Source organism: Malania oleifera, chromosome 3 (assembly GCF_029873635.1).
Source record: "Malania oleifera isolate guangnan ecotype guangnan chromosome 3, ASM2987363v1, whole genome shotgun sequence".
NCBI classification, from domain to species: domain Eukaryota; kingdom Viridiplantae; phylum Streptophyta; class Magnoliopsida; order Santalales; family Ximeniaceae; genus Malania; species Malania oleifera.
Genome location: NC_080419.1, coordinates 49,974,945 through 50,043,314, shown reverse-complemented (window position 1 = coordinate 50,043,314; position 68,370 = coordinate 49,974,945). Strand labels below are relative to the sequence as shown.

Genomic DNA, 68,370 nt, shown 5'->3' with positions numbered 1-68,370 from the left:
AACTGTTAAATTAAACTTTTGACTTTAAAAACTGTAATTATAATTTTTAATTATATACATATATATAATTTTCCTTATACGTTTCCTTTAAATCACCATTTAGGCACAATAATGACCATATTTATATAAACTTATACTTTACCTTCAAATCATCAATAACTCTGTACTCGTAACTAAATATGTATATACATATACTATAAAAATCACCCTTAGGCCTGTTAATCGTAAGTCATGTTTACCACCATGACTGAGTTGTGCGGTCCGAAGACTGGACTTAACTGGCTGGCCGGCCAAACTAAATCAACGTACATCATCATATATGAGATTTTCCTTATTAAACCCTGGTTTGACCCAGGTGTGCACTCGGGAAAAATCCACTACCATATAAAACCACTCTATAAACAGTGTAGGTGCACTCTAATCTGTTTAAACTTTAAACTGCGGTACCGAGCATTCGTAAATTTTCTATATCATCTGAGCCATAAGGGGCTTTAAAAACATTTTTATTATATAATTTCTATAATTAAAATAATTTCACGAAAATCTCATTTTTACTTATATTTTCGTGAAATACGCAACATAAAAAAAAATCAACTCATGTAATCTTTACTCATATTTTAGTGAAATATGCAACGTAGAATTGAACGTTGACTGAAAGAGCCAGAAGCATGCGTATACAATCAAGCTTACCACTGTAGTTCTGAGCAGAAGCAATCAACATAGTAGCATACTTGATTAACAGGGGTCCATTAGTACCATTGGATCACTGTCTATCAAAAGAGGTATGGAGCGGAAAAGAGGTGAGACTTTCACATTTGAAAGTTTTTGGTTGTATTGCATATGTACATATCAGTGATCATGTTAGAAACAAGCATGATCCTAAGTCCCGAAAATGTACCTTCGTCGATTACAGTGAAGATGAATATGGGTATCGCATTTGAGATGATGAAAACAATAACTTGATCAGAAGTAGGGACGTGATCTTCAACAAAAAAGGTGATGTACAAAGACAAGCACACAACAGAATCCAACGAAACAGTTCAGAGAGAATCAACCTATATAGATATGAATAATGCCTCAAAAGGTGTCGGGACACAACAGTAGAATGCTGAGAAGCCTCAAGCGGAGGAACCATTGGAGTAGATTATCACACCACCGCCTTTTACTCCAGCTCCAGAGCTTAGAAGATCTTTTCAATCCCATGTACCAAATAGAAGGTATATGGATTATTTACTTCTTACAGATGGAGGAGAGCCCAAATTCTACGACGAAGCATGTCAAGTGGCAGATACAAGCAAGTGGGAGCTTGCGATGAAGGATGAGATGAAATCCCTCACCTCCAACAAAACATGGGAACTAGTTGAGTTGCCCAAAGGTAAGAAGGCTCATCATAACCATGCATAGTTATATACAATACCAGAGTGCTAAAATGTTTCCCAAAATATACATATATGTCCGTTTTCCAGAATACCCTCAACTGGCTAGGGCTATACAAAAATACTCCCAAAAATACTCACACTACTGTCAGGGCAATACCGAGACCCCTCTATCTGCGAGTCTGATCTGCTTGCCTACCTGGATCACCTGAAAAATATTAAAGTAATTGGGATGAGTCAACGCTCAGTAAGAGGAAATATGTTATTGCTAGTGTGTAGCAAATGAGTTACAATATTATGAAAATCTATTACTATATAGTCATGTATCACTAAATCTGTAAAGTACAATACCAGTAATATAATCATCATCTTTTACCTGTTACTTAACATTTCTGTACTTTAGGTTTCTACTCAAAATACTTCATATATATATATATATATAATTTGTGTTTCTGTAAACTTGTATAGACATAGTAATAACTGTAAACTTCCTTGTAGATAACTGTGTGTCATGATTTAACTCCTCATGATAGGGTCGTGCGGCCCATAGGCAGGATTTACCCTGGTTGACCAACCAGGAATAAATCACTATACTCCGTAGTCTAATCAGCCCTCCTCAACCCATATCTGATGGGGAGCCTGTCCACTCGTGGGCTCTATGCGATCGACCTTTATATCACGTATTATTTGAATAGGTGGTTGTACTATATATATTGTATGTAGCTACGGTATTGTGCTCTGTAATTGTATGGTCCAACAGGGTCTGATACTATATAATACATCTCTATGTGCAACTATTTGTTTTATCATGATACTGTAATAACTGTATAAACCATGACGCTCTAGAAAACTATATCTATATCAACTGTGTTTCTGTAATTAACTGTAAATCTATATGTCATAGTACTGTAAAACTGTATAATCATGGTATTTCTATAATTGTTGTAAAATACATTCACTGTCTGTATATTCTGTAAAACACATTTCTGAAAAATATTGTAAATCATGTTTCTATACTATATCTATTTTCCCAAGCCACACAGTAATTTTAAAACATATTAATCATACTTGATAAACTGTATAAATCTCTGCTGTGAATAATATTATGGTAGAATATATATGATTTTATACTGAAATCATACTCGAATAACCTAGCATAACATATTTCCCTTACCTGATTTCTGCTAAAACCCTCCTACTGTAACGGGTCCTACACCCGCAGGGTTCTCCACTTTACACCCTGAAAACCATAAATCTCATAACAAAACATTACTATTTCTACGTCTATTACATTTCTTACAACTGCTGGAAACTTAAATTCCGAATAAAAGACCTGGCCCTGGATTTGGGATGAATTCCGACTTCGTTCCACCAACGATTCGCTCTGGCAGACTTAAAGAGAACTACGCCAGGAACGTCGTGGTGGCCTCAGATCGTCGATCCGGCAACTGATGGGGCCAAAATCGAAGAGAGAAGAGGGAGTGGTTGTAGGAGAGAGAGAGAGAGAGAGAGAAGAGAGCGGCACTGAAATTCTGCGTAAAACTGAGTTTAAACACTATTTATACTACGGGATTCGTCGACGAGCCACGTCATCTCGTCGACGAGTCCTTAAGTAATTTCATCGATGAAATTCAGACTAGCCCAAATTCTTCTCTCGCTATCTTCTCGTCAACGAGTCATAGCTTCGTCGACGAGGTCCCCTTATGCACTCGTCATCGAACTCCCCATGTTCGTTGACAAGGCCATGTGGAAAATCTTTCGGGTTATTCCATCCAAAATGCAATGTCGTCGACGAAATCGGCTACCTCCTTCTGTTACTGCTTCCATTTTCCTCCCTCTTTATTATTTAAATACCATTAGTACTCGGGTCGTTACAACATGAGTGTGTGAGGTAGAATGAAGAGTGTTGTGTGTGTGTGTGTGTGTGAGAGAGAGAGAGAGAGAGAGAGAAAGAGAGAGAGAGAGAGAGAGAGTTGAGTTGAGAGTAGTAGCCTCCTCCTCCTTATTGTAATGATTCTCCCAGTTTATAGTGAGATTGGTGTGCTCCGTAGACGTAGGTCAGATTGGACCAAACTACGTTAAATCTTGGTGTCTATATTTTGCTTGTATGTGATTATTGCTCCTTGATCCACCCCAACAATAAATAGGTGCATGACTTATCTTGTAAGCAATCTCCAATTCAAAATACATAATTTAATGCTGAGTGTTAGAGCAGACCCTTGTGCCTTGTATCTCTTTATCCTTTTATCTCTTACTTTGTCTCCTCTTATCTTTGATCTCCCTTATATCTCCTTTCCCCCACTTCTAATCTATTTCCTTTCGCCTCCCTATTCTTCTCCCCCTCCTACAATTTTTACAAATTCTATGATTCTATCTCTATACTTGCACCTCTAAAATTAGTTAGTGTAACGAGTTCATTCAACCCCATCTCAATCTCATCATCATAATCACTTAAAAGGTGCTTGATTTATTTTATTTTATTTTATTTTATCAAACATCACCTAAATAAAATAACATGATCAACCTAGCAACCGTTCCCCCCCCCCACTTATTTCCTTCTTTTGCAGAATGCTAATTTTCATATAAAACATTTGTAAATATATTATAAATGAAGTTAACAAGTTAATTAAAAAGTAAGAAATTGCACGTGATCAAATAAAAAATAGAGTTAACAATATAAAAATTTAATATTTAAACAATTGGTAAATTAATAACTAAATAACAAATTAATAAATAACAATTACCAAAAATCAACATTAGTATTAACACAAAACCAACGATATTGAATGAAGAATGAGAACCAATTGAAGCATGAAGTTGTTGAGCATTATATGTCATAGTACTAAGAATTACCATTGTAACGACCCAAATTTTCTAACCATTTTTTTTTCCAGCTATAAATCATAACTCTGATACCCTGTATATAAAAATATATGTCATCATCACGGCCTAAAGTGGATGCCATGGTAACCTGTGCATACCATGTATATTACCTATGCAGCAGAAAACATAAATATCCAAACCATATCCCAAAATACACAATACCAGAGTACTACTGATCCACCTATAAATATATACACACATGTACATCATTTCCCAAAAATCCCAAAATACTAAGGGCTCTACTACTCAGCCCGAGACTCACCCCAAAACTATGTCGACTCAGTCGCCTCCTTAATCTTTGGGCCGGTCGTGCACGTCTCTCTAGGTTACCTGGAATGTTCATAATGCTGGGGTGAGACACCTCTTAGTAAGGAGAAACATGTTATTACCGGTGTGTGGCATATGAGTCTGAATACAAAACATAATCCTTAATTAAACTATAAATGAGAAATCATGCAAGAGTATTTGTATAATAACCCACACCTATATCATTTAAAATACAAAATTTACGAGTTATCTATTCAATAGTCAATAGGTAATCACTATTTTCTGTGTATACTAAATATGTACATCATTTTGAAAACTTCCCTGGATGACTGTATGTCATAATTTAACCCCTCATTACAGGGTTGTGCGGCCTGTAGGCGGGACTAAACACTTGTTCTGTAAAATACTGTATAATCATGGTTATACAAAATGTTGTATAGTCATGATTCTGTAAACTACTGTATAATCATATTTATGTAAAATACTGTATAATCATATTACTGTAAAACCATGTAAACTATAATTCTGTAAGCCTCTATATAGCCGTAGCTCTATAAATAAAACTGTATAAGTTGTATTTCATAACTCTATAAAAACTATGTAATCATAAGTAGGGGTGAGCAAATGGTCAGTTTGGTGAAATTCGGTTAATTAACTGAATTAAACAAAAAATTCGGTTAACCATTTCCATTAACCGAACCAATCGAATAAGAGATATTAACCGAACCTCGCCTGATCGAATTAACTGTTCGGGTAATTCAGTTTACCAAAATTATTTAAAATTGATTATTAAAAACAAAATATAATTATAAATTTTTTTACCCATTCCGCAATTCCTAAATAAAGATAGATACTATTGACTCTATGAGTCCAATCCGATTTTGATAATGACAAATCACTTGGTATTTGATCAGTGCATTGAGATTTTGAACAAGAACAATATTTAGCATGCACGGAAGACTAGCAAATCATGGAAGCCATGAAGATTAAAGAATATACATCTTGGCACAATCCATGGAACTAAAAGAGTAGAATAATGAAGATGCAAACGGCAAGTTCAAGACTATCATGGAAATGGGTATTTAGAATTGAATGTATTTACATATTTCATATGATTTAATTCGAAGGTCAAAACATATCCTAGACTGACCTTAGGACTCATGCATCACATGAACATCTTTAGGGGATATTTATGGACTTAGAGACTATTTTTGAAACCTCGGAAAATATTTTATAAAAGAGCAAAGAAAGAGAGCAAAACAGATTTTTGAAACTAAAAAGAAAAAGTCATAAAATGCACTGTTCAGAAGATCGAACTTCCTATTCAGTCGTCTGAAGTGTCAAATTCAGAAGACCGAAGTTTAAGCTTAGATGTCTGAAAATTTTCTTTAGAAGACCGGAGATTAAGTTCAGTCATTTGAAGAATTATTGGAGAAACACAGAAACAGGCAAAAGCACGCCAGAAGATTGAACACTGACTTTAGTCGTTTGAACCTGCAACTTCAGAAGTCTGAACCCCAACTTCAGTCGTTTGACCCTGTGTCCAGGTTAATTTTTTGAAACTCTAAGGAACTTCAATCGTCTAAGCTCTAACCCTCAGTCGTATGAACTTATGGGAAGATTAAAAATTTGATTTTTTAATGAGAGAACACGCGAGTTATTTCTTCATCAAGTTGATCCAACGGTTAGAAATCATCAAAAGGGCAAAGTTACCAATATAATCAACAACTAAACCCTTGTGCCCTCAACAAGTGAAAAGAGAAACAACCTTTGGCATACAATTGAGTATATTGTACGTTTAGCACAACTTAGGAGAACTTTGAACACATTGCTGAAGTTTGGGGATTTCAAAGTTTATACGTCAAATTTGAGTTAAGGCTATCTTGATCTTCAAAAGGCATTCTAGCAACCGTTGTGCTTTCGACTTGTTATTGAGGTTTGGTAAATCGAATTGCTTGTTGATATTTATCCACGAAGAGTTTTGCATCTAAATCGATTTGGTTGTTAATATTTATTCTCAAAGAGCTTTTCATCTCAAAATCCATTATTAAATATTAGTTGAGGGATTGATCTTGAGTGTGCTTATACTAGTTTGTTTTGACATGATCACTACTTGAGAAAAGTTTTTACCATTGGTTAAACGTTTTTGATTCAAGTGTGTATTCAGTTAAAGACTCAATATTTTTGATATTATAAACCACTTGATTAAATATCCATAGAGCTTATAAACTATATTTATTTTTTTAGGGATATTTTTTGAAAAAAATATTATATTAGGTTTTTGATCTTTGGAACTTATATCATATATATATATATATATGTGTGTGTGTGTGTGTGTGTGTGTGTGTGTGTGTAATGACCCGAAGAATAATAGTATTTAAATAATAAAGAGGGAGAGAAATGGAAATAGTAATAGAAGGAGGCAGTCAACGACATTTCATTTTGAATATATTAACCCAGGGGATTTTCTCATGGCCTCATCGACGAACACAGGGGATTTGTCAATGAGGGCACAAGAGGGTCTCGTCGACAAGGGCAAGTTTCGTCGCTGAGAAGGTACCGAAAGATGATTTTTGGAAGTCCGAAATTCGTCAACAAGGGTGTAGGTTCATCGAGGAACTTTTTACAGGACTCGTCGACGAGGTGACGTGGCTCGTCGACGAATCCTGCAGTATAAATAGTGCTTGAACTTAGTTTTACGCAAAAATTTCAGTGTAAATTCTCTCTTCTCTCTCCTCTACGGCCCTTCCCCCTTCTCTTTTTGATTTCGGCTTCGTCAGTCGCCAGATCGACGATCTAAGGCCACCACGATGCTCCTGACAGAGTTCTCTTCAAGTCTGCTGGGGCAGATCGTCGGTGGGATCGAATTGAATTTCTTCCCAGAACCAAGGTAAGACTTTTTAGTGAATTTTTGGCCTTCTGACAGTTGTAGGAAATTATGTAGGCAAAGAAATATTGATATTCTATTATGGTAAATGTTGTTTTCAGGGTGTTAAGTGGAGAGCCCTGTGGGTGTAGGACCCGCTATAGTAGGGGGGTTTTTAAAGCAAAAAACAGGTAAGAGAAATATGCTATGCTAGGCAATCTTAGTATGTTTTTAGTTTGAATTATACGTTACTACCAAATTATTATTCACAATAGAAATTTAAACAGTTTATCAAGTTTGTTTAATATGTTTTAAAATTACTGTGTGGCTTGAGAATATAGATATAAAACAGAAACATGTTCCACAGTATTTTTTAGGGTTATGTTTTCAGAATATACAGACAGTGAATATAATTTACAGCAATTATAGAAATACCATGATTATACAGTTTTACAGTACCATGACATACAGATTTATAGTTAATTATACAAACACAGTTGATATAGATACGATTTTCTACAGCGTCATGGTTTATACAGTTATTACAGAATCATGGTAAAACAAATAGTTGCATATAAAGATGTATTATATAGTATTAGACTCTGCTGGACCATTCAGTTTACAGAGCACGGTACCGTAGCTACATACAGTATATAGATTGCAACCACTTATTTAGATAATACATGGTTTAAAAGTAGATCGTATAGAGCCCACGAGTGGACATACTCCCCATCAAATATGGGTTAAGGAGGGTTGATCAGACCTATGGAGTACAGTGATTTATCCTTGTCGGCCAGTCAGGGTAGATCCCACCTACAGGCCGCACAACCCTGTCATGAGGGATAAATCATGACACACAGTTATCCACAGGGAAATTTACAGTTATTACTATGTTTATATAGATTTACAAAGACAGAAAATATATATATATATATATATATTTATATATTAGAAGTATTCTGAGTAGAAACCTAAAGTTAAGAAATGTTAAGTGATAGGAGAAAGGTGATGGTTTATATTACTGGTATTGAATTTTACAGATTCAGAGATACATGATTATATAGTAATAGATTTTCATAGTATTTAACTCATTTGTTATACACTAGCAATAGCATATTTCGTCTTATTGAACGTTGGCTCATCCCATTACTTTAACATTTTTCAGGTGATCCAGGTAGGCGAGGAGACCAGACTCGCAGATAGAGGGCCCTCGATATTGCCCTAATAGTAGAGTGAGTATTTTTGGAGTATTTTTGTATAGCCCTAGCCAGTTGAGGGTATTTTTGAAAAATGGTCATATATGTATATTTTGGGAAACATTTTAGCACTCTGGTATTGTATATAATTATATATGGTTGTGTTCATCTCATTTTCACTTCTCGCTGCTTAGGTTGATGGTTGAGTTTAATTCAATTTGGTATCAAAGCATTAGAGTTGTTATAGTACAATATATAAAAAAAATCCAAGTTAAATAGTAGGTCGTTACATATAAATATAAATATATATATATATATATATATTTGCATATTATGGAGATCATATTGTGTTTGGATATTTGGAAGAAAACTTATTGATCTAGATCTTTATCATATTCAAGACAAATCTTTTAATAAGATCACATTTGATATTCGTGCATCTAGTAAGTTGAACTAGCATCCAAATTTCTCCAAGGCATTTACTTATATCATTATTTTGGGAGATTTGATAAAAGGGAAATTGTGTGAAGCATATCATTCATATAAAAATTGTATCGTTACATACATATTGAGCTTCAAGTTTCATCATATGGATATGTGTTAGGATTTTCAATTGTACTCACTAACTTTGTTAGAAGCAATATTGAGTTGTTTTGCAGATTTAAAATTTTATATTGTAATCATGGTTCGGGTTGTGAACCGGGTAAGGAGTAAGTTGTTCCTCTTGTAAGTAGCTGAAGTAAGGGAAGCTCTATCCCGGTTAAAGGAGCAGGGATTTAGTGGAATCCTTGAGTGGGTTGCTCAAGGTAAGGACGTAGGCCGGGTTGGCTAAATCTCGTAAAAACTATGTTTTCCTTCTCTCTTCCTTTACTCCTTTTATTTTTCGCAATACATTTCATTATCTATCTTGCATGTGTGTATGTTGAATAACCCCACACACACTTAATTGAGTAAAAAGAATTCATTGATATAATAACTTAAATCAACCTTAAACCCCTGCAATTAATTTGTTAAATATAGAAATAGGGATTAAGTGGTAAATAATCTGAAAGATTTTAAAATACCCAATTCGCCCCCTCTTAGGATTACACCTGAATTAATAGATACATAGTAGCTATTCAGAATGGCATTACCCAAAGAGTGATCACTGAAGGATTTTAACAAAAACATAACAAGCAGACATATTAAAATGACTCAGGCTAATAAAATGGACATTCATTCAGTCATTTTAACAAGCAAATCAAAAGAAGCTACGTCAAACTAATAATAGACATTGGTTAACACATTTTAGCAAACACATCACAGCAGATGCATCAAATAGATACCAGTTAATCTAATAGCCGTTCATTGAGACATTTTAACAAACATGATAAGGGGTTGTTCAAGGGTAGTTTATTGGATCATTAGAGACTCATTTCTAATGGTCACTTTGTTCATGTGTTCGCAATACACAATACTCGCCCTTAAAAAAAAAAGCTTTTAGCTTTTGCTCCAAGATCTTGATTATTGGAGAAGGAAAAAAGAGAGAGGCTATTTCTAAATATTTTTAGATGTTCGTCAAAAACATGGTTTATACTTTATAGTCTAAAGCCTCGTTGCATAGGACAAATGCCTATAGAAGTACCTGAGTGAAGAGTCATCACCACGCAAAAAGTCGAAGAGGGATTCGGGACAGGTGAAGCCGTGAAGAGGGAGAATTGAGAGGGATTCGGGAATGGGGACCTCAGGCAAGCCAAAGGGAATGGAAGCGAGAACTAAAGAGGAGAACTGTTGAACTGAGAGGTGGAGATGAGGAAGCTGAGAACTCGAGAAGGACCAAAGGAGAAGTCGAGACTTGAGAGTGGAGAGGACAGCGGTTGTGGAGTGCGGACCACTAAACAATAAATCATAGTTAATTTATGCTTGAAATTTAAGTAATTATTAAATCGGTTAATCAATTAACCGAATTTATATTTCCAGTTCATTGAGCCAAAAATCGATTCACCAAAATTTGGTGAACCCCAACCAAACCGACTGAACCGATTTTTTTACCCGAATCGAACCGACCAATTTCGGTTGGTTAAATCGGTTAATTCGGGTTTCCTCGAATTATGCTCACCCCTAATCGTAAGTCTGTAAATCTGTATAATTCTATAAATATTCCAATATTTCTCATGCCACACAATTTAATAAAACTTAAAAAATATCATCTGTAATATTATATAATTTCCATGCTCTAATTTATCCAAAACCATACTCTGTAATCCATATTCAAATACTATACTTTACTGATAGTATTTCTAATCTAACTGGCATAACATATTTCCCTTACTGGACTTTCTGAGAACTGTTTATTATTTCCCTATTTCATGCTTGCAGTGTTCATAATTTCAACGCCCTGAAATTACACACACACACACACATATATATATTTTCCCCTTGTCAATCAACTCAATATCTAGAATAATTATCATACTCACATTTATAAACTATAAACTATTTATCATTTTACTTAGGTTCTTGAGATAACATCCGCTGGGATCCTTAACCCATGCCTGCGGTTTTTGAAAACCCAAATCCTGAAATTACAACACCCTAGTTTAATTATCATAAACACGAGTATATCAACATCTAATACAAAATCTGGGTTCAGAAAAGCTTGATAACTATGAAAACCATAAAATATCCTACTTACCCTGATTTTGAGATAGTGCCTGAACTCTTCAAACCAAAATTTGCTCCGGCTAAGTTGTAGAGAATCTCTTTAGGATCATCGTGATACCTTTTGATTGTCGAACAGGAGAGAAATGGGGCCGAAATCTTAGAAAGAAGGTGAGAGGATCGAATTTTGTGAGAGAGAAATAGTAAGAAGACAATTTTCTCACTGAAAATGCAATTTTCGACTATATACAGGCAGTTGTCCACGTGGCTTCATCGACGAGCCACGTGTACTTGTCGACGAACCAAAGAAGGGAGTTCGTCAACGAAGGTGATAAGCTCGTCAATGAACCAAAGGGTCTGAAATCACCTTTCTCGATATCTCTTCATTGTCGAAACACTACAATTCGTCCATGAACCTATATGGGAGTTTGTCAACGAAACCAGGACGTTCGTCGACGAACCCTGCTTTGTTCCTCTTCGAATTTTCCCTTATCTCTATTATTTAATTATTATAATTTTCGGGTCTCTACAACCATATATTTGCATGTTATTAATTTTGTGTTTAGGAGGCTTTGAATTTGAACCAAATATGCTATAAAAGTATTTTCATTTTGTGCAAATTTAAATATGAAACTTAAGATGCCATTTGGTATCACTATTAAAACTTATAAACACAAAAATCAGAAACAAGAATTAAATATTAGAAACTAGCAACTTGTTTGGTTAATATTTATAAAACTAAAAAAAATTAAAAACTTAATTAAAAAATGCTCCCACCAAATAGTATTATAAAAATATTATTAAAATGATAAAATTGTAAAATAATACACATTAAAAATACTATGATAAAAATAAAAATAATTATAGTTATTTTACTTACTGTTACACTTTCAAAATTTACTTAACAATACAAATTTTATTGAATGTGAAATTAAAAAATAGTAAAAATATTTTGTCAAAATAAAAATATAAAAATAAAAATATATACAATAGTACTAAACAAATCCTAAAGTTCATGTCCTTAACATAGTAATAGAGTAGTTAAATAAAATAAAATAAATAGCTAATTAAATGATAGAACACCGTCGTTTTTACCGTCTGTCCTGGCATGTGCTTTTTGATGCTCATTGCGTTTACGTACCAAATGCCAAACGGAGCGCCTCTCCTTCCCCTTCTTCCACTTCTTTCTTCCTCCTACTAGCAAGCAGTCTTAAATATTCTCTCACGAACTAAACACCTCTTTCTTGCGATCCAAACACTCCTCCCAGAAGTATGATCCGATGAACCTCAATCTCTAATCTTTCTTTAAGGACGATGACGAGGTGGACCCATGGCCTCGTTTTAAAATCTGGTGTCTCATTTTCGTTCTTGATCGCCCATGGAACCCAAAGGAACCTTTCTTCCGCGGCCAAAGCCTACGGATCCGCAAGATGTCAAGGTTATTCAATGGGAAGATTTCGAGCAGGAGCTCGCGCGATTGTGCAGTCTCTCTTCCGCGCTCAAAGAAGCTGAGAAAAAGAAAATTGGCCTTCAAGAAAACTTGGAGTCTCTTGTACAGGTAGGGTTTTATAGATTTGTAATTGGATAGTTTTTGGTTCATCTCAGTTCTGTTGCCTGCTGGTTTGCCTAGTAAATGATTTTGAATTTCTTGTTTTAGTCTGTTTGAGGGGGAGTATCATAAGTAATTGTAGTGTTCCTTTAGTTTTTAATGTTTGGATTAAAAAAAAATAAATCATGTTCCAGGTTTTAATTAAAAGTTTAATATTCAAAGCTTGCTTTTTTTTCATACATTTTATTATCAGCCAATGGGAGGAAGTTGGGGCTTAGGGCTATACTTGAAAGCTTTTTTGAATGGAATTACTGCATCGTTTTATGCTTTGATCCAATCTGGATGATCAGTTCTTAACCACTGAATTGAGAGGAAGAAGAATGTGACACTCCTTCAATTACTTGTCGATGTTTATGTCCTTCCAGTTTTGTACAACTTCAAGTGAAAGTAAATATGTTAACTACCACCTGAATTAACTGTATTAACTGAATTATACAATATAAATTAACTAACGTTTCAACTGTTCTTAGATTGAGTCATCTCGCTATTTGAACCCTCTCCAAGGAACGCTTGAATTTCTTATGCAGGCGTGAACTATAGATCCATAAATTGATGGTTTTGGTTAATTTTAGGAATTTTATGTTCTGTTTGACATGTGAGAACTGCAATTAAATTTTGAGTCTGACGTTTATACCTTCTGCTTTACAAAGTATGGGAGACTCAACTCTGTAGTGTCAAAGGGTGTATTAGATTCGGAATGGGGCTTCCAAGAAAGAGTATTCATTCCACCTTATAGCTTTGGTACTGAAGAAAAGTAGGTCTCAAGATATTAGATTATAGACCTATTAGTTTGGTATCGATTTTTTATAAAATAATTGCTAAAGTGCTACTAATAAGTTGAGTGTGGTGCTTGATAAGACTATTTTTAGGGCTCAAAGTGTGTTTATGGGGGGAAGACAGAATGTGGACCCCATTTTGATTGCGAATGTAGTTGTTGAGGACATTTGGAGAAGAAAGAAGAACAGGCTCATTTTTAAGTTGGATTTTGGAAAACCCTATGATAGAGTGAGTTGGAACTTCTTGGATAAAATTTTTATGAGGTAAGGGTTTGGAGAGAGATGACATAGATGGATGGAAGGCTGCATATATGATGTGAATTATTTGGTGTTAGTGAATCGTGAGCGTAAATCTTGGTTTGGTGCTACAAAGGGGATTAGACAAGGAGACTGTCTCTCCCCATTTTTGTTTGTTTAAATGATTGATGTTTTGAGTAGGATGGTTGATAGCCGTGGATAGAGTGAGGAGGGAGTAGGTGATGGTTTCGCACCTTCAGTTTGTTGATGGTACTATCTTCTTCGTAGAGGATCATAGGCCCTTTTTTTTTTTTTGGGATATTTTGGGTCTTCTCCATATTTGTGAAAGGGTTTCAAGGCTTAAGATTGATATGGGGAAGAGCAATATTGCAGTAATTAATGTGCCTATTTGAATGTGTCAGGGAGTTATCCTTGGAGGTGGGGTGGGTTATGTGGAATGGGCGTTGTCCTATTTAGGGGTTCCATTGGGGGAGAACCCTAGATTTGATACTTTTTGGGATCTGGTTTTGGAGAGGGTGTCTTAAGTGTTTAGGTGGGGGAAAGGGTGCTCTTTTTTCTCTCAGAGGCAGAATTACTCTCATTCTAGCTTGTGTTTCTAGTATCCCTTTGTATTTTCTTTCTATTTTTAAAAATCTTGTGGGGGTTACTAGCATAGCAAGATTGAGAGAATTGTGAAAGATTTCCAGTGGTCAGGGGTAGGGGTTTTAGGGACCCTTTGCTGAGGTGGGAAGTGGTTAGTAGGTCTAAATGGGAGGGCAATTTGGTTCTTGGCCAAATGGCTTTTGGCTCTTGCTAGAGGATTCTTCCTTGTGTAAGCCCATAGGGTTGTAATATCCGTTTTTGGAAAAATCTTTGGTTGGGGAGTGTTATTTTGTCCACTTCTTTTTTCTTGCCTCATTTGTTTGAGCTCATGGTAGAATGGTTCTATTTCTTCTTTTATTGTAGCCCTAATTGGTCCTTTACTTTCTTGGGATTTTCACTTTCGTAGAGCCTTGAATGATAAGGAGACGGAAGAGTTATCCTCTTTGTTAGTCTTGTTGAACAACTGTCAGGTCTCTTTGGAAGTAGATAGTTGATTCTGGTCTTTGATTCCTCGGGGTTTTATTCTTGCAGATCTTTTTTTGAGTTTTTGACCAGTACTGATTCTTCCTTTCCTCTCTACAAAACTATTTGGAAGGCCAAAGGCTCCGATCCTTTTGCAAAAAAAAAATAAAAAAAATACAAGCTTTTCTCTAGTTGGTTGTGTTCAATAGGATCAATACCAATAAATTGTTGTAGTTTAGGAGGCCTTTTAAGGCTTTCTCCAGATGTTTTTATGCTTTTCTTTATCTACTCAGAATCTACTCCATGTTTTTTCATGCATTGTGATTTTGATTGGAGGGTATGGAACAAGTTATTCAATTATTTTGGAGAATGTTAGGTTTGTCAAGAAGTGGAGGATTTTTTGGTAATTTCTTTTGTCAGTTTTGGTTGGAAAAAGGAAGGGATAGCGTCATGGAAATGTGCTTCCTTTGCAGTATTTTGGGGATTGTGGATGGAACGTAATGCACGCATTTTCTTAGGGAGAAGATGCCATTTTTGTTGGGTTGGGAGAAGATTCATTATTTGGCTTCTATTTGGGAAAAAAATTAATTATTTAAAAAAATAAAGTTCATTTTACACTCCACTAATGTATGTGGCACATAAGAGATACAAATAATACAATAAAATAAACAAGTTCTATTATTTAATTTGTTAAAGTTATAAAAATATAATAAATTTAGACTAACAAGTTATATTCTATAATTATAACCTAGGCTTTAAAACTATAATATATAATTGTGAGATTTATCATTAAATAAATAAAGTACCATTAAATAAATAAAGTACCAACAACTTGAACAAGAAAAAAAAACCTAGAAGAGAAAAATAAGGTTGAAGTTGAAAAGTATAAAAAAGAAAAATCAAATTACTAATATAACCAAAATGGTGTTCATATCAAATTACTAATTAATCATCTCTTGTGAATATTAAAAAAATAATTTTTGCATAATTAATTATTTGTTTTTTGATAATAAAAGAAGATGCATTAAGGAAGAGAATGTACAATCATAGCAAGGACACTAAGTTCTCAAAAAATAAATTAAAAAACAAAATAAAAAAATTCAAAAAGAAAAATAAAAAATACAAGCAAAACAAAAAAATAGTAATAAAAAATAAAAAATAGAAGAAATCAGTTATATCAGCCTGGAAATCCCCTCTTTAATCCCTACAAATCGTAGTTCACCAAACACTTCAAATTAGCTAATTCCCTTTGACCCTTCTTCTCCTTGGGTTTGCCACTATCAAGCCTAACTTCATTACCTCCTTTGATAAGACAACATAAGGCCAAAGTCATCCAATGAACTGAGTTTCGATGTCCTTCCCAGGAATTTCGTCTTGAATTGGAGTAGGGAGAATTCCATCCTTAACCTTTTTTCCATCTTTGGTAACCTCATCTTCAAACAAATTAATACCCTCTAAACCTTCTAAAGGAGGAGGTGGCACATAAGATAAATCCCTGAGATGATCAATAGAAGAATCAGAGGAATATCCACACTGTTCCCGAATATAGTCTAAAAGTAGACCTTTTTTGCATTCAAAATCCCTACTCCCTACACTGTCCTCATTCGAAACATCTTCCCATCTCTTGCTTTTCTTACTCAATTTGGCCCTCTCATCTATTGGCTCTTCCAATATACCTAAAACACCTTCGGAATAGATCTTTATAATTTTATGTGTTTTCTCACCAGATAATTCCCTCTTATCTTCATTAAGTTTCCTCCCTCCAGAACCCATTTGTGTTTCCTTATGGTGATTATTTTTGCATCATTTTCACGCTCATTATAATCTCCCCCACCCCCTCTCATGATGATGACCTAAAAAAAGAACATTACTATGTTCAAGAATTCGGTGAACAGCCAAGATGCCCTTGAACTCTGTCATTTCCAGACAATGTGCAATCCATAGTTTTTCCATTAATAAGACTAAAAGATGAACTCCATTGTTTCTAGTGTCGATGAGAGCGGAGGCGACAGCGTGTGGGGGCAGTCCCCAGTCCCTTCTGCCTTTCTGCCATTGATTCCAGTGAACAGCTGAGACTCCCCTGAACTCCATTGTTTCTCTGAATCTGCAACCCATTGTTTCTGGAGGGGAGTTTCTAGGTTTTGGAGGTCTCCATTGGTTGGAGACATTGACTCAGTATTGATGGTCCAAGATCACCTGCAGCCAAGGAGTGGACGTGGGGGTATGGTTTCTGCTCAAAGAAATTGATTGGTGTTCTCCAATGATTGGAGTGAGCAGGAAAAGCGTGTGCATGTTGTGTCCAGCTGAAACCTCTTTAGTGTGTGTGTTGTTGGGGGGGGGGGGGGGGTTGGTAGTTATATTGATAGTGGTGATTGTTTGATGTATTTTGGCAATGAAAATATTAGGGCATATGTAGATCTATTTTGGCGTTGAAACACACACACACACACATACACACACTACATGTGTATATATTATCATATGAAAATGAAAAAGTTGGCTATTATTGGAGATCCAAATGAGTGTAAGGACTATAGATGGAGAAACTAGAGAATTTCCAATTACCATAGGTGTACATCAAGGATGTACTTTGAGTCCTTATCTTTTTGCTCTAGTGATGGACCAATTGACTAAGAGCATTCAAAAGGAGGTTTCATGGTGTATGTTGTTTGCAGATGATATTGTATTAATTGACGAAACTAGGGACGGAGTAGAGGTTGAGTTAGAATTATGGAGAGAAACTTTGGAATCTAGAGGCTTTAGGATAAATAGAAATAAAATAGAATATATGAAATGTAATTTTAGTAGTGATAGGAGGAATATTGGAGACAAAATTAAACTTGATGATGAAGAAATAAATAGAACTTGTAGATTTTGATACCTTGGATCTATTATGCAAGCTGAAAGAGAAATTGAAGATGATGTAATGCATAGAGTTAAAGCAGGTTGGGTAAAATGGAGAAGTGCTTCAAGTGTGCTATGTGATCGTATAATACCCTTAAAATTGAAAGGGAAGTTTTATAGGACAGCTATAAGACCAGTTATGCTATATGGATTGGAATGTTGGGCGATGAAGAAACATAATATCCAAAAAGTAAAAGTTGCCGAGATGAAAATGCTTAAATGAATGAGTGGTATAACATTAAAAGATAAATTAAGGAATGAACATATTCGTGGTAAGTTAGTTATAGCTCCTATAGAAGATAAGATAAGGGAGTGATGACTTAGATGGTATGGACACTTGCAACGTAGGCAATATGGTGCACCTGTGAGGAAGAGTGACTTAGTTACTGTGGGGGGCAGTAGAAGGGGTAGGGGTAAACCGAAAATAACTTGGGAGGAGATAGTAAGGATTTAATATCCTTGAATCTATCAAAAGAAATGGTCCATGATCGCATAAATTGGCGGAAAAGGATTCATATAACTGACTGCACTTAATGGGACTAAGGTTTGGTTTTGTTGTTGTTGTTGTTGTTATTTATTTACCATGTACTTTCAACAACTGAACAGGAATCTACAAATTTTTCCATTCATTTTCTATTGTAATGTAAAGAATGATGGTCTTTTGAATTCCTTACCCATTAATTGATTAGCCCGCGGTTTAGCGGGCTGCCGCATGGTGGGCAGGTACAAGCAGAGTCGTTGACTCGGTCTAACAAGCTTGATGAGATGCACCAGAAAGTGGAGGCTAGAAAATTGGTGATGGGAAACATGTCAATGCATTCAAAAGTTGCTGCAGAGGATGCTAAGAAGCAAGAGGAGAGCCTTAGTGATGAAGTTCGATCACTATTGATTGCTGGAACAGCTCTTTCTGTGGCTAGTAAGCAATTGCAGGTGATCTTAATTATTAGTGTTAGTTTAGATGATTCTGTTTAATGAGGAAAACATGTATTGGGCCCATTCAACTTTTATCTCAGTTGTTACCATCGTTATTATTGCTATTAATACTTACATGGAAAATGCTACCCCTCCCAGTTTGTTTACAACATTTAGTATTCTGTTCTTATGTACTGGTTTCATGAGTCAGAGACTGCCTCCTTACGTGGGACTTACACTCAGAGCAGTGTCATACTAATGTTAACTCTTGGGCTCCCAATTTACTTTTATGCCCCCAACTGGAAATTCCCTCATTCAAACTTTATTAGACTTTTGCCCCTCAGTACCCCCCTGCTCCTAAAGGCAACAGGCCCTACCTATATAAATGCGTTGATTGATTGATAAAGGAACCTATTCAAGAGTTATAAATTGGTTAGTATTAATGATTCTTTGTGTAAGCATATATTTGTTTGATTTATTTAAAAGTTGATTTTTCAGTATGTTTAGAAAATTCTGTTCTAACAATTTCGCCTTAGGGCCCCGTTTGAAACTTAGAAAATATGAGGGAAGGAAAGTAAGATATGAAGGAATCCACTTTTTTCATGTTTGGTTACAAAGGAAAGTGAGAAGGAAAATAAAAAATATAACAAATGGACGAATAAAAGTTTGACTTTACACATTATTTACATTTGATTTTTTTTAAAATTATTAATCATAGTAGAACAAATTTTCATTTTTAATACTAGTTGATCTAGAGAGGAAATACAACGGAAATGCACTTCTATTTTATTTTCCTTTCCTTTTCTCGAACAAAATCCTTGATCCAAACTGAGCCTAAATGAAACAGCTCTCAAATTGAGGTAATCGCAATTGCTTTGTCTTCCCAATCATGTAAATTTGCAAAAAGAAATATTCTTAGACATTCTTGGAAAAAAATTTCTAATTGAATAAACTAGTAGAAAAAAGCATTAAAGCAGTAATTTTCTTGCCAAAGCAACGGAAATATCTACACACAATGAAGTTAAATTATTATTTTTTTCGATAAAAAATATCAACTTCTTATTAAATCAAAAACTTATATTTGGAAAAATAAATATTCTTGAAGAAACTAAGAAAAATTAAAATTTCTAACCAAATAAACTATTAGACAAAATCAATGATTTTTTCTTGCTAAAGGACAAATAAACTGTTCTAGTAGGGCTAGGCAAATGAAACGACGTCAAATTTCTATGTTCTTTTCTCTTTTCTGTTCTGTTCTGTTTCTTTTGTTTGCTCTGTGTGCAAATTCATACAAGTCGAATTCACAAAAAAATGTAAGTGATGCAATTGTTTTATTATGTTTTTATTTTTTTTTAAAGAAGGGAAGCAAATTTCTTCAAACACTTCTCATTGAATCTTGCATAGGAAGTTGAAGCTTGTCATGGAGCAAAATTTGGCACATGGATGTCATTAACTTAATTGATATTTGTCATTTCTCGATTGTATGAAATAATTTAAGCTGATTTGTCCAGATATGTATATTACGTGTTTAGCTTCTAATGAAACAAGTGAGTACTTGTTTCTTCATTGTCAGGTGGCCAGGTTTGGTGTAATATTTTTGCCTTCACCTTTGAGCTGTGGGTGTCTCCTCATTTTGCGGATGTCCTTTTGATAGTGAAGTTTAAGGGGCTTTGGCGAAAGTAATTATGTGAAAGTCATGTGGCTGTGTATTTAGTTTTGCTATTATTTGGATTTTGTGGATGGAAAGGAACACCAGAATTTTTAAAGATCAAATTACTCCTTAATACTTGTTTTGGAGTAGAGTGGTTTTGTGCTTCTCCTTGTGCATTGGCTTCAGAGATGTTTTGGGGTGTTCTGTTTTGTAATTGCTTCTTTCTATATGCTGGACATCTTGTTTTCCAGCAACTATACTCTCTCTCTCTCTCTTTGTGAAATTGTTTTCTATTAAAAAAAATCTTAGATGTTCAATTTTACTGTCTAATTTTTTATATTTGGTCAATATGGTATGGTTGGTTATTTATTTATTTATATTTTATATATACATTTATTTTTAATATATGCGTTCATGCTATATTGTGTCATACTATTTTGAATTTGTGTGTTGTGTCATGTCCACACCATGCTTCATAGGGGAATATGATGGAGAAGATAAGGAAGAAGATTAAGGAATTGATCCAAATGGGGAAGAACCCAATGTGTCTTCTTAGCATCTTTTTGATATATGTGTCTTCTTAGCATCATTATCACGAGTGAAGAGAAACATAGAGGTTGAGAGACATTAGTAATGCGGCATTAGTATTACTAAGGTCTTATTTGCAACATGTTTCAACTGGAAGAGTCATTCCCTTGTGCTAAGTTTTATATATATATATATATATATATGTATATATATATTGAAACGATGGTGTTCGAAGCCCTTTGGACACTCGACTATTCCACTGGGATAATGAGTCCATCCCTAGACTCTTCTCCACTTAAATACCAAGGTATTATATCAAATGGAAAACCGTAGCCCCCAAGACTTGATCCCTGGCCATTTAACCAAGAGAGCCTTGAATTTAGCGCTTGAGCCACCCTTGGGGGGCTGTGCTAAGTTATATTTTAGTTGTCTCTAGCTTTCAAAAAATTGGAGGACAGCTAGTTTTTGAAGCTGTTGATTTTAGATCAAACATCACTTTTGAACTAAGGTTTTGGAAGTTAGCTTACTGGTAATTTTGCTAGTTGGAATGGTTGTGGTGTTTTCTCACGGAGATGAACTCCCTTTGCTACAAGCTTATAAAAAGCAAATTTAGATTACAAAAGGATGAGTGTGGTGCAAATATGGATTTTAGAAGTTCCTGAAGAGGGTCCTTGGAGGTTCATTTCACAGGTTTACCCTTTCTTTCTTCCTTTTATGAGAAAGTTTCATTCAGGTAGAGGCAATCTTATTTGGTTGGGGAAGATGTTTGGGCAGGGGAGGTTGCATTATTTTGTTCCTTTCCTTGATTGTATCACCTTTCTTCTCACCATAATGATGAGATTTCCTCTCTTTTTTTTGGGAGGGATTCTTTTTCTTCGGATTTTCATTTTAGGAGGGATTGAATGTGGAGGTTACTTCTTTGTTCATTGTGCTGGAGAGTAGTTTTATCTCTGAAAGGAATGGTGCTAAAATTTAGATTTTGGAATGGCAAATCTTTCTTTTATCATCTAGTCAAGGTTGATGTGTCTTTTCCTCTTTTTCATTGTTGGTTGGGAAGGGTAAGGTTGTGGAGAGGCTGTGAAGGTGTGCTCTTTGTGCTGTTTTACTGGGATTTTGATTGTAAAGGAATTCTAGATTGTTTTTTTTTTTTAGTTTTTTGTTTTTGTTTTCATTGTGCTGGGAACAGGAATGTCAAAGGATCTTCTTTGGGATGCAATGCTGTATTTGGCTTCTCTCTGGGCTTATAGTGCAGGCTGTTTTAGATTAAGAATGTACAACCTGGAGAATAAGACATCTTGGCAAAGTCTGGAAAAATCCAGACAAAAAAAACATTGGAAAAACCACACAAACTAACAATCCAACGCATAATGCCAATCACGCTGAATATCAGAAAGCTCACCCCCTTAAAATTCCCGTCCCAAACATCAAAAAAGAGAAGCCAAATAATGTATCTTTTCCCAAACCAGCAAATGCAATGTCTTCTTCCCTGAAAAAGTACGCGCATTCACTCCATCCGCACCCCCAAAATACTGCAAAGAAAGTGCATTTCCAGATTTCCTGCTAAACCAACAAAAGAAACTGCCAAAACGTTCTCCACTGCCTCTGAATTCACACAACATTTGCCTGAAAAACCAAATAACTTATTCCATACCCTCCAAGCATAATTACAATGTATAAAAAGTGCGATGCAGATTCTAAACAATTAAATCAAAGAATACAGACGTTTGGAGAGGGAGCCTTCTAAAGTCTCCTGACCTGCAGCAAGTTATTGGTATTACTTCTATCAATCACAATCAACCAAATAAAACCCTTGATTTTAGTGGGGATTTTGGTCTTCCAAATGGATCTATTGAGAGGAAAAGATGAATTAGATCTAGTCATAAAATTAGTAAGATTTGCAAGAATAAACCCCCAAAGGATCCAAATACCAAGACGAACTATCCTCCAAAGAAAATCAATGGTTACTCAACAAAACTAGCAAAGAGGATAGCTCTACCAACTCCCTATTGTTCAACAACCTATGAAAATGAAGATCCGAAGAAGGTAAAGGACAACTTGGATCAACAACAAAAGATAAAATGGAACCATCCTGACTTGAGCTCAAGTGAAAGAGGCGAGGAAAAGAGGTGGACAAAACTGCATTCCCAACCAAGGATCTTTCCAAAAGTGGATATTGCAACCCTTCCCACCAAGAATTTAATATGGGGAATGGAAAGGGGATGACTTTGAGAGAGAGCTTTCTATAAACTCTTTGAAGCACATCTAAATCTTGAATTAGTATCCCACCCATTCTTGTCTAATCCATACTTACTTTTAACAACTTTATGCCATAGGGAAGAATTCTCTAGTGGAAACCACCAAAGCCATTTAGCCAGAAGAGCTGTGTTTTTAGACATCAAGTTTCTAAGACCCAAAGCACCCTCCTGTTTAGACCTACCCACCACTTCCCAACTTACCAAATGATCCCTAAAGCACCCGACCCTTGACCACAAAAAAGTCTTTCATTATCTTCTCAATCTTATTAGCAATCCTCACTGGGATCTTAAATATAGAAAGAAAATATAAAGGGATACTCGAAAGACAAGCTTGGATAAGCTTAATTCTACCACTGAGACAAAAAAAAGCACCTTTCCACCTATCTAGTCCCTTAGAAACCTTTTCCATAACAACTTTCACTTTTTGGATATGTTGTTTCTTAATTGTCCAACATTGTGATCCATATAGCACAGCTGGTCTTATTGCTGTCCTATAAAAATTTCCTTTTAATTTTGAGGGTATTCCACGATCACAAAGCACACTTGAAGCACTTCTCCATTTTACCCAACCTACTTACCTGCTTTAATTCTATGCGTTACATATTCTTCAATTTCTCCTTTAGCTTGCATAATAGATCCCAAGGTATCAAAATCTGCAAATGCTATTTATTTCTGCGTCATCAAGTTTAACTTTGTCTCCAATATTCCTCCTCCTATTATAAAAATTACGTTTCATATTTTCTATCTTATTTCTACTTATCCTAAAGCCTCTAGATTCTAAAGATTCTCTCCATAATTCTAACTTAGCCTCTACTCCACTCCTAGTTTCATTAATTAATACAGTATCGTTTGCAAACAACATATGACGTGGAACCTCATTTTGGATACTCCTAGTTAGTTGATCCATCACTAAAGCAAAAAGATAAGGGCTCAAAGTAGATCCTTGATGTACATCTATTGTGATTGGAAATTCTCTAGTCTCTCCACCTATAGTCCTTATACTAGTCATTACACCATCGTACATATCCTTAATGACATCAGTATACCTACTATATACACCCTTTTTTTCTAATACCCAACATACAATTTCTCTAGGTATCCTATCATATGCTTTCTCTAAATCAATAAATAGCATATGCAAATCCCTTTTCTTTTCCTGAAACTTTTCGATTAATCTTCTTAAAAGATAGATAGCTTCTATAGTAAATGTCCCAAGCATAAAACCAAATTGATTTTCTAAGACCTTCATTTCTAGCCTTAATCTTTGTTCAATTACCCTTTCTCACAGTTTCATTGTATGACTCATAAGTTTAATTCCACGATAGTTTTTATAATTTTGAATATCTCCTTTATTTTTATGTATAGGTATTGAAGTGCTTTTCCTCCGTTCATCTAGCATTTTCTTAGTTTTTATAATTGTGTTAAATAAATTAGTTAACCATATAATTCCATTATCACCTAAGCATTTCCAAACTTCAATTGGGATGTTATTCGGTCTTATAGCTTTTTCCATTTTTCATTTTTTTAGTACAAACTTAACTTCGTTAACTCTAATCTTGGGAATAAATCTCATATTTTTAGTCTTTTCCTCATTTGTCAATTTTAAGTTTAAGCCTTCTATTTGTTTTTTTATTAAATAGCTTACTAAAATAACTTAGCCATATTTATTTTATGTCTTCTTCCTTAACCAAGACAATATCATTCTCACCTTTTATACATTTTACATTACTTACATCCTTACTTTTTCATTCTCTAGCTCTAGCTAGTTTAAATATATCTCTTTCCCTTTCTTTTGTATCTAATCTGTCATATAAATTATTAAATAATCTATGTTTAGCTTCACTAGCGGTCTTTTTTGCGTCTTTTCTTGTCTCTTTATACTTTTCAAAGTTATCCATGTTTCTACATTTTTGTCATGTTTTACACCAATTTTTTTTTTTTTGTCTTTACAACTTTTTGAACATTTTGATCCCACCACCGACTTTCTTTGCTAGTCGAGAATCTTCCTCTTTACTCCCCTAAAATCTCTTTTGCTGTGTTTTTTTTTTTCTTTTAAATAAAGCTAGCTGTCCTACTCCAAAGTGTTTTTGTGTCTACACCATCCGCTATAGTCCAATTACCATCTTTGATGATTTTATCATTAAATTTTATTATATTTTCTTCCTTAGGTTTCACCATCCAGTTCTCTTACACTGATTTATTTTATCCTTTCTCTTCCATTTTTTAATACATATATCTAACACTAAGACTCTATGTTGTGTGGTTAAGCTTTCTCCTAGGATAACTTTACAATCCTTGCATGATAAACGATTTACCCTCCCAGTTAACAAAAAATCTATTTGACTTTTATTTTGTGTACTTTTGAAGGATTTTAAGTGTTCTTCTCTCTTCTTAAAACAATATTCATTGTAATAAAATCATGTGACATAGCAAAGTCTAAGATCATCTCCCCAGGCTCATTTTTGTCTCCATATCCATTTCCTCCATGTATCTTCTCATAACCTTTATTATCCCTTCCAATGTGTCCATTCAGATCTCCTCCTATGAATTTTTTTTTTTCAGTCCCCGACTCCCTGATATGCCTTGTATAATACTATCTATATCTTCCTAAAATTGTCTCTTAAGATTTTTTAATAAGCCTATTTGAGTAGCATGAGCACTAATGATATTTATTATCTCTTGTCCTTAGACCATCTTGATTTTTATAATTCTATTTCCTACTCTATTTACATCTACAACGCTATTTTTTAAGTTTTTGTCTATAAATAATTCCTATCCCATTCTTATGTTTTTCTTTTCTAGTATACCAAAGTTTAAATCTTGATTTATCAATTTTTTCTAGCTTTCTCCCCCACCCTCTGAGTTTCTTGAATGCAAATTGTATTTATTTTTCGTCTAATCATTGTGTCCACAATTTCCATGCTTTTACTTGTAAGTGTCTTTATATTCCAAGTTGCTAATCTAATCCAAGCCTCCTGAACTAACTTCTTTACTCGGTCATGTCTAGAATGATGCAGAAACCCTCGCATATTTGACAACATGCCCGGGCGCCGACATGTCGCGTCGCTGAGGGGTGACGACCTAGCCCACCCTCACCCACTTTTCGCTACACCTGGGTGCTATAAGTGCAACGCGTCTCTTGTAGGGGATGTACAAGTGAATATTCAGTAAGGATTCATATCATAGTGATCTGACAAGTTTTACGTTGGTTGCTAGCTACCTAATGCAACCCTCTTTCTTTACCTGGGCTTGGGACCGGTTGTGTGTGAAAGGATTAGGACATTAAGTGCATCACAAGTAGAGCTAAGCCTTTTCCACAATAGAATCCCAAAAACCAATGTTTTAAAAGGCGAAGGTGTAAGGCGAGGCGTTTTACCCTCCGTGAGGCGAGGCGTAAGCCTTAAGGTGTTGAGGCGTAAGTATTTTGGGACTGTATTTTTTTAAACTATTAATGAATAAAATAAATTTATATATAGTGAAAAAATAAGAAAAAGTTTAGAATAATGGAGAAAAAAAAACATAATTTTTAAATATCATATAGGCCAAAACATTACAAATGATTCCCATTAATTTTTAAATTTAAAAATTAAAAGCTTAGGTGCCTTTTAAAACATTGGTTTTTACTAGTAAAAGAGGGCCCAAAATTTTTACATTAAGCCCAAAATCTTGAAATAGGGAAAAATAGCTTGCAGCAGCTCTGTTTGATAGCTTCAGTGTTCAATTCTTCGATCAGCAGCAAGTCAGCAACCAATGATTGGAGCACTCTCATCTCCCTCTAGCTCTCCTCTACTCTAGTCGAGAGAGGAGGAGAAGCTTTGTCGAGAGAGGAGGAAGAAGCTTTGTCGAGAGCTGAATCGTTGTTGGAGGAATCGTCGAGAGAGAAGAAGCTTCATTGAAAGAGGAAGGAAAGGGGTTTTAGGCCTCAGATTCAGAGTTCTGGGTACCTTTATTTATTTATGTTTTAAATTGGGTAGGTCGAAATGCGTATGCCTTCCAATTTGAGGCGTAAAAGGCGAGTGTTTTCCCTTGAGGTGTACGCCTTTTGTGCTTTTCACCTTTCCACTTACGCCTTAGGGCGTTTTAAGCCCAAAACGCCTCAAGGAGTGCCTTACGAACGCCTTTTAAAACACTGCCAAAAACTAATAGATCTTGGGTTAACCCCAAAGGAACAGAATATTGACCAACTCAAAACACTACAAACCACCTCTACAGACAACTCTCTTACACTCTCATCTGGCATATTGATAGCTGCGATACTGCTCTTCCCCATATTAATCTTAAGCCCATAAACCAAGATTTTGACACCATTCACTAAAACTGAGTAGCTCACATTATGCAAGCAGCCTCTAATCCAATGCTCTTATCTCTCCCCTTGCTTGTTTCTCAAAAAAATTCTTATCCAAGAAATTCCAATTCATTATATCTTAAGCTTTCTCAAAATACAACAACAACAACAACAACAAAACCAAGTCTTTTAAGTCCCACTAGGTGGGGTCTGCTATATGAATCCTTTTTCGCCAATTTATACGATCATGAACCATTTCTTTTGATAGATTCAGGGATATTAAATCCTTACTATCTCTTCCTAAGTTATTTTAGGTCTACCTCCACCCCTTCTACTCCCCCACCCCACAGAGTAACTAACTCACTCTTCCTCACTGGTGCACTATGTGGCCTACGTTGCAAGTGTCTATACCATCCGTGTCGTCCTCAACATCGTCATTGGCAACCAAAATGGCATCCACAATTTGCCTTGCCCTAAAAAATGCACTTTGAGCCTTAGAGATAGTCCTATCAAGCACCGCACTCAGCCTGTTAGCTAAAATTTTAGTGATGATTTTATAAACACTAGAAACTAAGCTAATAGGTCTCTAATCCGACTTCTTGATGGATTTATTCTTCTTTGGCCCCAAAGTTTTGATAGTGAATTGCTGCTCTTGCTTAAAATCCCAATCCCAGAAAATTCATTAAAAACCTTATGCAATTCATCCTTGACCACCTCCCAACAATCTTGAAAGAAATCCATATTAAACCCATCAGGCCCTGGAGCTTTATCCCTCTCCATCCCAAAAGCCATAACCTTCATTTTGTCTTCCCCAAAAGGTCTCTTCAACCATGCTACCTCATCACTAGACGAAGGTCTTTATATAAATCTTCAACTGTTGATCTACTATTATCCACCTCGGAATTCAAATTAGAATAAAACTCAATGATCTCAAAAGCAATTTGACTCTGACTGGAGATAGTATCCCCCCTGCCCATGTCCAATTCCCTAATCAAAATCTTCCTCATTTTCCCATTAGCTATCCTATGAAAAAACCTAGAATTATAACCACCATCTCTAATCCATTTAAACTTCATCTTCTGCTTCTAGCTTTTCATTTCCTTGAAAATCACCTCCTCCAATTCTTTCTTCAAAATACCCTTTTCATCTTTTCCTCCCCTAAAGAAGACCATCTTCTTCCTTCCTATCTAATTTAGCCAACTCTCCCAAAATAATAGTCTTTCTAAACCTTAAATCTCTAAGCACCTCCCTATTCCATTTTTTCAACTTCTCTTTTAACCGCTTCAATTATAATGAATCTAAAACCTTCCCACCCCCTTTCCACATCCTAATTTCAAGAATTCCTCACCAAGGGCTGGAAGGAATTATGATCGAGCCACATATTTTCAAACTTGAAAGGAGTGGGACCCCAAGAAACCTTCCTTGATTTCAACATGATAGGAGAGTGGTCAGAAGTAGGTCTAGGTAAGATAGATTAAGAGATTAGGGAACTTATCATCTCACTCCATGCATAATAGGAATTTGTCGAACTTGGCCTCCCATTGACTAAGTAAAATTAGCATTATCTAGGGGAAGATTTCTTAAACCACATTCCATAATAAGTGAATCAAAACTCTGCATAGTAACTCTATCACCTCATTTCTTCTCTCGAGGAAATCTCACACCATAAAAATCATGTCCCATTATCCAATTAGGACACAAAAGCCAAACACATAATAAAGCTAATCCCAAGAAGAACTCGTAAAGCTTGGTCTAGAAGGACCATACATTGGCGACACCCACCATTGGCCTTGGCCTTTTACTTATACCAAGATAGGAAGAGAGAAATAGCATACTAGACTGTCCACTCTAGCAATAGAGTGACTGTGTCCCAAAAATATCACCTACCAACTGCCGAGAAGGTGCAAAAGCCCAATCCTTATTGTGTCCTTCCAAATCCTTCTAGCAACCACCCGTCAACATTCTCAAGCTTAGGCTCCTGAATCAAAACAATATTAGGAGAATACCAAGGCCTCTTCGATTAACCCCCTCTTTCTAAAGTTCCCCAAGCCTCTAATACCGCAACTAATAATTTTTCATAATTTGACACGTTTCCCTCCCTGCCCTCCCCTATAATTGATAGAAGAAACCAGGTAGAAATGAACCTTCTTCTTTTTCCGTTCATGCATTCTAGGCCACAACGACAATTTCACCTTGGCCTCTATTGGACTAACTAATTTTTTAGATCCATGTCCTCAATTGGATCTGGAAAGTTTCTCTCACTATTCCCTAGGCCGACACCAAAGGCACTACCCCGAGTAGAACCCTCCCTATGGCATACAGTGTCAAAAGAAAAAAATGGATTGAACAAGAAGGGGAAGAATACCTTTTTAAGATTTGGATGAATTCAGATCTACCATGGGAATAGATACCTCTTCATCAATACAACCCCCCCCTCCGCGGGGAAAAAAACTAATAGATGGAATATGAAAAAAATCCACTGTCTCAAAATTAGGCTCAGGGACGGGCAAAAGATCCCTTATCAATAAATTCTTTCATCTAGTCTAAGTTGTGTTTAATATCATTTCTACCTCCTTATTAATCAGTCATGGATGTTCTAGAGAATCTGGGCTTGATGGGCTCCAATCAAGGTTTGCTGAAGGGGTCTTGAACCCTTAGCCTTTTCCTAGGTTGCTCAAGGGTCGGGCATGTGTCATTTGAGACATGCCTTTCCTTTTCTCTCACCCTAACACGTGTTGTGACTCTATTGTCCCAATGATTTATCACTTTTTCATTAATTGAGAAGTGATATGGTGTTCTCTTGTTGGAGGATGATGCCTCACACCCTTTACTGTTCCCTTGTAAATACCCATGGTTGTTCTTTAGTAGGGTTCTTTTGACACTAAAACAAGCATGCTCTCTCTCTCTCTCTCTCTCTCTCTCTCTCTCTCTCTCATGCAGCAAAGACATTGTATTTGCATTAGTTTAGGGAACCCTTCAGCCCTCAGATATCTTCACCTGTCATGGTCCACATCCATTACCTTTTTGCAACAAAGATTCGCTTCCCCTTTCAAGAACCCCCTCCATAGATGAATAATCAATACCCTTGAAGAGGGATCTGGTTACTATTCTATAGTGTCTGAACATCGGACCACCTAAACAGGGAGTTAGTACGCTGAAGGGGTCAGCAATCCTAAAGCCATGGTCCCATGTTGATATCCATAGTCATGTTATTACTTTCAATCTTGTTCAATTTCTCTTCCACAACCGATGTGCGACATTATCGATATAACCGTGGATTGATCGACCATTAGAGGCAGTAGGCCACCATGTGCTATACACTCATTTCATTTTGGACTGATGATCGACCATTAGAGGCAGTAGGCCACCATGTGCTATACACTCATTTCATTTTGGACTGATATGACCCTACCGAACTCCTTCTTCCCCTGTTTAACTGTATACACTGCATCCAGGTTTGGTTACTGTTTACTTGGTCGCCTATGCCTAGAGAGAGCCTTGCTTGCACACAGCGTTGCCCCTTGTCTGCGTCCTTGTGTCAGAAGATTAAAAATAATTGAAGAAAAAGTAATATCCATATCACATCATGGGAGGAACAAGTAAGAAAGATGTGTGTGGAAAGGAAATGTATGCATACATATGAATAAGGCTCCTGCTGAAGGGGGGTTTGGAGCAGATGTATGTGGCCTGATACATGGATACGGGGAGGCTGTTTCTGGAGCTCAAGCTCATCAATTTTGGGTTCCAACGGAGAATCTTACTGATCTGCCATGGCCTGACTTTATGGAAGGCCTTCTGCTGCCAAACTCTCTTCAATTTTTCTTTACATTATTTTACAACAATTAACAATTTAAACCTATTTATAGGCTTACCAAAATACTAGAATAGATAGAGAACTTCTAGAGTCAACCCTTTGCACCACAGCAACTGATATTTAAGCAATTTTGAAAACTCTTTAAGAGTACCATATTGATCCTGTTACTTATAGGCTGCATCAATCCTCTGATTTTGAGAAGTTGGTCCTTCAGTAATTTGATTTTCATATATTGTGCATAATCTTTGTGGCAAGCTTCAATAGTTCATAGAGAAAGGTATGTATAAGATGTTTGCAGGAATTTCATCAAACAGGCCGTAGATTTGTGGCTTCTGTTAACAATTTGCTTTGCTTTGATACTAAAATTGAGACTGCTTTGTTAGAGCTATTCAAAGTTTGAGTTTTTACTTTGAATGCTGATGGGGGGAAAAAAGGAGGGAGAGGATGAGAAGAAAGGGAGAGGAAGAAGATGACAGGAGACAAAAAGTTTGCATCATACACCCTGTGGGGAGTTGCTTACTCTTTACCTCTGTACAATGAACTTGAGGAATTAGCTCATTTTTGAAGAGCTGGAAGTTCTTCTTCGGACACAGTAGATAGTCTTTGTGGTTAAATGGATTGTTTTGGTGCTTTAGACGATCTTTTAGGATGTTCTAGTGTTAGTTTTTATGGGTTTGTTGCTGGATCCTGCCTCTCTCATTGAAATCACTAAACAGCTTTCCGTATATGAAAATTTAAAAGAAGCCTGTTTTTGTTAGCCTGTCCATCTTCTTGAATGCTATTGATTTTCATTAGTATTTTATATATTTTTTCCCCAACTTTTTTATTTATTTTTTCTTATTATTATTTTAAAAAAATCTTGGTAAGTTGATTAGAGAATTTTAATATATGGGTGCAATTGAATCTGACCATCTCTTTTTACAGGAAGCTAATAGGTTACTTGCCGGAGAACGGGGATATGTAAATTTCAAAAACTTGCAGAAGATGCTAAGAAAGAGGCAACAACATATGATATCACAAGTTTCATTTCTTTATCCTGTGAAGGCCTTGATTGGACCAGGACGTGAGCTTGAACTTGAACCATTTCCCAGCAGTAGTAGATCAGGTAATTTGCTTGTCAACAAAACCTTAGAATAAAATGAAATTGCTTTTGTACAAGAATATAATTTTGTTGTTAAAAGAAGAAAAGATGAAATTCAAGTTTTCGGTTGATGACGTGTGAGGCTGCAGGATGTTGTGCTCGGAATAAAACTAGCAGCACATGCTTGCTGTGGGGGAAAATTTGAAACCAAGGCATGACATGCCCTTCCAAGAACAGATGGAATCAGGATAATTATGATAATGTTGGAGTACATATTGGCAATTTCTCCTTTTTCCTGTGTAGAAGTAGATAGCAACACCCAAGGATTCTTGATTCTAACAAATTGTGACTCATAAAATGATTGGTAGTGTGAGCAATGATTAGTACAGACTCTTGGATTTTGATATGCAAAATGCACAAATCTACACTGATTTTTGAATTGATGTAATGGACATCGCAATGGAAAGTAGGCCAAACAGACTGCATTTGTCTAATTGGATTTCACTGGTCGTTTTGGACTTGCAAGAGCATAAGAGACTGCATAACACATTTATTCCTGTTTTGGTACGTTCACCTTTGACACTGTTGTCAAAGGCCACTTAGGAACTTGCGAAGTTCTTTGGGAACTGCACATGGCCCCAAGATGGCTCATCGAGGCTCAGTCGTCTGCTGTCCCTTAAATGCTGCTTCCACGTGAAGGACACAGGATTAAACCATTTCAATTAGGTTGGACATTGATTTAAAGAAATAACACAGAAACGTAATTTAGTCTAACTAATATCAATATTTGATATATTTGTTAATGTCAGTATTTAATATTATCCTTTAATATTAATATTCAATATATTCCTTTTTTATAATTAGTCTCGTTCACACATACACACACACTCTCACCCACCAGTAACTTATGTTATGCTTGTTGGCATGATACTTGAAAATTAGTATTGAGATTGTTTACGTCCTGCCTTATTTCCTGCTCCTCCTATTTGTTTTCAGGAAATTCTACTGGATCTAAACCTCTTAACCATGGAGCCTTGACTATTTCGGGCCTGCAACTTACAATGCTTCCTTTTACGAAGATGAGCTTTTTCACTGATAAGGAGGCGGTTCAGAGGTCTGCAACGGCGCTGGGATATGTTGCACATGTGTGTTCTCTCTCTTTGCTTGACATAATAGTATTCTGTTATCTTCATTGAAGATCAGTTATCCACCCTGTCAGTTATGTGTCCCACTTGTTCTTGGATTTTCTTACAAAACAAGATGACTCTTTTGCCTTATGTTTGTGAAAATACATTGTTATTTGTTTTATTCTGTTGTTGAACGTAGTGTAGTTAAGGCATTAAGTGTGATTGCAATAGTTTGCTGCTTAGCTCATTACATGAATATATAACCTGTTTGTTTTTTCCTCTTCTTCCCTCATTGCATGAAATTAATTATATAACCTGGTTTTTTTTTTGGTTGCAGGCTGTTTCACTTATCGCTTTCTACTTAGAAGTTCCTTTGCGCTACCCCATTCGGTTGGGAGGTTCACGTTCATATGTTAAAGATCATGCACCTTCTGTTGAGCCTAATTCATATGATTTGTCATCAAATCCCTCACTCTCAAATTTGAATCCCATAGAATTTCCACTCTTTTTAGAAGGTCAAGACACAACAAGAGCAGCATATGCTGTGTTCTTGTTAAACAAGGTGTGCTTTATTTTCATGTATTTTCTTGCCGCAGAGATGGCTTCAATGTTATACTGAAGCGACAGTCTTCTGTTGCACTCTTTAATTTCCCTTCATTTTTTTTATGTTTGTTTGTGCATCAATAGTTGCTGGAGTCTCAACATTAAAATTTGTTGGTTGCTTATTGTTGTTAGCTTCGTAGTTGTGGGATTATGAACTTTTGTATCTTGTCGTGGTGTATTCATATGAATCAGTGTTTTAAAAGGCATTTTTGAAGGTGCGCCTTGATGCGTTTTGGGCCTAAAACGCCCTTAGGCGTTAGTGGAAATGCGTAATTCCCAAAAGGCGTATGCCTCAGGGGAGAAGGCATACGTCTCAGGTGTAAAGTCTTGCCTTTTTACACCTCAAATGCCAAGGCATACGCCTTTCGGGATTCTTGGTTTATAACATAAATTAAACAGGGAAGAACCCAGAATGCATCAAAAGCCCTATCCTACCTCTCTCGCATGAAGCTTCCTCTGTTCTGCTCCCTCGACGAAGCCTCCAGCGAGTCTTCTCCTCAACAATAGCCTCTGCTCTCTCTCTGACGATTCCTCCAGCACCTCCTCTCTCTCCGACGACTCGATGGCTGCTTTGAATGACTTCTCCAAGCTTCACGTCTCTCTCCGACGAGTCGACATTCCCTTCCAAACTCTGATCTGCCTCTGACGACTCCTTCTATTGTATTTTTTCCCTTCGACGAACGCTTCAGAGCTGTCGTCTCTTTGCAGTGACCCTCTGCAGTCTCTCGCCTCTCTCCGCGACCCTCTCACCCTCTCGTACTCTCTGCCACTGTGTTGGCTGCAGCTGGCTTTGAAATTTGAATCTTGAGACATTTTTAATTTGGTTTTTTCTTATGGCTCATGCTTATTTTTTTAATATATTATTTGTGTTTGTTAGTTAAAACTTAAAATTGGCCTATATGACATTTAAAAATTATGTTTTTATATATATTTTCCATTATTTAAAAATAATTTCATATTTTTTTATTATATATAAATTGATTTTATTTATTAATTATTTTAAAAAATATAGTCCCAAAATGCTTACACCTCAACGCCTTAAGGCTTACGCCTGGCCTCGTGGAGGGTAAAACGCCTCGCCTTATGCCTTCGCCTTTTAAAACACTGATATGAATCATATATACATTTATGGTGGCATTTATTCAATGTCTTGTCTTCGATGACTTCGAAAACAAATCTATGTCCCATCCTTCGGTATTTAGGATGCAGTAATGTAAGGTGTGAGGCGGGTAGTGGCACATGGCGTGTGGTCCTCCGGCATTCAACTTCAAATTTTAAAAAATAACTGAAGTGAAAATTTCGTCAGATGGCTATATATATTGTGTATGTGTGTGAAATTACAATGCATGCAGTGGCCCAAACACGTTCAGCATTACATGAATGGTTTGAAAGCAACACTGTACTTTTATTTTTTCTAGAGAACTGTTTCAAACCCCATTCCCTCAACCCAAAATCATGGTGAATTATTGTTTAGAAATGTGAAAATGACAAGCAGAAGCTCACTTTAGCCTTTTTCTCTTTTCACATTTTTGGGGTTATTTCTTTGGATATTTTTGTTTTTATTTCTTATTTATTTGTATGCTTTTATTTTAAGATTTGGGCTGTCCTCCCCTTCTGTATTTTTCTTCTCTATTTCTCTCAATGTCATCCTTTTATTTTTAGATTTATACCGCCCTCCCCATTAGTATTTTTCTTTTTCTATTATTAAGGAAATTTGCCGAGAATCCTAGCAGTTGAAGATTTGCGAATATTTGATTGTATGTGATGATCTGGGATTCTTCATATTGTATTACTTGAATATCTATTTGAATTTGATAGTCTAGAATCTCTTTGATTTAGTATCTAAATACTTTTGAATTCGTATTTGAATTTGTAACAAACTATACCTTGTACAAGTCCTATATGTAGGACATCTCTACATCAATGAAAGTGTCCTGCATTTCTATATGGTATCAAAGCTCTTTCTCTAACAAGCTTTTTTTTTCTTTCTTTCCTTCTCTTTCCTAATGGCCGTTTCTTTTGAATCCGTTGTTGTCACCACCCTAGACACTTCCGGCAGGGACAACTCTTCTTTTATTGCCATCAATGTCGGCTCCCAGCTTCCCTTGAAGCTTACCCCTTCGAACTTCCCTTCTTGGTGTGCCCAACTAACGTCATTGCTCATTGGCTATGACCTTCAGGGCTATCTTGACGGTACAACCGTTTGTCTGTCACGATCCATTTCTCCTAGCACCTCCTCTTCCGGTTCATCTTCTGCATGTGTCTCCAATCCGATTTTTGGTTGGCTTCGGCAAAATAAGCTGATCCTCCATGCCATCCTTGCATCTGTCTCCAAGCCGGTCGTGCTGCTCATTGCCGCTTCCAGCACTGCTCATGATGCTTGGTCCTATAATACTTAAAAGTGGGCCTGAGGCGCAGAGAGGTGAGGAGGCCAGCGCCTCATACCATGCGAGGCGAGGCGACCTGCAAGAGGGGCAGTGAAGCGCGATGAGGTGCAGAGGGGCGCCAGGCACCGTGATGTGCGCAAAAATTTTGAGCCTGTTAAATGAAGAAATAGCCAGAGGCCAGAGCCCTAGCTCTCATCCGACTCGAACAAACGGGAGCCCTAGCCCTCTTCGACCCTTCGAAGCCCCATGACCCTTCACGAGTTCGTCTTGCACATTTCGAACTAGTAGGAGCCTTTGAGAGCCTTTGAACCAACAGCGTGAGTTCGTCTGCGAGCTCGTCTTTGAGCCTTCGAACCAGCAGTGTGAGTTCTTCTTTGACATTTCGAACCAGCACAACCCTTCGCGACTTCGTCTTCCACATTTCAAACCAGCAGGAGCCTTTGCGAGTTCGTCTGTGAGCCTTCGAACCAGCAGTGTGAGTTCGTCACTTTGTCTTTGACATTTCGAACCAGCAGCGAGCTCGTCTTTGAGCCTTCAAACCTTCGTAAGTCGTCGTCTTCTTCTTCTTCTTCTTCTTTCTGCTGCCTGCGTCCTGCTGCCTGCTGCTGCTGCTTCTTCTTCTTCTTCTTCTTCTTTCTGCTGCCTGCTGCCTGCGGCTGCTTCTTATAATATTATATGTAATTACATATGTAGTTTAATCTTTAATGTAAGTTTATAACTAATACATAATATTCTTTTTTACTGAATTTAGCTACTATTTTTTAATTTGTTTGGAAATGCATTGTGCAAGTCTTAAATCTTAAATGGGTTATTGCCTGTATTAGGCTATTAGCTACTAATACAAAATGATTATGTTAATGTTTTATTAGGTTATTGCTTTGAAATCTTATTAAGTTATTGCTTTGAAATCTTTTATTGTACTCTTTTATTTTGATGTTGAACTATGTTGAATTTTTGATGCTTTTGGCCTTGACAATTTCATTAAATTTCCAATTTTGTTATTGAATGTTTTGGCATTTTAAATTCTAATAGTACTAGATATTCATATGTTCATATATCAATTACCCCAAATAGGCATTTTATAGCATTTTAATAGTTGTGCGCCTCACGAAGAGGCGCGCACCTTCGCCTTGTGCTTCGGCTTCAAATACCCTTTGCGCTTTGGCTCTTCTCGCGCCTCTGACTACTATGCTTGATCCAAGTTGCAATGATTGTACGCCAATCGTTCACGCACTCGTGTTATGCAACTTAAGGAGGAGTTGACTCTCATTCAGCGAGAGTCCCACTCGGTCTCGGAGTATCTCCATGCCATCAAGGTATTAGTTGATGAACTTCCTGTAATTGACTCTCCCGTCTCATTGGATGACATTACTTTGTATGTATTTAACGGTCTTGGCTCTGAGTACCGTGAGATTGCAGCGCCTGTTTGGGCACGTGAGACTTCTCTTACGTTTGAGGAGCTTCATGAAATGCTGGTTGGCCACGAAAGTTACTTACGACGTGTTAATGCGTCCAATGCTGTCCTGGTTGCCACTGTGAACACCACTCAACGCTACACTTCCGCTTTCACTTTCAACCGCAACCAACGTTCCAACCCTAGTTCCTTTGGTTAGCGTCGCTCCTACTATGGTCGCAATAATCACAAGGAGCAGTTTGGTAAGCCCCAGATCATTTGTCGGTTGTGTGACAAAGTCGGCCACTCGGCCAAGACTTGTTACTTGGCTTCAGGAGTGAAGTTGGTTAATTGTGCTGCTACAAAAGTGTCCAACAAAAGTGGCTTGTGGATTCCATTGCTTCTCACAACATCACCTTCGATCTTGCCAATCTCTTTGTTCACTCAGAGTAGGATGGCACAGATGAGGTCGTCATTGGCAATGACTTAGGTTTGCAAGTCACGCATGTTGGCTCTATGTCTTTTCCCTCTTCCTTGAAGTCTTTTAAATTAACTAATACTCTTTGTGTTCCTAATATTCACAAAAACTTAATCTCCGTTCATAATTTCACTCATAGCAATGATGTCTATCTTGAGTTTCACCTATTTTATTTTCTTGTTAAGGATTGGAGCATGGGGGCGACTCTACTTCACGGTAAATGTCAGGATGGTGTCTATCCAATGCTGATGGCGTCTTCCGCTAAAGCGTCTTTTGTTTTAGCACTTGTTGATGAACGAATAACAGCCGACACATGGCATAGATGACTTGGGCATCTGTTAAATAAAGTAGTTGATTTTGTTATTCGTACCTTTTCTCTACCAGTTGTGGTGTCTAGTGTCTTTTCATCTTCCGTTTGTAATGCTTTTCAATGCATAAAAGTCACAAGTTGCCTTTTTCTTCCACTTCTCTTTTTAGCACTCATCCACTTGAATATATTTATACTGATGTTTGGGGGGCCTACAAATTCCACTTTGCTTGATGGGTTTCGTTTTTATGTCTTGTTTGTTGATCACTTTACTAAATATTGTTGGTTGTTTCCCATCTGACGAAAAAGTGATGTTTGCAACATTTTTTGTCAATTGAAAGGGATACTTGAAAAATAGTTTGGTTTTCACATCAAACACTTATACTCTGATAATGGGGGCGAATTTCAAGCTCTTTGTCTTTTTCTCTCCTCTAATTCCATTGGCTGGCTTACCACTGCTCCTCGTACGCTTGAGCAAAATGGTACAAGTGAATGCCATCATTGGCACATTGTCGAAACTAGTTTCACCTCGTTGAGTCAAGCAAGTCTCCCTCTTTCTTATTGGTCCTTCGCATTTCAGGCGGCGGTTTATTTAATAAATCGTATGCCCACTCCTATTTTGAAAAATAAAAATCCTTTCGAATGTTTGTTTGTCGCCCTGATTACAAAAAGTTGCGTATTTTTGGTTGTCAGTGTTACCCATGGCTCAAACCTTATGCAACCAGTAAACTTCAGCCAAAATCTAAGCCTTGTCTCTTTCTCAATTACTCGAGTTCTCAGAGTGCCTATAGGTGTATGGAACTTGTTACCTCTCGCATTTATATGTCTAGGCATGTGGTTTTTGATGAATGTGTTTTTCGCCTTTCTTCCTTTGCCCATGTTGCTGTGCCTTCTCTATTAGTTTCAGGTGCTATGACAAACGACCTTGCCATTCCAATGGTGCCTTCCATTGGATGGATACCCCCCTCTCCTCCCACCGTGACGGACAAAGCTCTTGCAGCTCCAGCTTCATCACTCTCCCCTGCACCTTCTCCGCTAAAGGTAATCCCTTCATCCATCATACCTGCATCTTTGGCTCGGTCCACCCGTACTCATGGTATGGCTACCCGGTCTATTATGAATAATATTCATAGACCCAAGCAACTTTATCTTGCCACTCGATACCTTCTTCCTCAACCTGTTGAGTCCACATGTGTGTCTCAGCCCTGTTGTGAAGTCGATAACTTTTCGGGCTGTCCTCTCCATTGTTGTTCATAAAAATTGGCCTCTTCGCTAGCTGGGTGTTAATAATGTGTTTCTCCATAGCTTCCTTCAGGAGGATGTATTCATGGTTCAACCTTTGGGTTTTGTTGATCCTAATCTGCCTTCTTATGTTTACAGGTTAAAGCGGTCTTTATATGATTTGAAACAAGCACCTCGTGCTTGGTATCAAGAATTGAGTGCTTGTCTTCTTCAACTCGGTTGTCAGCAGTCTAAATTCGATTCTTCTCTGTTTATCTACACAAGTGCTAATGTTATTCTTTATTTTTTTGTATGTGTCGATGATCTCTTAATCACTAGGAGTAACTCTGCTGCTATTTCTAAGGTTGTTCAAAAGGTTGCATTTTCTATATCTATCTATCGTAGCAAATGTATTTTTTTCTCCATAAAAAAAGAGAAAATGACAAACTAAGTGACAAAAAAATTGAGGTTCTTCTTCTTCTTCTTCTTCCTTATCTCTCTCTCTCTGTTTTTTCTTTTCATCATAATACTTTTACTATTATAGAATAACAGATCATGGTCTTGGGGTCCGACGGTCCACCAATTTGAAAATCTACAGATACTCTTATACCTATATTTAGTTAATAATTTTTAGAGAATCCTCATGGTGTCCTCCTTTCCTTTTAAAAAACGCCATTCCTTATAGCCTCATTCAGTAATAATCCCGTAACAGAAAATAACTACCCTACTCGAATTTTATATTATATAAATCATTCATTGTGACAAGAAACACGAAAACATATATAATCAAAAGAAGAAGCAATCTCAGATGTGAGTGTGTGTTAGAGGGCTAGGATGTACATCTTGTGCAGTTTTAAGACTTGTGAATTTTAAGGTTTTTCGTCCTTGAGGAATAATTGTGTTTGTCTTGTCCATTTCAAGGCTCATGATCCTTTAAGATCAACTTATTGAGACTGCAGAGGTCACAAAGAAGAAGGCTTTCTTTTGTTTTTCCTTTAAAATTAATTTTAATAATTTTAATTAGAAAGCTCTTTCGTGCCTAATTTTGTCCCCCTAGTAAGGTGCAAATCTAATCCTAGATCTACTTGACTTTTAAAGCCGCCAAAATTTAAATATTGTGACATTACTGATTAGATTTCTATCTGAGTCAATCTTGAGTGCATCTTGGTTCTTAAAATGTATAATTAAGACACTATCTAAAAATAGCTCCTAAATCATCCAAAAGAAAGTAGTATGCCTAAAATATGCAAAAATAATCAAGAACCTTTGAGACGTGGTTTTCCTTTAATCCGAATCTCATTTTCATTTTCCTAAATGCAAATATATTTGACATGAAGTCTAATTAAAGTTGTGGTTGTGCTATCCCATTTGCTTTAATCATTAAAACTTATTAAGATATATTAATTTGTTGGAGGTCCATTTGGTAGATTGGAAGTATCTCACGCTTTCTGCCTTTCACATTACTGATTTATATGCTTTTCAAAGTAACTTCATCTTCTTATATTATATATTTATTTTTCTAATTGTTTAAATTTTTGAATGTAGGATTTAGAGCAGCTTTTGAATTTTGTTGGTGTGAAGAGTTTAGGGCCACGCCATGTATTGGCTAATTTGAAGGAGCTTGTAAGGACTATCCTGTCTCCAGAATATATAGATAGATGATCTGATCTTCCTATCTTTACTGTAAGTTGGCAAATTTCACTGTAAATGGATGATTTGAATTTGTATACAGGTGCAAATTTTTAAGAGCACCTAATATTGATTTCTTATCAGTTGCTGCATGTCAATGATTTGAATTATGCTTAATATGAATTCTTCTGTCATACGTTTTGTTTGTCTCTACAATCAGTGTTATAAATTATAATAATGAGAATAGTCTCTTGAATATTAAATGATCAAGCATGAATGAGAAAGGGGATTATGAATGAGGTGAAGATTACTTCAGAGCCAGATTTTTGAAACCCTTGTTAGTCTAAAGGCTACATGTGATGTGGAATGTTAAATGATCAAGCATGGATGGGAACGTAGATGATGGAAGGGGAGAAGATATTTGAGATGAGAGTTTCTGTTTTGGAACCTCTGTTAATCTAAAAAAGGCCACACAAGATGTTGCTGATGGAGGAACCTCATCCATGCAACTCTCTCTCTCTCTCTCTCTCTCTCTCAGATTTCTGAACAAAAACAGTCCAGATTGGAGGCCAGTCCTTCGATTTGAGATAGAGAAGGGTGGTTGCAGTGAATTGATGTTCTCACTGGATCGAAATCCTTGGGTAAATATATGAATCAGGCTCTCGTTATTGGCTGGTTGCTGGTTTGCTGAGTGCCTTTAGAGTGGTTTCATTGTTGGAACTTGGAAGGGATTTAGGAACAGTTGGTATTGGTTGGTGCTTCAGTTGACTAGGAGATGGTTATGTCTACTGTGGGAGTACGTTGGTGTCTCCGGAGAAGATGGCTCAAGTAGTCCTATGAAGCTAGGATTTTTTGTTGTGTGCCAGGTATTTTGTCATTTTATTTCAATTTGGGCAATTGCTAATTGTTTCCATCTACTGAAGCCTATAAATTGAATGGGAGTGATTCTCAGTAGGGTCTTTTATTTTTTATTTTTTATTTTTTATTTTTTTAAAGCTGGCACAATTCATTCTCTGTTATGAGTAATGGGGTGGTCCATTTATGGAAAAAGGAGAGGAATTATTTGTAACGAGGGGCTGGAGGCATATGGTTTTTTGTTTTATGCTACTAGGGCTATTGGGCAGGTGGAGAAGAGATGCCAAGGCTGTGTTTTTTTGTCTCTGATGGCAATTAATTCTCTAAAAGGATTTCTTAAAACTCATATAGGTTATTCTAGTGGAGTGGGAGCTCAACAGTCACTCAAAGCTGATAGATTAGGTAACTCTTCTGCTTCGGCTATCAAATTTGAGTTGCAATTTGTGGAGAGGGAAGCGCTTTGTGTTGTGGAGGTGTCTGTAAATCATCTTTGGGTGGTTGGTGGTTGTGGGAATTACCTAATTGGGATGTCAGAATCATAAAGAAGAGTTGCATGTACAAGATTTGAAGGGAATAAATGCAGATTTGGTGCAGATATAGGGATATCTAATATGGGAAATACTGATGGAGATAAGTCTCTTGGTGCTGGAATGAAATATGACGAGGTTGAGTCTACCAAAGTTGAAACTCATAGCATGGCGATGCAGGTGGACTGGTGGTGTTTGAAAGAAGAAATTTTCTTGAGTAAATCAAATTAATTTTGATGCAGGGGTGACAAAATCATTAAAAACAAATACCAACTGTAGTTGTTTTGAGGAAATTTCGGATGTTTAAAGGTACATTCAGGTGGGAAGGTTCGTGAGGGAGGTTGTCTTAGTTTCTCCATTTGGAACTTGGAAAACATCAGGGAAAGAATAGAAAATATAAATAAATCTACTTTTTAATTTTGGGTTATTAGCAAGGTTTTGAAAGCCGGACCGGAGTGACAGGTTCAACTGGTTGGACCGGGAACTGGGTGCCTTTCCGGTCCGGGTTGAAGACTGAAGTTGACACTCTATTAACTTGGTGAGAACTGGCTAAAACCGGCAGCCAGGCTAACCCAGTGTGACCGAGACCGGACCAGGGTCAACGTCTCCTTCACCAATTTGTGTGCTGTTTTCCAATTTGTATTGCACCGTTTAGGACCTCTCTGTCTTTTACACCATTGTTGAAACTTGAGAGGAGATGGAGAGTGGCTGTAAATGGCTGTGTTCATCATCACAGGCCTAGTGTTGCGGCTGTTGTCTCTAGCAAACCAAGAGGACTGCTGCCTCCAGCAAACCTGAAGAAGAACACTACTGCTGTGGCAACTGTTTCTTCTTTTTGTCCTTCTTGAGCACCACACAGGCCCAAGTTCCCAACTAGTTCCCACCTTAAGTTTTTAATTTTTACTTTTTAGCATGGGGCTGCAAAAGTTGTTTGGGCATGTCAGTGAGATGGTGGTTCACTGGTTTTGCATGCACTGGTGGACTAGGGAATGGCAGGAGAAGGAGACCTAAATGCCTTGTTGTGTAAAATGGGGAAAAAGGGAGGAGTTGGGGGGGGGGGGGGTGATTTGAACCTGAACCTGCTCCTGTTGTGACAAATGCCAAGCCACCAATGAACCAAGTAGTTATCTGGTTGTAAAATGAAATATATATATATAACTGTAATTTTAAAATTTTTCTTTTAAAAAATATAAAACTGGTTTGACTGGCAGTCCAACCAGTCTGACCATTAAATTCGGGAACTGGCCAGCAATCTGATTCGCTCTCCGGTCTGGTTTTAAGAACTATGGTTATTAGGGAAAGTGAGAAAGAAAAAGATGGTCAACCTGTGAACAAAAGTTTGATGTTACAAGTAATTAGCATATGGTGTTTCTTAATTTTTAACCATATTGGGGAACAAATTTTTAACTGTAAATAGTATTTGATATAGAGAGAAAATACAATGGAGTGAATTTCCTTCTTATTTTCTTTTCCTTTTGTCAAACAAAATTCTTGATTGAAATGAAGCCTTAAGATAAAAAGGAAATGGAGTGATGAGTGAAAATGAGAGTGATTTTGATAGTGACTTGTTTGTGATGGCAGTTTATTATTAGATGATTTTCATTAGAAAAATGGGTAATCTCTTAAGATTTCTTTGTTTTGCTTGGCATCATCTCCAATGTGATAGCAATTTGGCTTGAAGGTTTAGAAGGGGTCCCCTATTTTTGAGGATGATGTTATGGGTAAAGAGAGCTGTTGGTGATCAGATTAAGGAAGTATTTTCCTTACACTCTCTCGCTTGTGGTGAAGATCAGTGGGAAGGATATTGAAGCTCAACAGCTGATCTGATGTACAATGGGTTGTTGCTGACTAATTGATTGGATGGTGTTAAGAGTAAGCGAAGACAAGTTGGTGTGAGCTAGCAAATTTGAAGTGTCTAATTAACTATGATGTAAGGAGAATAATAATGGCTTTTCTGATTTAGTTTTTGTTAAGTTTTCTTTTCTCTCTCTTTTTATGTTTGTTTTTATTTTGCGGACTTCTTGTCCTCACCCAGATTGGAATTCCTGCATGTCTAGTAGAATACAAGTTTATATAGGCAGACCTGCTTCCCTATATATTTTAAAATATTTTTCTAGATTAAAACTTGAATTGACACATTTTTTTTTTATTGATTACTAGTTTACTTGTGTGCGCGCGCGTATCACAGTAAGATTTTTTTGCCAATTCAGGTCCCCGAAGGCTATATGGTTGATTCAGGGTATGCCTCCCAAACCCATCATGCCACCGCTGAGCTGCTTCCCTAAAATTTACAATTGATTGTTACCCTCCACTTACTATCTGCCATATGGAGCCCACTATGCAAATAAATATAATTCATTTGGGGAACTACTTAATTTTGGTGATGATCTTGAAACGAAGAGTATCCTGTAGAATACTAGTTCCCATTTTTTTGGTTCTGTGCCTCGCTTCATACATTGTTCTTGTCGTGGTTCTGGTGAACCTTTTAATTCTTATAAGAATATAATGCAATTAGTAAGAATGACATTATTCATTGAGGGAGCTCAGAATGGGGAGCAGCTCATGCACACAGGTGCATACATGTTTAAAACTGTTGCTATCAGTAAAATTTATTAAAGTATCAAGATTTAAACAAAAATTCCCCTGGTTTTATCAGAGTGAAAAATCTGAAACTGCTTTCTTTCCTTTCTTCTGTGGATGTTACCTATACTTTGAATGTCCTTAGAGTTATCTTTTTGAATGATCCAAAACTACATTAAATGAGTAGCATCCTGCATCTGTATGTGTGATCATTGGGCCCCCATCCCATACAAGCATTTAGCCTGTTGCAGCCCAAAGAATTTCTACTTTTGCACAACCCATGTTCTAAAGAATTTTCCAAGCCACTGCAAGAGCAGATGTTCTACTGATTCGTTGCATTCTTTACATGGGTAATATCTATTTCCAAAACAAAGTGCCTCCTTTCATCAAGCTGTCAAGGATAAGAATTCTTTGTCGAGCTGCTCTCCAAGTGAAAAAAAAATGCTAATTTAGTGAGAACTCTAGTGCGAGTGTTAGAAGAGGGGAGAGAAAATTGTCAATGTGGATGTTCTGTAACTAGAAAACAAGAAATTTGTACTGGTGGAGGATGTTGGGCAGGTGATCTGGATTGTTGATATGAGTTCAGCATGTTAGCAGGACAGTTTGGGAGCATTTCCTAGTCATAGAATATGTGAAGCGAAAAAGGAGACCATTATATAACCATCTCCCCTTGTAGTTCCTTTACCATTTTTTATTTAACCTTCGGGCCTTCATTGATCCAACTCTTAGTTGGGCCCATATTTAAATGTAAGTCAACTTGCTATATTGCTTTTGTTATGTTTTTCAAATTCTCACTGATTTTTGTGAGGAAATAAAAAAAAATACTAAGGTAGTAAAGGAAGTGATTCAAGAGCAGCAAGGTTGAGTGCGGTAGGAAACCAAAATCTCCCTCAGCAAGAGAACTGGTTAAGATTGTATTCCTTGTAAAACTTAATTACACTATAAGCTCACATTTATTTATTTACTTAATGGGATATGCTGTCAGAATTATTTTACTGTATACTTTGTACCCTTTTGGATTCAGCAAGAACAGTGAAAATGAGGGATTGAGCTATTGCTGTGAACTTGGGATTTGGGTGGTCTTATGATAGTAATATTGTTGGTTGCTTGTTGATAATTTGGTTTGGAAGAGGACGATTGTTGGAATTGGTGTATCCCCAATGGGGGGTGAATTGAGTATTTAAAATTTTTCTCTTAGCTCAATTCAAATTCTAGAAACAGTAATTACACAAGCTTAGGGACTTTCTATATAATCATAAACCCAATCAAATGTTCAAACAATCAAACACATGTACTGCATATAATAAATCAAGTATAAAACATACATGTGCTGAAATTGAAAGTGTAGAAAAATAAAAGTTGCATAAGATATGTTATCGGGATTCAACCAGTATTGCCTACGTCCTCGCTTCATACGCACAAGTAAGAGGATTCCACTATGACTCACTTAATGGGTGGAGCAACACCTAATACAACACTTTATCAGGATGATGCACCTAGTTCTTCTAATCGGGTTTGGATCAACTTGGTGCTCTCCTAATCGGGTCTGGATCAACTTGGTGCTCTCCTAATCGGGTCTGAGTAAGTTCGAGACTTTTCACAGGGCAGGTCTCCCTCTTCCGACCACACGTTGGGAATACAACAGATATTCAATTTTTCGTACAAACAAATATGCTTCTTATATAAAACAGATATGTACCATTGTACGCATAATATAATTAATGCACTCACAAATGATAGGATATTAAGTTCGAGTGAGATTTTGTTAATTAATGTGTTAACTCTCAACAATGTGTGTGTCAATATGTATATGTGAGAATGATACCTTGATTTCAAGATAATTTATTTGCAATATGAATATTCATAGCATCTCTAGAACCGTAAGCAAATATCTCAAAAATATTTTTCAAATATCAAGTACAATGGATATTAGTGTTTAAGCTTGCTAAAAATGATTTTATCAAAACACAAAGCGAGCTTATGAAACTTGCAATAAGGATGCAAGTTATTAAGTCAATGAAGAGTTTTCCCAAACAATATTTATAAATGAAAATACAATGGAAAACCTTTAGCTTACTCTCAAAAAGCAATACACAATCAAATGCTAGTGTGGGAGAGTTTAAGCTTGTAAGATGAATGTGAAGAAATGATCTCTCTCAAAGATATGCAACTAAATGAGTATAAGAAAGAGATTTTTGCAATATGTTTGTAAAATATGGGAGTATGAAATATTTAGCACAATAATTTTTAGAGAAATTTTTTTCTAATTTATATGCTAATCTCCTGCTAATTATGCCAGATGAGAGGGTATATATAGAGTTGGACAAAAATATAACCATTGGGGACATACATGATATTTTGGAAATTGTTTAATTACGTTTAATGAAAATTAACCATGATTTATAGTGGTAAAAATTTTACCAACCTAAGAGGTTTGCTCGACCATATTCAAGGTTTGGTCGACTATGTTATTGAATTCGATTGATCGTGTCCATTTTGAACTAGAGATATGGTCGACCGTTTGAAGGCAATTTTGAACCCTTCGTAGGATCGGTCGACCAAGGAAAGTTCGGTTGACCATTTTCTAAGGTTCGGTCGACCAAGACAATTTTGAACTAATGGTTCGGTTGACCAAGTTGTTGGGGGGGGGGGTCAAACACGTGTTAGTTCGATTGACCATGCAAGACACGTTCATTTCGAAACGGTTGACCAAGCGAAGTCAATATGTTGACTTTTGGTCAGTTCAGTCGACCGAGCCTTTTGTATTGCTTAGGGTTCGATCGATTGAGACTGCTTACAATGTGCATTTAAGTCCTGTTTTGATCTCTATGATTCATCAACCCAGTGTAAATAAGTATAAGACATTTTAGGCTATATGGATGATGATTCCTATGATCATTCTAAGACCTCTTGAGCATATACATCCCCATCATGCATGATATGCAAATATTACAAATCATTATTACAGACTTGAAACTAAATGCAATAACAATAAAAACAAATATCTTCAATCTTCTTGCTTTTCACTTTATGGAGTATGCTAGTTGTATGTGTATTATCCATCTTGACCTCTATTCTCCCTGTCCCTTATGTGTGATCTCAATTATGGACTTATTTACATGTTAAATATACACATAAGTTCATTGTGTTTCATCAGCATTGAAGCAGAAATCGGACTCAAAAAGTCAACAGTCTCCTTTTTTTTGATGATGACAAACACACATGAGTAAAATGGATCCATCTTGAAAAGGCTCCCCCTAAGAATATGCATATCGTAAAAAATAAACAATGATGTAGTTAAGGCATATTCAGGAAAGAAGACATAAGACATTTCAAAATCATTTGCATTTAGTTTTGAAAGTAAGATACAAGCACTCATGCATTTTTGCTCAATAAAACCTCTCTCCCTTTTGGCATCAGCAAAAAAGGGTAAGTTAAGAAAAATATGTGATGACTTTAAAAGAAGTCTTAGCTTGAGAATGACAACCCCCTTTTCTAAAAATATTCATTTTGCTTAAATGAGTTCTCCCCCTTTAAAACACTCCCCCCTTTTGATTTAATATTTTGAATATATAACTCCCCCTTTGATTTTAAAAGATTGGGTATAGCAATTTGGCATACAAGTAAGAAACAAAGAATATATTTAACGTACAACCATTTCTTACAAGATAAAATATATGTATAGCCCCCTTATGGTATTGTCAAAAGGTACTGGGGGTGTGCTTGCTGAAAGAGAAAGAATCATGCAAGTACAATTTTTCTGATATCTCATTTAGGCACACACAAAATATGACCAGAAAAGCACAACCACAATGATCCTAAAGATTTAACAATCACATGCAAGATCATATGACAAAATCAAAGTCTATGTGGCAAGTATTATATATTTCACTTAAGGTATTCAATAAACCCGTTTGGCCTAGCCATGGAGGAAGATTGAAAGACTTTTAGTAGGTAGAAAGGTGGGTTTATGAGGGAAGCTGGAAAACAGAGGAAAAACAGAGGAAAACTCTCAGTTTAGAAGTGAAAATGAACTGCCACTGCGGGGAATATATATAAACCCGCGAGGTTCGGTAGACCCAAGGAGGGTTTTTTTGAGCGTAACACTATAATTGCTTCACAAACTGTGTCTGGATGATCGACCGTGGCAGAGAATGGTCGACCAAAACTTGATGTGATGTTTCAGTACGTATGGTTTGGTCGACTGAATAATTTTGTTCTTGAAGTGGACGGTTGACTGAAAGACATTCGATTTTGAATACGATCGACTATCAGTAGATCGAAGTAGGTTCGGTCGACCGAAGACCTTAAGTATAAACTCGATGGTCGATCGAACAAGTCAAAGTCAATGGTACGGTTGACCGAAGTCATCAGGTCACTCAGATATGGTCGACCGAACTTAGTCAACAATGCAATTTTGACCTATTCCTTCGCTTTACAAGATTAACCAATGGCTTTTCAAGTAAGGTGGGATCTATTGGAATAATTTCTAAACTGAACCACTTCCTAAGCCTACGGTCATTGCTACCCCATTATAGCTAATTCTATGCTCCTAGAAAGAATAATTATTTAATTTCAATTGGATCCCTTCCTTCCTCTTGTCCTATGGGATTGGCCACCATAATTACCCACATCATTTCCTTATTTAAACCTCTGACACTTCTGGATGGGCAAGTAGATAGAATGTGCCAATTGATTTTACGAAAAAAGCAAGTTTTAAATTTTCGTGACGGGCCATGCTTACTAATCTCGTGTTTGTGAGATAAGACTTGAAAATTTGTATATGACTTATTAAATGATTTTGAACCTTTTTTGAAAATATTTTTATTTTTAAGTCCTGAGGGTTTATCATCTCCCATTTCTCCCTCCTAGCAGATTATTTTCAATATTTTCTTCATCTTTTTCTTCTCTAAGGTGGCATGATAACCTTTTAATTCCTCTAATTGTTTAGCCAACCTTTTGTTTTGATTTTTTCAAAAAAGTTTTATGATGAAACATTCTAACTAGAGACTTATGAATTTTAAATGAATCATTTTCTAGTTGTTTATTCAATGACATGCTTTCATCACAAAACTCATTGCATGATTCAATACAAGATTTAATATAATAGTTTTCACATGAATCATTGCATGCAACATCAACAGTATTATCACAGAGTTCGACAAATGATTCAACACATGATATTTTGCAACAATCAACACAAGAATCATCAACTGCATCATAAACTAAATTAGGAAGTGAATCATATACCTCTTCACCGATGGGCGTTATTAATGTATGATTTAGCTCATCTAGACCATTTGAGTTTAAATCCTTCAGAGTGATAGTCTCCTTTTCCTTTGCCTCTCCATATTTCATATCCCAGTCTTCCCATATATCCTTTGCACTAGAACATGTCATAATCTCAAGTAGAATATTAGAATTTAAAGCGCAATACAGTAAATCCATGGCATGTGAGTTTGCATGCATTAAACTATTATCATTTTCAACTATCGACATACAAATTCCTTTGACAATCACCTGCCAGGCCCTGCAGTTCATTGATTTTATAAATATGCTCATTTTAATTTTCTAGTGTGTGTAATTTACACTACAAAATAATGGAGGACTGGAAGGTGATCGTCCCTCGCCGAATGAGGATACACCAACTTGAGTCATTGCGATCTTTTTGCAAAAAACATTTAAGTCAATGCAATGAGGCTTTGATACCAATTTTTGGAATTGGTGTATTCCCAAAAAAGGGGTGAATTGGGTATTTAAAACTTTTCTCCTAGGTCAATTCAAGTTCCACAAATAGTATTACACAAGCCTAGGGACTTTCTATATAATCATAAACCCAATCAAATATTCAAATAATCAAACACATGTACTGCATATAATAAATCAAACATAAAACATGCTTGTGTTGAAATTGAAAGTGTGGAAAAATAAAAGTTGCATCAAATATGTTATTGGGGTTCGGCCAATACTGCCTACGTCCTCGTCTCAAGCTCACAAGTAAGAGGATTCCACTATGACTCGCTTAACGGGTGGAGCGGTACCTAATACAACACCTTACCAAGATGGTGTACCTAGTTCTTCTAATCGGGTTTGAACCAGTTCGGTGCTCTATTAACTGGGCCTAAGCAAGTTCGGGACTTTTCACAGGACAAGTCTCCCTCTTTCGATCACATGTCGGGAATACAATAGATATTCAATTTTTCATACAAACAAATATGTTTCTTAGACAAAGCAGATATGTACCACTGTACGCATAATGTAATTAATGCACTCACGAATGATAGGATATTAAGTTCAAGTGAGATTTTGTTAACCAATGTGTTAACTCTCAATAATGTGTGTATCAATATGTATATGTGAGAGTGAGACTTTTGATTTCAAGATAATGTATTTACAATATGAATATTCAAAGCATCTCTAGAATCTTAACCAAATATCTCAAAAATAATTTTTAAATATCAAGCACAATGGATATTAGGGTTTAAGCTTGCTAAAAATAATTTTATCAAAATACAAAGCGAGCTTATGAAACTTGCAATAAGGATGCAAGTTCTTAAGCCAATGAAGAATTTTCCCAAACAATATTTATGAATGAAAATACAATGGCAAAACTTTAGCTTACTCGCAAAAATCAATACACAATCAAATGATAGTGTGTGAGAGTTTAATCTTGTAAGATGAATGTGAAGAAATGATCTCTCTCAAAGATATGCAACTAAATGAGTAGGAAAGAGATTTTTTCAATATGCTTGTGAAAAATGAGAGTATGAAATATTTAGCACAATAAATTTTTGGAGAAAAAATTTACTAATTTATATGCTAATCTCCCGCTAATTATGACAAATGAGGGGGTATGTATAGAGTTGGGCAAAAATATAACCGTTGGGGACATGCATGGTATTTTGAAAATTATTTAATTATGTTGAATGAAAATTAACCCTGATTTACAGCGGTAAAAATTTTACCAACCCGAGAGGTTCGGTCGATCATATTCAAGGTTCGGTCAACCATATTATTGAGTTCGGTCGATCGTGGCCATTTTGAATTGGAGATATGGTCGATCGTCTTAAGGCGATTTCGAACCCTTTGTAGGTTTGGTCGACGAAGGCAAGTTTGGTTGACCATTGTCTAAGGTTCGATCGACCAAGTTGTTGGGGGTTAGACACGTGTCAGTTCAGTCGATCGTGCAAGACATGTTCATTTTGAAATGGTCGACTGAGCGAAGTTAATAGGTTGACTTTTGGTCAATTCGGTCGACCGAGACTTTTGTACTACTTAGGGTTCGTTCGACTGAAACCGCAAATAATGTGCATTTAAGTCCTGTTTTGGTCTCTGTGCTTCATCAACCCAGCATAAATAAGTAAATGACATTTTAGGCTATATGAGTGATGATTCCTATGGTCATTCTAAGGCCTCTTGAGCACATCCCATCATGCATGATATGCAAATATTAAAGACCATTATTACAGACCCGGAAACTAAATGCAATTACAATAAAAACAAATGTCTTCAATCTTCTTGCTCTTCACTTTTTGGAATATGCTAGGTGTGTGTGTATTATCCGTCTTGGCCTCTATTCTCCATGTCCCTTATGTGTGATATGAATTATGGACTGTTGTTTGTGGCTCTTATACTTTGTTTTTGTAAGAAAAGAAGGAAGTGAGAAAAATATGAAGGGGTAGCACAGTAGAACTCATCGACGAACACAGGGCGTTCGTCGACGAGAGGACATCAAGGACTCATCGACGAAGGTTTTGTGATTGTTGAAGAGAAAGTTGACTCACTCGAAAAAGGAGTAGCTCAGAAGCTATCCCAAGTATAAGAGTCATGTCGTATAATATTCAACCCAAAGGTTAGATCGTCTCCTTAGAGAATGCGATTTAATATCAAATTTTATGTTTTTCCAATTGAAAATAAAAAGTTATTGTACTCAATTTAGATTCGGGGTTTTCAGGATTGGTTGAGATTTCTTTTGATAAATTAAGCGAACACGCAAATTAAACCCTAATCCTATCATGTACTAAATTAAATAATAAGGACGGAAACCCTACGTCTAATCAGGCAGACGTCGAAACACCTTTTAAACTTTGGAATAAAAACTAAAGACGGTAACTTTAACACGTAATTAAAACACGTAATAATGAAACTCACACAAACACAAACACGAGCAATAAAAATCAAACCTTTAATAAAATTAAGAAATTGAATCAAGACCAAACTTAAATGCAAATACTAACACAACAAAAATTTAACGCTTAAACAACTCAAATGATAACAAAACACGATAAAAATGAAAAATTTAATAAGGCTAACCCTAAGCTAATCGAGTTTCAATAAAAAAAATTAAATTTTAAAAGGACAACTAATTTAATTTTCTAAAAATAAAAACAAAATTTTTTTTCTTATTGGATTTTAATCTTTTTTTTTTCTTCTTATTTTAGAACCAAACTGGACCTTACTAGACTAATTAAATAAATTGAAGCATTAATTAAATCTATCGCGAAATTAATTTAGAAAATAGATAAATAAATAAACTGCAACAACAATAAAATACTTTAAATAATATTCAAAATTTAAATTTTTCAATAAACCTCAATAATAAAAAAATAACAATAGTTAACTAACAATAAAAAAGAAAAGAAGAGAGAGAGAGAGAGAGAGAGAGAGAGAGAGAGAGAGAGAGAGAGAGAGAGAGAGAGAGAGAGAATAAATAAATAAATAAACTGCAACAATAATAAAATACTTTAAATAATATTTAAAATTTAAATTTTTCAATAAACCTCAATAATAAATAAATAACAATAGTTAACTAACAATAAAAAAGAAAAGAAGAGAGAGAGAGAGAGAGAGAGCTTGAAATGGCTCTTGGTTGTGGCCTGGTGTGGGTGTGCAGCAACTGAAGTAGGCGAGAGGTGTTGCTTGGTGGTTGGACTGTAGTAGATGGTCCTCGGGTGGTTGGTTGGTTCACGGGGGTGGCTGGTGCAGCATAGCAGCTGGACTTCCGGATGGTAGTTTTTAGCAGCAATGGTGGAGCGGAGTTGGTGGTTACAGAGGCTGGAGGTCTCAGCTAGAGCAGTTGAGGGAGAGAGTTGGAGGAAGAGGGAGAGAAGGGGAGCGGAGCAGAGGAAGGAGAGGGAAATTGAGGGAGATAGAGACTGAGGGAGAGGGAGAGAAGAGACTGAGAAAGAGAGAGGGCCAAGAGAGAAAAGGAAGGAGGGAAAGAGAGGAGAGTTCGAGAGACTGAGAAGGGAATAGGGAGAGAGCAGAAGAGAGATTGAGAGAGAGTTTGAGAGAAGGAGAGAACAAGAAGAGAGGCAGGAGAGGCAAGGAGAGAATGAGGGAAAGAGAGAGGGCAGTGAGAGAGCCCGGGGGTTGCTGGAGAGAAGAAGAAAGAAGAAGGCTTTATAAAAAAAAAAGGAGAGCGAGTAGCCCTACGACCCATACGGCCACATGAAGGCCCGCATAAGTGAATCCAACTCGGCTGCATGGTCGGGTCACATCAATTTGCATATTTAATTTTTTTTTTCTCATTTTTCTCTTCGCGAACGAGGCCAATTTTGACCTTCTTGGAGCCCATTTCTCTCAAAACTAAAAACACGGAAGTTGTAGATAATCTTATCATATTTCTCCAGAATTTCAAATCGTCTCGATCGAAGCTCAGAAGAAAAAGTTATGCACGAATTACGAACTAATGTCTGTTTTAGTTCCCGATAATTTTTTTGCGGAAAAAAAAAAAAACCAAAAATTCATTAATTGCTCAATAAAACCCAAATATTATAAATAGGACACCTTGTTAAAATATTGAGAGTAATTAGGCATTTAATTAAAAAATATAAGCCCTAATGGCCGAATTAAAATACCTAATTACGCAATTTAAGCTCATAATCACACCCTCAACTAATATTTTTCTAGTCTCTAGAAAACATGTAATTAATGTCCATGCAACATAACCATACCGTTCACATATAGGAATATAACTGAATTTCACACAAGCTCGTTCATATTCAATGCACATAACTCTAAAGCATGTCACTCATGTAAGTTTCATCATTATATAGTATTTAAGAACAGCATACTCACATGAAGTTAACTAGCGGTACAATTCAGAGTTAATGCGGTCATATAAGTTCGAGTATAAACAGGTAAAATCTCAAGGTGTGTGTGATGTGTGTGACTTAGTACACTTAGGATACCAGTGCACACCTACAGAACGGTCATTTTGACTCGGCCTAACTAGTATACCCTGTAAGGACACTAAAAAGAATGGGTTCACTTGTCTTATGTGCGGAGGAGTGTCGCGATCAAACATTCTACATATTGAAAGGAACAAACGCTAAGTATATGAAGTGGACTAGTTTGAGAAGGATTTAGCCTATCTAGTTTGAGAAGGATCTAGCCTATCTATGAGGTGTTGGGTCCTTCACCTTAACGTCTTCTCACCTACTCGTCATGTCCAATCGAGACCACCTTAGATTAACTTATTCAAAAAATTGACGTGAATACATCTGAGGCATTAAACGGTTGAAGAATCTTCATATGTGGAGAACACGTGTCATGTCCTTGACTTTTTGTGATATTTCTGTGGAGCAGACATTAGCATTTCATTTCATGTGCATTTTTATTTCTTATTTTTTCTTTTGCTCATTCTTTATTTTCTGTTTTTTCTTGGTCAATTAAGACGATCATTACACTTCTTTTGTTGTCTTCATACCATCGATGATAATTAAGCTCGAATAGTGGTCCATGAACTAAGTCTATTTCTAGGGGTGGCTCAGCCTTTACATCTTGAGTAGGCTACAAGATCTAAGTTTCTATCTCCCCACTATAGGTCACCTCTAGGCTAACAAATCAAAAACAGAGACTAGTGTACAAAGGATCGTTCATAAGAAGAGAGAATCGGGTTTCGTAAGCTTTGATTTGATGTTAATACCCAAAAGGACGATAAATAGCTCAATGATGTCTCACAACGTGTCATAGTTGCCATAAGTGTTCTCTTAGTGCTCACAAGGAACCCTAAGTGTAATGAATCACGTGAATGTGTCTATTCAGCCTTATGAGATGCCGTGTAAATACAAGAAATTATATAGCCAGATTAACATGAGTGTACTACCAATCAATTCTTCATGAAGTTACGAACTCATATAAAGAGAAACTACGCATAAATGATTCAAGTGTGTAATTCTTAGGTTATATGCAAGTATGTGAAGAGTATAAGTCAGTGTTAATCATTGCATAGTCGTGTAATTCCTTAATGCTCTTTCTTTCTTTCTTGTTTTGATTTTTTTTGTTTTTTTTTTATTTTTTTCAAATTAATATATAAAACCCAACAAGTATACGTGCACAGTGTCACATGCAAATGCTTATCCCCCCCAACTAAAGTAGTACATTGTCCTTAATGTGAAAACATATGAGAAATAGAAAAACTCTGCACGGGAGAAGTAAGACGTACCTAGGTGGCGAAGTAATGGAAAAGAAAAACAGAACTATAAGAAAATATACCTAAAAATTAATTAAATATAAAAATAAGGTAAAACAAAAGGAAAAAAAGGGAAAGAAAAACATCACAGTTGTCTAGCGGGGGCTCTGGAGGAATTTCGTCTAGTTGGTGTAGGTCTATAAATTAAACTAGCAAGTCTCCAAATTTGAGCCGCCACAATGAATCCATCTTCATACCTACACGAAAGTCAGCCTCAAATAAATTAATACTCTTCAAAATACCAGACAATACGTGTGCATATTGACTTTCTTGTTTTAACAAGAAAGGGTCTGTATTCAGCATATTTTTCAAGAAATTTACTTCTTTACGAATTGGTGTTTGAGAAAAAGTTGTTGGATTAGTTACCTTTAGTTCTTCAGAAGCATTAACATTAAAAGTTTAACATGATTCCTTGAGAATTAAACATTCACCATTCTTCTCACCTTCTTTTTTGGGTGTACCAATCATCTTACCACTGCAGGAATTTGCTATAGCATTGGGCTCCTTGACATTTAATCTAGTCGGGAGTGACGGTTCCACGGTTACCAAGCTCTGAGGATAAGGTACTACAGGTTGGTATTCCTTATTAGTATCAACCTCCTTATTAGTTGACTGCTCCACTTCTAGGTCCGCTTCCTCTGATTTTTCTTTGACTTCATATGTCTCAGTCGTAACTTCTGGTGACAGGACAACTGGTTGTCTGGCGATGAGCGTCTCAGGTTGGGAAACTTCTTTCTAGCTTCTCGAAGTGATGACGGACTCTACTGTCTTAAGAGAAACATTATGTATTTGTTGTTGCTGCTGGTATTCCTAAAGACTAGGCTGAGGTTCCATGGGAAATTCCTCTTTTTTCTAAGTTATCCAACTGTGTGCTCCTCGCATTAATGGTGTCCCGCAATTTATTTAAGTCCTGAGTATACTGATTGATTTGAATTTGCATGAACTGTTGGAATATATTCGCTATCTGCGTCATGCTATCATCAGGAAATCCTAATGACGCACAGCTCTGAGGGGTCTCTGTGTCTGATACTGAGGCGACAGAGTATCTGGGTAATATGTTGACTCATATGCATCTCCACCACTAATTGTGTTGATAGGGTGTACTGTCATGGGTGCCTGATTGTATCGTGTATTCCACTGTGGGACACTTTCAGTTAGGTAATCAAAGAATGATAGTACCTGATCCGGTTCCTTGCTGAAGGGTTCTCCATTGCACATGATCTGGATAAAGTGCTTGCGATCAGGGGTAAGAGCTGTATAAAAACAATTAACTAACCTCCATGATTCAAACCCTTGATGTGGACAAGTACTTAGCGAATCCTTGAATTTCTTCCAGCAAGCCTGAAAAGTCTCGTCACCCTTCTGTATAAACTGAATAATTTGTTCCTGCAAAAAATGAGTTCTTTGTGAGGGACAAAACACATGCAGAAATTTACGCTCCATATAAGCCCAATTAGTGATAGAGTGGGGTCTCAAGGAATTAAACCACATCTACGCCCTATCCTTCAAAGAGGTAAGAAATAAACGCAGTCTAGTAGATTCATCAATTTTAGCATGAGAGAAAAAAATATTGCAAGTTAACTCGAACTTTGACAGGTGCTGATGAGGACACTCAGATTCTGTCCCGTAGAACTGAGGTAGTAATGACGTCCTCCAGCGCTGCATCATGAAATCAAGTTCTTCAGTAGGTAAAACAGTGGAAGATGGTGCAGTGGGGTATTGAAGCTGCAAAAAGTCCATAAGCATGCATGGTGCAGGTGTAGTCATATTTATTTGTTTATTTTTTTTCAAAACTCATTTTTTTTTTCTTTTTTTTTGTTTTATTTTTTTTCTTTTTCATGAGACTAATTAAAATGGTGGAAAAAAAAAAATGCTAATTTGAGACTAAGACTGACATTCCCCGATAACGGCGCCAAAAACTTGACCCACTCGAAAAATGAGTAGCTCGGAAGTCATCCTAAGTATAGGAGTTCTATCGTGTAATATTTAACCCAAAGGTTAGATCGTCTCCTCAAGGAATGCGTTTTAATATCAAATTTTACGTTTTTCCAATCGAAAATAAAAAGTTATTGAACTCAGTTCAGATTCGGGATTTTCAGGATTGGTTGAGATCTCTTTTGACAAATTAAGCGAACACGCAAATTAAACCCTTATCCTATCATGCACTGAATTAAATAACAAGGACGGAAACCCTATGTCTAATTAGGCAGACATCGAAATATGCGTTAAACTTCGAAATAGAAATTAAAAACCGTAACTTTAACACGTAATTAAAACACGCAATAATGAAACTCACATAAACACAAACGTGAGCGATAAAAATTGAACCTTTAACAAAATTAAAAAAATTGAATCAAGACCAAACTTAAACGCAAACACGAACACAACAAAAATTTAACGCTTAAACAACTCAAACTATAATAGAACACGATAAAAATGAAAACTTTCATATGGCTAACCCTAAGCTAATCAAGCTTCAATAAAAAAATCAAATTTTAAAAGGACAACTAATTTAATTTTCTAAAAACAAAAACAATTTTTTTTTCTTTTTGGATTTTATTCTTTTTTTTTATAACCAAATCGGACCTTACTAGACTAATTAAATAAATCGAAGCATTAATTAAATCTATTGCGAATAAATTCAGAAAATAAATAAATAAATAAATTATCCGCAAAAATAATAAAATACTTTAAATAATATTCAAAATTTAAATTTTTCAATAAGCCTCAATAATAAAAAAAATAACAATAGTTAACTAACAATAAAAAAGAAGAGAGAGAGAGAGAGAGAGGGAGGTCCTGTTCTTTCATAGCCAATCCCAAGGAAGCTTCAATTGGTCTTTTGGAGATAGGATTCTATTCTTTCAGAGCCAATCCCAAGGAAGCTTCAATTGGTCTTTTTGAGATAGGATCCTATTCTTTTAGAGCCAATCCCAAGGAAGCTTCAATTGGTCTTTTCGAGATAGGATCTTACACCATCCAAGGACCCGCTTCGCGAGACCTTTTCGGTCTACACATGTTTAAGCTCTATTGGGCGGTGGCATATCGAAGCAAATCCCACACAAAAAAAGATGATCAATAATAAACAAAAATCTATCTTCAATATCATGTACCCAAGTTCCTATACATATATCGGCTAATGGTGTGCAATTTCCTATTTGAGAATTTAGATCAAATATCTTGTATCTATAAGCAAGGGGGCGTGGCCAAGAAGCAGTCAACTGACCTGCCCCCTTCCACTCGGCCTTTCTTCGTTGTGTGAACAAGGTCTTAGTATGTATGGGAATTCTGGGCAGGTCACAATAAGTAAGCGGTTGAAACCTCGAATTAGTTCTTGCGCTCCTGTGCCTAAAACAGATGCCTTGACCAGATTGCGCTACACCTCGTCTCACCCCCCGGAGAGAGAGAGTGGCTAGTCTTCTCGGCCGTGGCTTGGTGCGGGTGTGCAACAACTGAAGCAGCTGAGAGGTGTTTCTTGGTGGTTGGACTGCAGTAGATGGTCCTCGAGTGGTTGGCTGGTTCATGGGTGTGGCTAGTGTAGCACACACTGAGAGAGAGAGAGAGAGAGAGAGAGAGAGAGAGAGAGAGAGAGAGAGAGAGAGAGAGAGAGAGAGCTTGAATTGGCTCTCGGCTGGTCTTCTCAGCTATGGCCTGGTGTGGGTGTGCAACAACTGAAGCAGTCGAGAGGTGTTGCTTGGTGGTTGGACTGCAACAGATGGTCCTCGGGTGGTTGGCTAGTTCACGGGGGATGGCTGGTGCAGCACAGCAGCTGGACTTCTGGATGGTGGTTTTCAGCAGCAATGGTGGAGCGGAGCTGGTGGTTGCAGAGGCTGGAGGTCTCGGCTGAAGCAGCTAAGGGAGAGAGCTAGAGGAAGAGGGAGAGAAGGGGAGAGGAGCAGAGGAAGGAGAGGGAAACTGAGGGAGATAGAGACTGAGGGAGAGGGAGAGAAGGAACAGAGAAAAAGAGAGGGTTGAGAGAGAAAAGGAAGGAGGGAAAGAGAGGAGAGTTCGCGAGACTGAGAAGGGAAAAAGGAGAGAGCAAAAAAGAGATTAAGAGGGAGAGAACAAGGAGAGAGGTAGGAGAGGCAAGGAGAGAATGAGGGAAAGAGAGAGGGCAGGGAAGAGAGCCCCGAGGGCTGCTAGAGAGAAGAAGAAAGAATAAGACTTTATAAAAAAAAGAAGAAGAAGAGAGGGAGCAGCCTTACGACCCATATGCCCACATGAAGACCTGTATAAGTGAATTCGACTCGGCTGCATGGCCGGGTTACATCAGTTTGCATATTTAATTTTTTTTTCTTTTTTTTTTCCCCTCATTTTTCTCTCCGTGAAGGAGGCCAATTTTGACCTTCTTGGAGCCCGTTTCTCTCAAAGTTCAAAATACGGAAGTTGTAGATAATCTTCTCATCTTTTTGTAAAATTTTGAATCATCTCGATCGGAGTTCCAAAGGAAAATGTATGTGCAAATTACGAACTGATGCCGGTTTTAGCTCCCAATAATTTTTCTGCGATAAAAAAATGCCAAAAATTCATAAATCGCTTAATAAAATCCAAATATTATAAATAAGACACCTTGTTAAAATATTGAGAGTAATTAGACATTTAATTAAAAATATAAGTCCTAATGTCTAGATTAAAATTCCTAATTAGGCAGTTTAAGCATGTAATCAATAGTATCGAGAGTAGGAAATTTCAGAGTTTTGGATTTGTCGACGAAAGCCTATTCTCGTTGACGAAGTCTCTTCTATGGATCGTCGATGAAGCCTTGTACTCGTCGACGAAAGATGCCTGGGCTGCAAGTGGTTTTTATGAATTTTGAATTTTTGAAAGTTGGGTGGTTAGGTAAACGGAGGGAAACCTCTGAGGAACTTCTATGTATGTTATTCTGAGCATATATTGAAGAGTGTGTGATCATTTTGAGAAGTGTATCGTGTACATTGTGATTTCCATAGTGAAATTTGTGTGTCATTGCTTCTGTGGATGTAGACTTTTCCAAATCATGTAAATCTTTGTGTTGTTCTTGTTCTGGTTGTGTGTTATTTACTTGTTGTTGTTTATTCCGCTGTGCATCTTCATTATTCGATCTATATCACAACAAATTGGTATCAGAGTGAAGTTGTTATGGCATCGAGATCGTCTTTTGCAAGATTTGACGTTGTCAAATTCGATGGAACCGAAAATTTTGGTTTATGGAAGAGGAGAGTGAAGGATATTCTTGTGCAACAAGGAATGGCTAAGGCTTTGCTTGATACTCAATCAGAAGAAATGGATGAGACAACATAGGTAGATTTGAAAACAAAGGCGGCGCCTACAATACACTTGTATTTGGCTGATGAAGTTCTCTATCAGGTCAGGGAGGAAGATTTTCCAGTGGCTATCAGATAAAAGTTAGAAAGTCGGTACATGTCTAAATCCCTTAATAACAAACTTTTTCTTAAACAATGTTTATATTGACTTAAGATGGTTGAAAGATCAAGTCTGGATAAACACATCAATGCTTTTAACCAAATCATAAGTGATTTGATGAAGGTTGATAGGAAATTTGATGAAGATGATAAGACTTTGATGCTATTAAATTCTTTGCCCTCGACTCACACCTATGAAAATCTTGTGACCACTCTTACGTGGGGAAAAGAAATTCTTGATCGGGAAGAGGTAATAAGTGCCTTGTTAAATTTTCATCAAAGGTCAAAGATATGTGATGAAGGAGAAAAACTTGTGTTAAAAGGTAGTAATGAGCGAGGCAAAGAAGAGTTTAAGAATGAGTTTAGTCAGAAATCATCCCGAAATCAATCTAAGAAGAAGGAAGTCCGGTGTTATAAATGCGGTAAAAAGGGGCATGTCAAATCGGACTGTCCGGATTGGAAGAAGGGAAATTCTGAGAAACATGAAGGTGTTTCAAAATCTATGAATATTGTTTAAGAAGAAGATTCAGCGGATGATGATATTCTATCAGTTTCAGCGAGGTTGGATAATCTAACGGACTCTTGGATACTTGACTCGGCATGTTCTAATCAGAGGCGGCTCTGCCCTTAGGCCATTAAGGCACCCGCCTAGGGCCCCCAAATTTTTTGGGCCCCTCAATTTTTGTTTAATATAATAATATACTTTTAGGGTCCCAAATTTTTTTAATTAAATTATATTAATATTATTTATTATGCTCTATTCCCATAATTGACTTCCCAACTAACAAATAAATAAAATTATATTTTAAAATATAAAATAAATATAATTTAATTCTTTTTTTTTTCAAGTCTTATACTTCCCAACTAATAATTTTATTGTATTTCAAATTATATATTACTCCCATCTCTCTCTCTTAGTCTCTCTAAAATTTTTTTTTCATCTCTCACACTCTCTCACTCTCATCTCTTGGTCTCTCTATGATTTTTGCACAAACTATTGTGTTCATCATCTTCTGACCTCCAATTCTCTGTAATTTTCTTCAACTCTAATTTTGATTTCAATGTTTGTATATTATTTTTCTATTATTTTCACTCTGAATTTTTTTTTTTCTATTTTTTCTTAGATTTTGGAAGCTTTGAGGTTAGAGCGCTGTATCTGGCAAGAATCCGATATCTCTAAAGTCTCGCTCGCCGATCGATTTGCAATAATAATAATAATTAGGTTATATTGTTTCAATCTACTATTTCTATAGATTTATTAAATTTAGTTTTATTTGTTTACATAATTTGTCAATTTATAGTGTTAATTTTGAAATTTAACTATGTCAACAAGAAAATATGAATCTGGATATGAAAAACGAAGAAAGAAAAAAAAAATAGAAGAATTAGTGTCATCTCAAAAGGGAGCTCTTGATAAATTTATTTTTAGTTCTAAGCAAAATATAAATGAACAAGATGAAAATCCTCCAAGAAACGAGCAATCAATTCCAGAGATGGAATTAGAATCTAATATAATAATAATAATAATAATAATAATAATAATAGTGATAAAGATAACATTGATATACAGGAAATGTTCACTAATGATATTTCTTTTGAAAGACATTTTAACAATATAGAAGAAAAAAAAAAAATAATGATGATAATATTTATGATCCAAAATATTGGAAAAATATAGATACCAAATTACGAAATTTATTAGTTGAAAAAGGTCCTATTAGGGATAATGATTTAATTTTTCCAAAAGATGAAAATTCAAGACATTTTTCAAATATATATTATATTCGAAAATTATCAAATGGAGAGAAATATGATAGAAAATGGCTTATATATTCTAAAGATTTAGATAGAGTATTTTGTTTTTTTTGTAAGTTATTTGGCCAAAAATTAAATAACCAACAACTAGCTAATGAAGGGTGTAAAGATTGGAAAAATCTTAATACCAAACTTAAAAGTCACGAAATTAGTGAAGAACATATTTTCAATATGAGTAAATGGGCTGATTTAGAGTTAAGATTGTTAAAAAATACAACAATTGATCAAAATATAGAAGAACAAATTAACAAAGAAAAAGAACATTGGAAAAAAGTATTATTGAGAATTATTTCTGTTGTGAAAACTCTTGCTAAAAATAATTTGGCATTTCGTGGGAAAAATGAACGAATTTATCAAGAGAATAATTAAATTTTTTTAAGTTTAATTGAAATGATTGCAGAATTTGATCCAATAATGAAAGAACATATTTGACGTTTTCAACATGGTGAAATTCATAATCATTATCTTGGTCATAATATGCAAAATGAATTGATAAATTTATTAACTCTTAATATTAAAAAGAAAATTATGAAGCAAATCAATGAAACAAAATATTATTCAATCATACTCGATTGCACTCCGGATGTAAGTCATCAAGAACAAATGTCTTTAATAATACGATATTTGAATCTTTCTACAAGTCCAATTAAAATAATAGAACATTTTATAGAATTTCTAAAAGTAGATGATACGTCAGGAGAAGGACTCTTTAATGAATTAATAAATGTCATACAAAAATTTGAACTTGGTATTGAGAATATAAGAGGGTAAGGATATGATAATGGATCTAATATGAAAGGAAAACAACAAGGTGTACAAAAGAGACTATTAGATATAAATTCTAGAGCATTTTATACTCCGTGTGGTTGTCACAGTCTTAATCTAGTACTTTGTGATATGGCTAATTGTTGTTCTAAAGCTATAACTTTTTTTTGGAGTAATACAACGAATATACATTATTTTCTTCTTCTACGAAACGATGGAAAATTTTAACCGAATATGTACCAAATTTAACTGTAAAATCATTATCATAAACACGTTGGGAAAGTCGAATAGAGAGTGTTAAGGCAATAAGGTTTCAAACTTCTCAAATTAGAGATGCTTTGCTTCAATTAAAAAAAACTAGTGATGATCCAAAAACAAAGAGTGAATCTTATTGTATAGCAACTTATGAAATAGAAAATTTTGAATTCTTACTAGGAATGATTATTTGGTATGACATATTATTTGCTGTTAATTGTGTTAGTAAAAATTTACAATCAAAAGATATGTGTATTGATGTCGCCATTAATCAATTAAAAGGTCTTATTGTTTTTCTAAAAAATTATAGGAAGAATGGATTTATATCTTCTATGATTTCAGCAAAAGAGATGCACTTGAAATAAATATCGAACCTATATTTCGTAAAAAACGTGTAATTAATAGGAAAAAACAATTTGATGAGAATGCTAATGATGATACAACACACTCACCTGAAGAATCTTTTAGGATTAATTTTTTCTTATACATAATAGATCAAGCTATTATTTCATTTGAGAGTAGATTTGAACAATTTCAAACATATGAGAATATTTTTGGTTTTTTATATGATTTAAAAATATTAAAATCATTAGATGAGAATAATTTGAAACAAAAATGTTTGACACTTGAGAATATTTTAAAATGTGGAACACATTTAGATATTAATGGTTTTGATTTATTTTCAGAATTGAGAATTTTAAAAGAAAGTTTGGAAGAAACGAGTACACCAATTGAAACATTGAACTTTATAAAAAAGGTAGATTGTTTTCCAAATACATTTATTGCTTATAGAATTTTATTAACGATACCTGTGACAGTAGCTTCTGCAGAAAGAAGTTTTTCAAAACTTAAACTTATAAAAAATTATTTGCGATCAACTATTTCACAAGAAAGATTAAATGGATTGGCTATGTTATCAATAGAAAAAGAAATACTTGAAAATCTTGAATATAAAACTTTAATTAGTGATTTTGCATCTCAAAAAGTTAGAAAAATTAATTTTAAATAAAAATAAAAAATAAAAAAAATATTAAGGGTCCTTGATTAAATCATTCGCCTAGGGCCCCATATTGTGAAGAGTCGGCCCTGGTTCTAATCACATGACTCCAAACAAGAAGTCGTTCAACACTTATAGGTTAGTGAATTCTGGATCAGTTCTTATGGATAATGATGCTTCTTGCAAGATCGTTGGCATAGGAAATGTAAAGATAAAGATGTTTGATGGTGCTGTAAGAACATTATGTAATGTAAAACATATACCTGAGTTCAGAAAGTGTTTAATATCTTTTGACAATTTGGATTGTAATGACTTCAATTACAAGTCCAAAGGTGGAGTCTTGACGGTATGGAAAGGTAATCTGACTGTAATGAAAGGGTTGAAACTGGATAGGAATATTTACATGTTGCAAGGAACTACCGTTGTAGGTGGAGTTGCAGCTGCAGATGCTGAATCAGATGAGACCGTCTTGTGGCATATTCACCTTGGGCATACGAGGGAACATGGCATGAATGAACTACACAAGAGAAAACTCTTGAAGGGTTTGAAATCATGTTAGCTGGAATTTCGTAGAATATGTGTTTTTGGAAAATAGAACAGGGCAAAGTTTTGACCAACTATTCACATGGCAAAAGGTATTCTTGACTATGTACATTCAGATGTTTGGGGCCTAGTTAGAGTTGCATCAAAGGGTAGACATGTGTATTATGCGAGTTTCATTGATGATTACTCATAAAAAGTCTGGGTTTATTTCATGCGTTACAAATCTAGTACGTTTTCCAAGTTTAAGATTTGGAAGGCTAAAGTGGAGAACCAGACGGGGAGGAGAATCAAATATTTAAGGTCGGATAATGAGACTGAGTACACTGATTCTTGGTTTATGGAGTTTTGTGTGGAGTAGGGCATCAAGAGACATTTTACTATTCGGCAAACACCTCAACAAAATGGTGTGGTAGAACGGATGAACTAGACTCTTGCTGATAGGGCTCGATGTCTCAGATTGAATGCAGGGCTACCGAAAAACTTCTGGGTCGAGGAGGTTAGTATGACTTGTTTTCTGGTAAATAGATCACTAAGAGCATCACTAGAGGGTAAAGTGGCGGAAGAGGTATGGACGGAAAATGCAGTAGACTATTCCGAATTGAAAGTATTCGAGTGTCTAGCCTATGTTCATGTGTCTAGTGAGGAGAGGTCTAAGCTTGACCCGAAGTCTTGTCATTGCATCTTTTTGGGGTATCTGATAGGTGTAAAGGGGTACAAGTTATGGGATCTAGTGACAAACAAGGTGGTGATCAGTAGGGATGTAGTATTTGATGAGAAGACTATGATGAAGCATACTTAAGAATGTGATGAACAGAAACATGAGCCATAAATCTGGGGTAGTGATGAACATATCGTTCAGGTGGAGTTGGAAGCTCAAGGCAACGAAAATGATCATGGTCTTGTGGTTGCAAGGAGCTTTAGCTTGGAAAGCCAACAAGTCGACGATATTCCGTTAAGAAGATCCAGACACACTATTCGGCCTTCGCTAAGGTATGAGTTTGAAGAGTTAGTGCCGTATGCTTTTCTTACTAGTTGCAATGATCTAACTACATTTCAAGAGACAGTGCACGACCGAGAGAAAGTTGGATGGATGGGAGCAATAATTTAGGAAATGGAGTTACTACGTAAAAATCAAACTTGGGAGTTGGTAGAGCTTCCAGATGGCAAAAGACTAATTGGGTGCAAATGGGTGTAGAGGAAGAAGGAAGCAATATCAAAAAAGGAAGGTGAAAAGTTCAAGACACGGTTGGTGATAAAAGGATACTCATAGAAGAAGGGGATAGATTATGATGAGATCTTTTCTCCAATGGTCTGACATAATTCCATCAGAGTTGTGTTGGGGTTAGTAGCTCATTATGATCTTCATTTGGAATAAATGGATGTAAAGACAACGTTTCTTCACGGTGACTTGGAAGAACAAATTTTTATGGTATAACTGGAGGGATTCATTGAATCGGGAAAAGAAAATTTAGTTTACAGGTTGAAAAAATCTCTTTATGGGCTGAAACAGTCTCTAAGGCAATGGTATAAACGGTTTGATTCCTACATGATCAAAATTGGCTACAAAAGGTGTGAGTTTGATTGTTATGTATATGTGAACAAACTTGATGATGACTCACTTATTTTCTTGTTATTGTATATCGATGATATGTTGATAGTTGCAAG

At 36.1% G+C, this 68,370-nt stretch overlaps 1 protein-coding gene across 4 annotated transcripts; it reads left to right on the top strand.

The window, feature by feature from the left end:
• Positions 1 to 12,328: 12,328 nt before the first annotated feature.
• LOC131152094 (vacuolar protein sorting 38) lies at positions 12,329 to 45,510 on the top strand. Of its 4 annotated transcripts, none has more exons than XM_058103732.1 (7): positions 12,372 to 12,786; positions 18,543 to 18,749; positions 32,189 to 32,369; positions 33,342 to 33,490; positions 33,810 to 34,034; positions 41,407 to 41,544; positions 45,083 to 45,510. In XM_058103732.1, the coding sequence occupies exons 1-6, from the start codon at positions 12,607 to 12,609 to the stop codon at positions 41,521 to 41,523; spliced, it is 1,059 nt and encodes a 352-aa protein (XP_057959715.1). In that variant the 5' UTR covers positions 12,372 to 12,606; the 3' UTR covers positions 41,524 to 41,544; positions 45,083 to 45,510. The 4 variants fall into 4 exon arrangements, with proteins under 4 accessions (XP_057959718.1, XP_057959715.1, XP_057959717.1 ...); XM_058103734.1 differs by having other exon boundaries at positions 18,521 to 18,749; XM_058103735.1 differs by lacking the exon at positions 45,083 to 45,510 and having other exon boundaries at positions 12,329 to 12,786; positions 18,521 to 18,749; positions 41,407 to 41,684.
• Positions 45,511 to 68,370: the final 22,860 nt, after the last annotated feature.

Excerpts from the sequence above, each read along its gene's own strand:
- LOC131152094 (XM_058103732.1), top strand. The coding sequence starts at position 12,607 with ATGGAACCCAAAGGAACCTTTCTTCCGCGGCCAAAGCCTACGGATCCG. Across the intron at positions 12,787-18,542 it reads ACTTGGAGTCTCTTGTACAG|GTACAAGCAGAGTCGTTGAC; the intron begins GTAGGGTTTTAT and ends CATGGTGGGCAG. Across the intron at positions 33,491-33,809 it reads CGCTGGGATATGTTGCACAT|GCTGTTTCACTTATCGCTTT; the intron begins GTGTGTTCTCTC and ends TTTTGGTTGCAG.